The sequence below is a fragment of the Triturus cristatus genome, chromosome 12 (assembly GCF_964204655.1).
Source record: "Triturus cristatus chromosome 12, aTriCri1.1, whole genome shotgun sequence".
NCBI classification, from domain to species: Eukaryota; Metazoa; Chordata; class Amphibia; order Caudata; family Salamandridae; genus Triturus; species Triturus cristatus.
This window is the reverse complement of record NC_140595.1, coordinates 43,656,382-43,728,470: the sequence shown is the minus strand read 5'-3', so window position 1 is coordinate 43,728,470 and position 72,089 is coordinate 43,656,382.

The following is a 72,089-nucleotide window of genomic DNA, read 5'->3' as shown; positions in this document are numbered from 1 at the left end:
CGCATTCCATTACAACGCATACTACCTTTACAACGCATACCATTACAACGCATAATATTACATTGCATTTAAGGTAAGTATTGGATAGTATAGGGGTAAAAATTACTAATCTTACTCCAGGGGGTGCAACAGTAGGGTAATTGTTGGATAGTATAGGGGTAAAAATTACTATTCTTACTCCAGTGGGTGCAACAGTAGGGTAAGTGTTGGATAGTATAGGGGTAAAAATTACTATTCTAACTCCAGGGGGTGCAACAGTAGGGTAAGTGTTGGATAGTATAGGGGTAAAAATTACTATTCTTACTCCAGGGGGTGCAACAGTAGGGTAAGTGTTGGATAGTATAGGGGTAAAAATTACTATTCTAACTCCAGGGGGTGCAACAGTAGGGCAAGTGTTGGATAGTATAGGGGTAAAAATTACTATTCTAACTCCAGGGGGTGCAACAGTAGGGTAAGTGTTGGATAGTATAGGGGTAAAAATTACTATTCTAACTCCAGGGGGTGCAACAGTAGGGTAAGTGTTGGATAGTATAGGGGTAAAAATTACTATTCTAACTCCAGGGGGTGCAACAGTAGGGCAAGTGTTGGATAGTATAGGGGTAAAAATTACTATTCTAACTCCAGGGGGTGCAACAGTAGGGTAAGTGTTGGATAGTATAGGGGTAAAAATTACTATTCTAACTCCAGGGGGTGCAACAGTAGGGTAAGTGTTGGATAGTATAGGGGTAAAAATTACTATTCTAACTCCAGGGGGTGCAACAGTAGGGTAAGTGTTGGATAGTATAGGGGTAAAAATTACTATTCTAACTCCAGGGGGTGCAACAGTAGGGTAAGTGTTGGATAGTGTAGGGGTTTTAATATAATATTATGCGTTGTAATGGTATGCGTTGTAAAGGTAGTATGCGTTGTAATGGAATGCGTTGTAAAGGTAGTTTTTAAAAATGCGTTGTAGTGTCCTGCGATGTAATGGAATGCGTTGTAGTGGATGTTGCGTTGTAAAAAATGCGTTGTAAGTGTAGTGCGTTGTAAAAGTTGCGTTGTAAAGGTTGTTCCCCCGTTATATCGCAGGCTGCTCAACAAAAGTCCAAAAATCCAGCTATGCCGATATCAACGCCGCCGGATAGGGAAGGACGAAGATTGGATCTTATCGGTAAGAAGTTCTCTACTATGGCGGCAACTTCTATCAAAGCTGCAAACTCCTTGGCCATATTTGGTCGCTATGACCGCCAGATGTGGTCAGAATTTTCGGAATTTATAGACCTCATTCCTGAAGATCGTCAACAAGAGGCAAGGAAGATACTTCTAGAGGGAGAACGAGCCGCATCAGAGATCATAGACTGTGCTCTGGATATTGCTAATACCAACTTTAGGCAACTTGCAGGGGCTGCAGTTCTTAGGCGTCAAGGATAGCTTAAGGCAACATCTTTTAGGCCAGAGGTTCAAGCCAAAATCATTGATATGGCCTATGATGGAGAATCCTTATTTGGGAAACCTATAGACGAGGCCCTCCTAGCGATCAAGACCGATACGGATACAGCTAAGTCACTAGCTGCTCTCCAATACAAACGGGGATCTTTCCGTGGTGCAAGAGGACGAGGTTTCGTATCAAGGGGAAATTATCAAAGTCAGCAAAACAGACAATATCAATCTCAATATAGACAGCCTTATGGACGATCATTATACAGGCAATCTTCCTCGAATAGTTTCTCTTGTCAGGGAGGAAGAAGGCGATCGAACAATCAAGGTCGCGACGCCAACAAGAAGCAATGATTTACGCTGGACGCCAGTCATCCCTCCTTCCCTTCCAGTGGGAGCAAAGATAACAACTTTTGCACACAATTGGGAAGAGATCACCTCGGATCGTTGGGTCATCGACCTAGTCAGAAACGGTCACACCCTGGAGTTCTTAAAACAACCTCCTACTGCCCCGCCCAGGGGTCCCCCTCCCCCTTGTCTTCACTAATTGTTCAAAGAAGCTTTAATAATGCTCCGCAAGAACGCAATAGAGAAGGTTCCTTTGTCCCAGAAGGGAACCGGGTTCTATTCTCGATTTTTCCTCATAAAGAAAAAGTCAGGGGAGTGGCGCCCGATTCTGGATCTCCGCAAGCTCAACAAATTTCTAAAGAAGCAGAGTTTTCGGATGGTTACGCTGGCCGAAGTTTTGAGCTGCCTGAACAAAGGGGATTTTATGGCTTCTCTGGACCTGGAGGACGCGTACTTCAACATTCCTATCCTTCCCAAGCATCGCAAGTACCTGCGATTTGTAGTGGCTGGCGTCCACTATCAGTTCAAAGTCCTTCCGTTTGGGCTGAAATCTTCTCCAAGAATTTTTACAAAGTGTCTCGCACCAGTAGCAGCGACTCTAAGATCTCAGGGAATACAAGTATTCCCGTACTTGGACGACTGGCTGCTCAAAGGCCCTTCGAAGCAGACTACCGTAGAGGCAGTTTCAGCATGCCTAGGTCTATTCTCAAACTTAGGCCTCACTCTCAACAAAAGCAAATCTCAACTGCTTCCTCTGCAAAGGATTCAGTTTCTGGGAGCGATGCTGGACACCAGACAATGCAAGGCATTCTTGTCAGAGGAACGTCAGCTTCGTTTACAAAAACTAGCACTATCAATCGCAAGAAGAAAGTCAGTTTCTGTCCGGATGTTTGCGTGTCTTCTGGGGATGTGTTCATCAACAATAAATCTTGTACCTTTAGCACGGCTCCGAATGAGACCTCTGCAGGAGCAGTTACATCTACAATGGAAACAGGCCGTAGGGTCGTTCAACGACTCCATCATGATAACACCTCACATGATGGTCTCTCTGCATTGGTGGTCTCAGATGAAAAACCTGGCTCCGGGCCTTTCTTTTCTAACATCTCCTCCAGAATTCGTGGTAACAACAGACGCCTCCATGGAGGGGTGGGGAGGACATCTCCAAGATTTACAGATTCAGGGACGATGGTCCCAGGAATACCGCCAACAGCATATCAACAGATTGGAGCTTCGCGCCATTTTTCTCACTCTGCAAGCGTTCCTCCCAAGAATTGCAGGGGCCTCAGTGCTGGTCCGGACGGACAACACGACCAGCATGTATTACATCAACAAGCAGGGAGGAACGAGGTCACTGTCCCTTTCGCAGGAAGCTCAGGAACTGTGGGAGTGGCTTACAACACACAAGATAACCTTACGAGCGGAGCACGTCAGGGGCCTTCACAACACGTTGGCCGACAACCTAAGCAGATCTCTGGCAGGCTGTCACGAATGGGAGATAGAGCAGAAGCAGCTAGACGAAATTTTTCAAGGGTGGGGCAAACCAGCCCTGGATTTGTTTGCGACAAAAGAAAACAAGAAATGCCGCTATTACGCCAGCAGATTCCCTCAACAGGGATCAAGAGGAAATGCTCTGTCCATGAGATGGTCAGGGCTTTGTGCTTACGCTTTTCCCCCGATACCACTAATTGCGAAGGTGATCCGCAAAGTGAAGATGGAAGGTTGCCGTCTCATCCTGATTGCACCCCGTTGGCCAAGGCAATATTGGTTCCAGGAGCTGCTTCTTCTAGCTCACAGCTCCATCCGTCTAGTACCAACAATCACGATGTTGACAAGGGAAAGGGGTCAGATACTCCATCCAGATCCACAGTCGCTGCACTTGCACGCATGGCTCCTGATTTCTTAGAATACAAAGATCTAACCATTTCACAGGAATGCCGTGAGATTCTATCTAAATCACGCGCGCAAAGTACATTAAAGACTTATCGTTTAAAGTGGAAACGATTTTGTCATTGGTGTGAGGGGAAGGATGTCCATCCTTTACAAGCTCCAGTAGAACAAATCCTTCCTTATTTGTTATCCCTGGCCAAATCTGGTCTTGCATTTTCATCAATAAAAGTTCATCTTGCGGCTCTATCAAGATTCAGGAAGAGTACTTCTAAACCTTCGCTCTGTTCCTCTTCATTAATAAAACAATTTATGAAGGGGCTATTCCGTGTTTTTCCACCAATTCGTGCACCTCCTCCAGAGTGGGAGTTGAACACAGTACTAGCTCAATTAATGAAAAGACCATTTGAACCTATCCACAAGGCTGAGCTAAAATTTTTAACATGGAAGGTGGCTATTCTTTTGGCTCTTACATCGGCGCGAAGAGTCAGTGAGATTCAAGCGTTCACCATCTCAGAGCCCTTTTTGCAGTTCTCTAAAGATTATGTTACTCTCAGGACAAATCCACGATTCATCCCTAAAGTTCCGACTCAGTTCCACTTAAATGAGCCAGTGAAACTGAAAGTTTTCTTTCCAAATCCAGCCACTCCATCTGAGCGAGCGTTACATTCGCTGGATGTAAAAACGTTGTCTGAAATTTTACTTGCAAAGGACTAAGGACATCAGGCGGTCCAATCAATTGCTAATAGCTTATGGTCAAGCTACACTTGGGTCTGCTGTGACTAAAGCGACTATAGCCAGATGGTTGGCTTCTACAATTCATTTTTGTCATGATAAAGCCAATAAACCTTTACAAAGGAAGGTCAGGGCGCATTCTACTAGAACTATGGCAGCATCTACTGCATTGTTCGCAGCAGTATCCTTGGAAAATATTTGTCGTGCTGCAACGTGGAGAAATGTTCACACATTCACGAAGCACTACTGTCTGCAATCTGCTCTGCAGGAAGATACAGCTGTAGGACAAGCCGTACTTCAACATCTTTTAAACTAAGGTCAGATATATGTTTAACTTATTATGAGCAATTTCTTGAGTTGTGTATATTTATGCATTTACAATTTGCTGTTTATAATTGCTATTTCTTAAGCTACGTTGTCATTTCTTTGTGTAAGATACATGTTTGGATTTTAAGAGAGGACATCTTATACCTTCTAGTTATCATATTGCGGGCGTAATTGGGAGTGTATCAGCAATAGTCTCCCACCATCCGCAAACGACTGTATGCTTGGCATACTGCTTGCTACTCTGATTCAGGCATGTGAATCTATGAAAGATACCCCAATACTGGATAAGAAAACAAGTTACTTACCTGTAACTACAGTTATCCAGTATTGGTATCTTTCATAGATTCACATGCACCCACCATCCTCCCCGCAGAGTCAGTTCTCTATGTTTGGGATATGTGCTTCCCACTCGTGCTAGGAAAATCTGAGGAGAGCTGGCTCTGCTGAGAGGGTTCTAGAAGGGTGCTGATGTCTGATTGGTTGTTTCCAATTCTTGGGTTATTTTACATAACGAGGTAGATAGGCTTCTAAGATATAGGCCTTAGGGCCTTTTTTCTTTGGGCCTACTACTACTACTACTAATTATTTTTGGCACTACTTTTTTATCTACCGAGACTCCCGCCTCGGCGACGGGGAATGATTCAGGCATGTGAATCTATGAAAGATACCAATACTGGATAACTGTAGTTACAGGTAAGTAACTTGTTTTCTTCCCTGCTATGGTATTGACGAAAGCCTGTTTGCATAGGGTGAAAGATATTGTTTACTTCTAAGAATTCCAAAAGATGCTTATTAATCCGTTTCTCTAAGACTTTGCTAATCCCAGGAAGTAGAGAGATAGGTCTATAGTTGTCTATCTGTTCCAAGTCCAGCAATGTTTTTTTTAATAGTGGGCGTATAACCGCAAACATCCATGCGTCGGGACCCCCACTATCCAAGGATGAATTCTAAATATCTGCCACAGCAGTAACAATGGCATCGCCTCCTTTCACAAAGCTATCTAGAGGAGCAGGATCCAATGGGGAGCCTGATTTAATCAGCCCTGCAAATCCAGGAATGTCCTTCCTTTCCATTGGTGGAAGTATGTCGAGCTTAGCAATTGATTGACAGTGGTGTTCTCAGTAATCATGTTATTAGGTTTAGCTTCATTCAGCAAGGCATGGCAGATGAGGCTGACTTTGGCCAAAACGTGGTTGGTCAGTGCCTCTCAACGGGATTTGAAGGGATAGGACCATCCTTGAAATAGTAGGTTTTAAAAACGAATTCAAGGTAGTATAAAGTTCCTTATAGGAGTTCTCCGCCACGCTGATCCTGGTTGCGAAATTATTAAACCGGGCTTTCCGTACAGCGTATCTTTTCAGAGCTTGCCTATAGTCCTGTTTATCGCTATAATGGGCCCTCCACTTCCTCTCAGATCTCTTACAGGCTTTCTTTAACTCCACCAGCTCTGTAGAGAACCACTGGGCTTTATGACTGGATTGGGGCTTCTTCCCTACTCTTAAAGGCACTAGTCTGTCCAGGGTAGTATTGACCCATCTGGTGAATACTGAATGTGCTGTTGTTGCATCTCCAGTGAGCGCAGGAGCAGAGTTTCGTCAGGAGGTTTCCCAGTCATGCTGTTTTATTTGGACCATTGCCGGGCCATCCTATTTTCATATTTCTTAGGCATATTTATTCCTGATTTTGGGATATCAAAAGGGATTAGAAAGTCTTCAGACCAAGTAGCTGGTAGAGGGGTTCCAACTCTTATATTAGGAATATTAGTAAAAATAAGATCCAGTATATGGCTTTTGTTGTGGGTAGGGAACTCAACTAGCTGGGGAAGCTGGAGTGCTGATAAATCCAGAAGTAAGTTGCCACCAATGTGCAGCCCTCGTCTTCGAAATGTAAATTAGGATCGCCTAAAGCGTAAAAGTCGTCGTTTGAAGACTGTGGGAAGCTATGATATCGGGTATGACCAAGACAAAATCTGAGGCTGATCCAGGGGGTCGGTAAATAAGTATGTCAGAAAAAGTGGATGAGAATTTGACTGAAAAGACAAAGCTCCACATCCTGGTATTTGGCCGGGAGAGCATTTAAATTCACACTCTTTTTTAAAATAAATTATAGGCACCCCACCTCCAATTTTGTCAGACCTATCATTTCTAAAAATTGAATAGCCAGGGGGAAGGGCCATAGCTAAATCAGGTTTGCAGTCCCCCTTGAGCCTGGGCCAAGTTTCCATCAGGAGTAGGCCTGGGCGGTAAATTCCGTTCCGCTCGCGGAATTTGCAGAATTTGGGTAATTTCGCGTTCCGCGGAGAACGCGGAATTACCCAAAATTCTGTGTTCTGCGGCTTCACAGAATTTTTTGCTTGTTCGCGTTCTCAAAATGTGTGTTCGCAAGATATTTCCCCCCCGAGCACGCAAACAGCGTTCGCGAACAGGAAAAAAGCATCGCGAACAAGCAATTCTGCGTGTTCGCAGAATTTCTGCGTGCTCGCGGAGATTTTTTACTGTTTCGCGGAGCTTTGCGTAGCGCGATTACACAAATTCCGCCCACCCCTATCGGGAGGATGGCTTCTGGCTCTTTGTCTTCTAATAGGACAAAAAGCTCTGATTTATGTTTAGGGAGGGATTGATATTTCTATAAAAACATTTGCCTTTCAACTGGTTGCCTATAAGCATTGTTTGATTCTCCTTGTATATTAAAGTCAGATGGCCTTAAGGTGTAGTGAGAAGTTAAACACTCATGGTTAGAACAGACATGGTCCAATGAGTGACTGCAGGTTAGTTGAACCCCCTCCCCCCGTTGAGGCTTTTTAATATCTCAGAAGAGTAAGTAACCCTGCCTGATGTTAAAGAGACAGGGGGCCAGGCGCAGACGGGCTTGCCTTAGGCTTGGCATGACAGCAGCGTGCTCATTGCGCACATTTGTTGTGCGTGTCTGCAATCCAGCGCCCATTAAATAAAGGTACAGTGCGTGGGGCTAAAGGGCTGACTAAAATGGCATTGGTAGAACGTCTAAGTGGCTCTGAACAAGGCCAACACGTCAGACCGGCTCGGGGAAAAAACCCAAGCTGGCAGAGCCACAACTCCCGACCCAAAGGTAAGGACTTAAACCCAGTTCCCCTTACTAATCTGTGCAAATACACAATTAAAAGTGCCAAATACAAAAATATGCACCACGCAATGCAGGAGTGTGCAAAAGTTGCTCGTGCAAAGGACGCATAACGTATTTTAAAAGCGCTTGCACTATTTTTGCTTAAAATTAAAACAATTGCACTCAGGGCAGGTCTAGCTTCAGTGAACTAGACTCACAGCAGGTATCAGTGCCAGGAACCATTTATTTCCTATTTCTGCGTCCACCATGTACGGATTATACACCAAACTTGTAGTCAGTGCTTAATCTGAGCCGGTGGTTGCAGGCACTCATTTTTGGGGACCACCACTTATTTTTCCTGAGCAGACTTTGATCCACAGCAAAAGAGAGAAAAACACAAAAGAGGAAAAGAAAGAGGAAAAGGAAAACTAAGACCCAGTGACTAAGAGAGAAAGCAGGGATGAAAAAGAATCTACAAAAGTGAGATAAAGAGACAGGAAGTGTATGGTGATGGATTAAAGAAGTAGTTAGGGGAATCAAGATCTGCAGCCTTGGTATTCGACTCTGTCTTTCAATGGCACCAGTCGTGGGCTTCTGAACAACACTTTGGGCCCTGTCACTTCTTTTACAAATTAAGCACTGTTAGATGTGGGCCAATTTTCAGTAGTTTCATCTTCACAAGTTGTGCTACACAAGTTCCTATTTTGCATTTTGTAAGGTTTCTAGAGGTCCTGGGTATAACTGTTGTGCCTTTGTTCGTTGTTATGATGCACGTGTTGGATTCACTTCTTGAGCCGGTGGTGGTTGTGTGCATCTTCTGTGCAGTATGTCTGTGTGTGGAGTCCTCCAAGTGGATAAAACTTGGGTGTTGGGGTACGTTGCTCGTGTTTTGGTTGTTAAATCTTTTATTTTTCGGGTCAGTCCGTGTTGTGAGTTAATGTTGGTCTGTGGTATTAGAAAAAGACACACAATTGATGGACTGAATGCAGAACAAATCAAAACATTCACCCCCAGTCAAGAGATCTGGGTTAAATCCATCATTCTTTTGCTCACCATGCCACCCCAGTTTAGACCTGGCCATATGCAAATCAGTCTTGATCCAGTGCCACATGGGAACAGTCCAGCCCGAACTGCCAAGCCAGTTCCTCCCTGGACCGGAAACAAGCATCCTAGGACCGGTTTTGGGGTTTCACCCCTCTTCAGCCAGGATAGCTTGAAAGTTGTTTACAGAACTGACGTCAGCGCACATGGGCGGCATCTAAGTAGCTGCCACAATGTCATCCCGGTGACCACGACGCCAACGACGGACGTAGAGCCGCACAACTCCACCTACCGATGCGCAGGGGTGCTACTGACGAAAACTTTCCGGATCCAGTCTGAAGCCTGGGGGTAATTCTAAGGTAAGGAATCTATCACTAATAATGTTTTTTACAGATATATCGTTACCAAAGATACGTAACTTGTGCTTTACTGTCCAGCCAGTGGGTGAGGGCCCATTGACCCTGCTTGTGCCAGGGCTCATTGGACCACTGGAAGTTACAGCAGGCAAGGCAGAGGTGGGCATGGTGCCATGAGTGTGCATATTAATGACCTGTGCTGCATTATTCAGTAGGGGTTCATTCATATGCTCCTCACTGCACAGCAACCCGGATGTGGCTTTTGAAGACTAATTATGAGTTTTGTAATGTACCGAGTGCCATGCAGGCCTCCGGGCCACAAGAAGCTCAACCGTATGAATATAGGAGAGGCCCGGGCCACAGCTACTAATGAGAAGGGACCTCCTTAGTGAGGTTTGATGCCACCTTATTGTGGCTTCAGGATCACTCTGCGCACAGATCAGTGAAATAATACTGACTCTGACATATCATCACTGCAAAGTTCTCAATAGTAAATCTACAATTGTTAAGTTATTTTAGGAGTCGATATCATGGTTATGATATACGTGTAGGCCAATATTTTCAAGATCTTAAACATGGCAAGTGCTTTGCGTTGTATGAAGCCTCAGACACCTTGTTCCCTCAATCAATGTCATTTGTAAAGTGCTCGGCTACCTCGGCTGAGGCGTCCCAGTGCTCAAAAGCAGAGACTGAAGAACGAGACCAGGGAATCATATCTATATTTGATTGAAGAGCCAGGTTTTTAATTCTTTCCTAATACAGTACTCTGACTTGGCCATGCCAAGTTTGATGGGCAAGATGTTCCATAGTTTAGCCGTCAGTACTGTGAATGAACTACCACCCCGGCGGACTTTTGCAAGCCTGGCAGTACACATAAGTCTGAGTTATTTAGATGTTAAAAAATCGCTCCTGTTGGTACCGGCTGAGTTTATTTCTCAAGTAACGAGGCCCTTTGCTCTAAGGGCTCTGAATGCCAAATTAAGAGTTTTGAACTTAATCTTGTGTGCCACAGTTAGCCACTGAAGCTGTTTGTGGTGAGTTGAGATGTGCTGATGGAAAGGGACCCACCAAACCAGCCTGGCAGCCACACTGTATGTGATCTGAAGTCTATGGATCAGGTAAGCAGGAGGACCCAGCTAAAAGCTGTTAGCCTAATCCAGACGAGATGTCCCTAAGCAGGGCCGGACTGGGAACCACAACCGGCCCTGGCAAAGCCGCCCCTGCCCCCCCCTGCCCCCCACTCCCGGGGGTTGTGGGTGCCGCCGAGCTCTTTGCCAGGGCCGGTTTTCGGCTGATTTTGTTACAGGGCCGTATTTGCAGCTATGCTGTAAAAACGGCTCTGTAACAAAAACGGCCCTCAGGGGCCCAAAACCGGCCCCCACCCGTGCGGTGTACCGGGGGATTGCCCGGTGCCTGTTGCGGCCAGTCCGGCCCTGTCACTAAGGCGTGGATTACACTTTTTCGAGTCTCTTTCGGGAGCAGGTGTAACAGCTTTCTGACAGATCGAATCTTCAGAAAGCAGATTGAGGAGAACTTCTTGATCTGAGTGGCGAAGGAGAGGTCGAAATCAAACAAAATCTTCAGGTTTTAAGTCAAAGCGGACGGCACTGAAGATGGGTTCAGTTCAGGAAGCCACCAGAGATTTGCGGGGGGCTTCTGGCTAAAGAAGAGAGCATCTGTTTTATTCATATTCAGTTTTTTAAAGTTGAGGTAAATCCACTGTGCCTTTTAAGCACTCCTTAAAATTGAAGAAGGCCGCTTCTGCGAGCCCTCAGAACGAGAACAGCAGTTGTGTATCATCCGCATAGGAGACTACCTTTACTCCCCAGGTTTCAATAAGGGTGGGCAAGGGGCCAGATAAAGGTTGAAAAGAAACAGACTGAGTGCAGAACCCTCAGGCACACTGCAGGTGACAAACCCCTTGAACGTTTACCTTATATCCTGCACATAAGACACCCCTTCGATGTGTACCTTGTTCCCAGCAGATGAGAAACCCTTTTGATGTGTACCTTCTGCCCTGCGCATAAGAAACCCCATCAATATGCATTTTGTTCCCTGCAGATGAGAAACCCCTTTGATGTGTACCCTGTGCCCTGCACATAAGAAACCCCTTTGATGTGTACCCTGTGCACTGCACATAAGAAACCCCTTTGATGTGTACCGTGTGCCCTGCACATAAGAAACCCCTTTGATGTGTACCCTGTGCCCTGCACATAAGAAACCTCTTTGATGTGTACCCTGTCCCTGCACATAAGAAACCCCTTTGACGTGTACCCTGTGCCCTGCCCATAAGAAATCCCTTTGATGCGTACCTTGTGCCCTGCACATAAGAAACCCCTTTGATGCGTACCTTGTGCCCCGCAGATTAAAAGTCCCTTCAACGTGTACCTTGTTCCCTGCAGTTCATAAGCCCCTTCAATGTGTAACTTGTTCCCTGCAGATGATTAACCCCTTCAATGTGTAACTTGTTCCCTGCAGATGATTAACCCCTTCAATGTGTACATTCTCCACTGCAGATAAGAACCCCCTTTGATATGTGTCTCATTCCCCGCAGATGAGAAACCCCTTCGATGTGTGTCGTGTTCAATAGAGAAGATAAACTATTTTGATATGTACTCTGTTCCCGGCAGATGAGAACACCTTTGAGGTGTACCTTGTTCCCTGCAGATGAGAATGTGCCTTCGATGTGTACCGTGTTCCCTCCAGTTAAGAAACCCCATTCGATGTTCACTTTGTTCTCTGCAGAAGAAAACCCCCTTTGATGCGTACCTTGATACCCGCAGATGAAAAACCCTTTCCATATGTACCTTGATCCAAAGATGATAAACCCGTTGATGAGTACCTTGTTCCCTGCAGATGTGAAATCCCTTTGTCGTGTACCTTGTTACCTGGAGATGACAACCCCCTTCGACATGTACCTTGACAACCCTCTTCAATGTGTACCTTGTTACCTGGAGATGACAACCCCTTCGATGTGTACCTTGTTACCTTGAGATGACAACCCCCTTCGACGTGTACCTTTTTACCTGGAGATGACAACCCCCTTCGACATGTACCTTGTTCCCTGGAGATGACCACTCCCTTCGACGTGTACCTTGTTACCTGGAGATGACAACCCCCTTTGACGTGTTTCTTGTTACCTGGAGATGACAACCCCCTTCGACGTGTACCTTGTTACCTGGAGATGACAACCCCTTCGACGTGTACCTTGTTACCTTGAGATGACAACCCCCTTCGACGTGTACCTTGTTACCTGGAGATGACAACCCCCTTCGACATGTACCTTGTTCCCTGGAGATGACCACTCCCTTCGACGTGTACCTTGTTACCTGGAGATGACAACCCCCTTTGACGTGTTTCTTGTTACCTGGAGATGACAACCCCCTTCGACGTGTACCTTGTTACCTGGAGATGACAACCCCTTTGACGTGTACCTTGTTACCTGGAGATGACAACTCCCTTCTACCTTGTTACCTGGAGATGACAACCCCCTTCGACGTGTACCTTGTTGCCTGGAAATGACAACCTCCTTCGACGTGTACCTTGTTGCCTGGAGAGGACAACCCCCTTTGACATGTACCTTGTTCCCTGGAGATGACAACCCCCTTTGGCATGTACCTTGTTCCCTGGAGATGACAACCCCCTTCGACATGTACTTTGTTACCTGGAGATGACAACCCCCTTCGACATGTACCTTGTTACCTGGAGATGACAACCCCCTTCGACGTGTACCTTGTTACCTGGAGATGACAACCCCCTTCGACGTGAACCTTGTTACCTGGTAATGACAACCCCCTTTGACGTGTACCTTGTTGCCTGTAGATGACAACACTGCCCTCGAATTGTACCTTATCCGCAGCAGATAAGAACCCCCTTTGACATGTGTCTTGTTCCCTGCAGATGAAAAACCCCTTCGACTACCTTTTTTTTCTGCAGAACAGGGACCCCTTCAATGTGTACTTGTTGACGTTTAACCCGAGTCTGCCTGAGGATGTGCTTCAGCGCGCGCACACATGATTTGTGGATTATTTTTTTATGTTTCTTTTGTAAAACCATTTTCAGCAGTTTATATGAACTTGCTCTCTTGCCTTGAGCCAGTTCCTCCTGAAACGTAATTTTTAATCCACCCACTGCAATTTTGACAGTCCATGGGTCAGGCCAGGTTGCACAAAATAATCTTTTGTTTGCTTAAAAACAAGTGGAGGCGCTAAACCTAAGATCTCAGCTATGATGAAATTGCCTTTTCGTTCTGTTGACAGATCCTGGTTTATACACCATAATCTAAGCGAGATCAATTCATGGCAAATACATTTGTCTCGCTGGGGTTTGCAATCAGTGCAGGAGGCTAAAAACGAAGGCAGGTGCAAAGTAATATTTGTGCTTAATTGTTTGTTTTGTAGTTTTATAAAGTGCTACATTTCACCTTTCTGTTACTTCACAGCAGACAACTCTATGATAGAAAATTCTGATTGTACTACTGAATATTGAACTCCACAGTATTGTAGTTGAAGAACTCTGAGGACAGACTATGGAGGGACAAAGTATCGAAAGGTAAGTGCATATAGGGAAGTATAGGTTTACCGTTCCTAACTTCACTTTTATGCACCTTGAAGATGTATGCACCGCATAGATACAGATGTGTAGAATTAGGTCTAGAAAATCTAGACTTACTTACCTAGAATGTATTTTATATTTGCCCTCAATATTGTGTCTCATCGAATTTCTGGGGTCGATATTCATGGTGCACACCAAAATTCTGCTTAAAACAGAGTGTGGGGAAGTCAGACTCCCCTCAGGTAATGGGGTGTCCATTTCTGATGTCTGTCCCTCCTCTATAAAATTCAGTTCACAGTGAGTTGGAAGAGTTTAGTTTTCAGGTGTTTCCTAAAACATGTAGAATATTTTAAGTGTATATGCAATTAATTTTATATTATGAATTTTAAATCTTTTTGTAAGGTAAATTTGTGCTTATTTGAAGATGCAAATTAAGGACATAAAAAGTTTTAATAGCATGGACCTGATTATAAACAAAACAAAATGGTGATCTAAAATGAATCTTAATTTAAATCGTTTACATGGCTAGTGGTGATCCTGAAAATCTGTCAGTGTTCCAGAACTTGCGATTACACAGTTAACACCCTAGGACTAAGAAAAGCATAGATGAGAATAAGCAGGAGGTTTGGTGAGTCAGAGAAATATGTTAGCCCTTGATTCCAAGCTGGTCGGTGTTTTCCGACCTCTTTGCAAACTCATCTTTGTGCAGGGCTTGGAATTCTCAGCTTGGGGATATTTAGGACACTCATGAATTACCGGGTGCATTAAATACCTCGTCCTTCATTACATGTTGACAGTCAGCCCTGCCAGAATTTAACAGGGGAAAAATAGTACAGTATTTACTGAAACCTGCGGCTTTTGGTGTGTTGAGCACGAAAATCCACGTTATTATCCAAAAACGCAGAATAAGTGCTATTTATCGCACCATATATATTCAGAACCCCGCAGTGTCCGATTTCATCAGGTGAGATAAACTGTACCTACACCTTCGACACACTCGGAATCAAGACATAGGGCGGGTAATTAGATGCCAGCGGGCAGTATATGGAGTCCAGTGGGGCAGCAGCATCTAAGCATCCACCCATGACGTGGCAGACCACTCATCCCATCTACAGTTTTCTGCTACGTTTGCGGTCCATTTCTGATGAACGTGCTCTCGCTGGCACTGCTGCAGCGGGTCCATCAGTCAGGAACGCCGTGTGGACCGCCATGTTGTAGTGGTCTGTTCTGCATTTCTTTGGTTTCTCAAAAAGAAACCCCCAAAGCAGAGGTTTGCTTCTGAGACAAAATAACCAATGTCCCTGAGGTGGTTTGTGCCCTGTACGTGGGGCCACTGATGAGACTAAGAAACCTTACATGGAGGGTAAGGGCAGTGGAGACCTGCGGCCAAGATCCCCACTTAATACTGCAGGCCGCCACATGGGTTTGAAACAAGGACCTATAGAAAACCGACTGACAGCCACAGTGCCCTACTTTTCAGTAGTTTCCATCCAAATGCATTACGTGACAACCTGCCATATGGACAATATTTGAGGCTTAGACGCAATTGCAGCAACCTGGAGGATTTTAAAATACAGTCCTCAGAGCTGACATCTCATCTTGCGAGAAGGGAATACCCAATAAAAACTATCCAAACGGCCTGCAAGAGAGCCCGCAATGCGACCAGGGAGGTACTTTTAGAAACCAAAACTAAAACGACACAAAACAAATCACATGTGTCACAACATTTACCCCTGAATCGAATATGATGAAGAGGATCATAAACACTAGAGAATTCTAAATATAGGAGACTTGGAAGCAGACCCTCCCAGATTTGCATTCAAAAGAACCAATAACCTGAAGAACTTTCTAATCAGAACGAGACCCAAAAAAGAGCCACCCATGAGAACCCAACTGTGGGACCTACCGCCAGTTACGGGACACTGCCCATATGGTCAGTGCATAGTCTGTCCTTTCACAAAACAAGCAAAACGGTTACTCTTTCAGACACCTTCACATGGTATCAAAAGAAACACACCAATTGCAATACCCGCAATTGTGTATACCTCATCAAATGCCCTTGTGATCTTTTGTACGTGGGCATGACAACCCGCCCTGTAAATAATCAGAATCACAGAACATCGGAGCAACATCAGGTGCAGGAAAACAAACACAGAGATGTGTGCCCACTTTACAGACGCAAATCAGACTGCAAACGACATACTATGGACTATTCTGGAATCACACCCTCTGATAAGCAAAGCAGCTCTTTTCAGAAAAGAGCAGCAATGGATATTCAGAATGTCAAGTCATATTGGGGGCCTAAATGATGGCATCCCATGGGTGGAATTGAATAACACCTAAATCCCTCATTTAATAATTTTTCGATCGGTGCTACCCCTGCAAGCCTACCTAGAAATACCAATAGTTTTAACTGTGGGACTAACATCTTCCCTGTCGCCCTTACTCGCCTTAACAGGCTCCATACATCACCAATGACCTGGGTATCTTCTCAACAACCAGGCCGGTCCCCTGAGCCACGTTGGTGCCAGCTATGTACCACGTACAAATAATTATGAACACCATACGATGGGTACTAGATCACCTTACAATGAATTTTATCCAAATTGGATGCCAGCCTCGATGCCCACTTTGGTACATATTCCCATCTATCAGGCCGGTCCCCTCAGCCACCTTGGTGCTAGCCATGTCCCTTTTATTATCACAAATGAACACTTGACGCTGGGTATAAAGGTACCTTACAATGTACTCTAATTGGATACCTTCCTCGACGCTCCACTTGATCCTTTGCGACAATATGGGAACATTATACATCTGTATATTAGAGGAGGCTTTTGTCATATTTATTTTAATTCCAGCACCGCTAGATGCACAGTTCTCTCAATAAAGTTCAATTGACATTCCTAAGATGGCCGCCCTCCACCGCATTCTAGCGTTTCACGTAACAACGCTATGACGATTTGCATTAATACGGAACACCAAGTAGGCACAGCCACGAGAGCCAGAGCAGGGGTAAAATGTCCGCTAGTTGTGCGCCACCCTTTTGTAAGTACTGACCTTATTCGTCCAAAATTAAACGGTTTAACAAGAAGCGGGTAAGACTGTATGACTTGTGCTTACGTTTATATGTGTATGGCTGCCCGCCTTTTGTTGATTTTATTTTGACAGAATCGAGCAACAAAGTGCTCGTTTGGCAGACCCGTTCGCACCGGACATCATTACCAGGGGTGAGTCGGGTTTGTGTGATGTCAGGCTTGAGTGTCTTGTGATGTGTACCACACTACCACCGTGATGTGTTTCGCGTTATGTGAAGTGTACCACCCTGAGAGTTTCCCCACGTCATAACTAATGACACCATGAGCCCTGGGTAATCAGTACTTCTGTCACTTACTTTAGAACTAATTATGTCCCCGTGACAGGAGCACACATCTCATACGACCACACTGCCACATGGGGTTATACAATTTCGTGTCTCTCTCCATGCAGTGGATACATATTTTAACTGATCCACTGGCGACATAGCACTCTGCGATGTGCACTGAGTCATAATTTGTTTTTAAACAACCAAAAGTTCCCTTTAACTTCCACTATTTGCCACTGGGAGCAACAAGTTAACGCATGGAAGCACTGCACTTGATGACTGTTGCTATCCAGACTCGACTCTGGAAGTATGGGAACTATAATAGTATTTATTACTTTTTCAGGTCTCAACTATCCTCGCCTTCAGCCCTGGAACATCAAGAGCAACTCTGGTGACAAGACGGTACTCAGCACCGGCTTTGCGGTAGTGTTAGAGTTAGGAAAACTATATTCCTTTTTTAAAAAGATACACCGGTCCTGAAGAATTGCCGATTGACCCGTTAGGAGCAGAAGGGGAAAAACATGTCGACCACTTACACTATCTAGACCCTGTAGGATCATTGGCTCCAGACAGGGCTCACGCATTTTAGTTAGGTTGGTACACCCCCAGAATAAAATTTGTTCCATACAGTGCAGTACTAAACCTATTTTAACTCACTTTGCACTCTCAATTCACTACCTTGATCACATACCCTCACGCACCCAACGGCTGTCTCTTAAAAGATCTCCGGCAAAGAGCCCCTTTGCGGGTGCCCGTCGGGCATTGCAGCGTCGTCCCGACGAGGAGCACAGCCCAATGATGAAGAATGACATCCTTCGGGGTGTGTGAGGTCAATCCATAAGAGACCTGTGCACTCCCCCTTCCCCCCTTAGGAACTGCACACCCACTTCACTGACTTACCTTTTAGGAGCATTGTGCAGGACCTATTGAAACAGCTCCCAGTTCCTCCCTTTTGATTAACCGTCAGTTCAGACCCAGCCATATGCACATCAGTCTTGACCCTGTGGCTCATAGGAACAGTCCAGGCCGAACTGCCAAGCCAGATCCTCCCTGGACCGGAAACAAGCATTGTGTGACCGGTTTTGGGGCATCACCCCTCATCAGCCAGGCTAGCTTGAATCCAGTGAAGCAATGAGCCCGGGACCCATGGTCCAAAAACATTGGATTTAGGCCCAGATCTATGTACTGGGGTGAATGTATGACATTATTCTGAATTCTGTCCATCAATCGTTCTTTTTGCATTTGTCACCCCTAGTGGGAAGGGTATGCCCAGACGTGGGTCCTGTGCTCTCCATGCCACTGGAGTAAAGCTATCCTCGCTGATGAGGGGTGAAACCCCGAAACCGGTCCTAGGATGCTTGTTTCCAGTCCAGGGAGGACCTGGCCCGGCAGTTTGTACTGGACTGTTCCCATTGGGCCCAGGGTCAAGACTGATTTACATATGGCTGGGTTGAAACTGGAATGGAATGGGGACCAAACAATGATGGATTTAGGCCCAGGTCTCTGTACTGGGGTAAATGTATGACATTGTTATGCATTTTGTCCATCAATTGTTCTTTTTAGGTCTCGGCCTGACGTAAGCAGCGCATGCGTTGCCCTCGTCACACGAGGCTTCTTGGAATCAATAAGGTTCCAGAAGCCGTGTCCCCAGCTCCGCCTTCAGTTTTGATTCGTGAGCATCGTTTGGCGCCATGAATTATGCCAAAGGCAGTGAAATGATTGCACCAAGGCATGTCAATCCCTCCTTGTTGCCACCGTGTCTCTTTTTAGCCCCGCCCAGCAGGATTGGATCTCTCACTGGCGCCGTGATACTGTCTCCTCATTACCTAGGACACACTCTTTCTTCATTGTGAGTGCGGGCCGCAGCTTGAGCACTTGAGTCTCTTCCCGCTGCACACTCCAGCGTGATACCCCCATGCTGCGAGTGGGTACACAGTGCACTAGTCGCACCTAGAGTTGGCATCAGGCCGTCTTTCTCCCCGCACCACCGGTGTTTTAATGTCCCTGCGGGCTCCAGCTTGAGCACTTGGGTTTCTCCCCGCTGCACACTGCGGCGTGATACCCCATGCTGCGAGTGTGTACACAGTGCACTAGTCGCACCTAGAGTTGGCATCAGGCCGGCTTTCTCCCCGCACCACCGGTGTTTTAATGTCCCTGCCAGTTGAAAGATACCCCCCATCACATAAAGCCGGCATTTTTAGCCCTTACCTGTCCATACTTCAAACTGCAGTACAGATATAAATAGAAAGCACTGCACCATGTGTTCTGCGGCCGCGCTCGTGATCCCGGAGTGATGAACGGAGATAGAAAAGTCTGATACAAATGAACATTTCCCATTTTGTTTAATATCCTATTCAGCATTGCGTCCCGGCCTCTGCAGGCTCTTGAAACCATAGCAAATCTAGAAAGGTGACTACCCTCGTCGCAGCCGGTGGTTGTTCCAAGGCCCTATGCACTCTGGGCAGGGCCCCCCTGCCCTGGAATCCTGCAGGCTCCGGCCCAGACATCCCTGAAACAAGCGTCGGGGTGGGCTGGGCTGGGATCACAGTCCACCCCGTAGGCGCCCTTTCCTAGTTTGTTTGGTATGCAGTCCCTGCAGGCTCCCGCCCCACCCCACCCTGCCGTGCCCTCGTCTCTCCCCGGGGGTCTCCCCCCCTACCCTCAGGAGCACACAGGATCTCATTGAGGCAGACCCTGAGGTGGGGTGTGTGGGGGCGCCTCTGTTAGTGTGGAGGAGTGGAAGGCAGCCAAGCAGACCCAGGGCTGGCCTGCTGCCCTCCTCCCCCGCACTCATGGATGGTATTCCCCCCTCCCCCCATGGAGGCGGTGGGGGCCGGACGTTGCCTCAGCTGGGGGTGGACATGCATCACAGACCAGCCAGTGTGTCTGTGAGAAGGGCCGCCTTCAGCTGGGCAAGTCATTAACGCTCCGTCAGGACTGACCGACTGACACTGACTGACTGACACTGACTGATTGACAATGACTGACACTGACTGACTGACACTGATTGACTGAGACTGACTGACTGACAATGACTGACACTGACTGACTGACTGACTGAAATTGACTGACTGAAATTGTGACTGACACTGACTGACTGACTGACTCTGGCTGACTGACACTGACTGACTGACACTACTTATTGACACTGACTGACTGACACTGACTGAAATTGTGACTGACACTGACTAACTGACTGACACTGACTAACTGACACTGACTAACTGACACTGACTGACTGACTGACTGACTGACTGACTGACTGACTGACTGACTGACTGACTGACTGACTGACACTGACTGACTGACACTGACTGACACGGACTCACACGCACTGACTGACACTGACTGACACACACTGACTGACTGACACTGACTAACTGACACACTGACTGACACACACTGACTGACACTGACTGACTGACACTAACTGACACCGACTGACACTGACTGACTGACACTAACTGACACCGACTGACACTGACTGACTGACACTAACTGACTGACACTGACTGACACTACTGATTGACACTGACTGACTGACTTACTGACTGACTGCCTCTGACTGACACTGACTGACACTGACTGATTGACACTGACTGACACTGACTGACTGACTGTCACTGACTGACTGTCACTGACTGACTGTCACTGACTGACTGTCACTGACTGACTGGCAGACACTGACTGGCAGACACTGACTGGCAGACACTGACTGACTGACACTGACTGGCAGACACTGACTGACTGACACTGACTGACTGACACTGACTGACAATGACTGACACTGACTGACACTGACTGAAATTGACTGACTGACACTGACTGAAATTGACTGACTGATACTGACTGACTGACACTGACTGACTCTGACTGGCTGACTAACACTGACTGACTGACACTGACTGACTGACACTGACTAACTGACTGACACTGACTAACTGACACTGACTGACTGACTGACACTGACTAACTGACACTGACTGACTGACACTGACTGACACGGACTGACACACACTGACTGACTGACGCACACTGACTGATGCACACTGACTGATGCACACTGATTAACTGACACACTGATTGACACACACTGACTGACTGACACTGACTGACGGACACTAACTGACTGACACTGACTGACACTACTGATTGACACTGACTGACTGACTTACTGACTGACTGCCTCTAACTGACACTGACTGACTGTCACTGACTGACACTGACTGACTGTCACTGACTGACACTGACTGACTGACACTGACTGACTGACACTGACTGACACACACTGACTGACTGACACTGACTAACACACACTGACTGACACACTGACTGACACACTGACTGACACACACTGACTGACACACACTGACTGACTGACACTAACTGACACTGACTGACTGACACTAACTGACACTGACTGACACTGACTAGCAGACACTGACTGGCAGACACTGACTGACTGACACTGACTGACTGACACTGACATTAAAAATGCAATAGGTCTCGCCTTTAATTAAGTTAACACCATTTGCTTTGCTATACAATACCATTAGCAAAGCAAATGGCTTTAACTTAATAAAAGGCGCGACCTATTGCATTTTCACTGCTTGTTGCATTTGTTGCCCCGAGTGGGACAGGCATGCCCAGACATTGGTCCCGTGCTCTCCAAACCACTGGAGTCAAGCTATCCTGGCTGAAGAGGGGTGAAACCCCAAAACCGGTCCTAGGATGCTTGTTTCCAGTCCAGGGAGGTCCTGGCCTGGCAGTTCGGGCTGAACTGTTCCCATGAGGCACAGGGTCAAGACTGATTTGCTTATGGCTGGGTCCAAACTGGAATGGCATGTTGAGCAAAAAACGATGGATTTAGGCCCAGATCTCTGTACTGGGGTGAATGTATGACATTGTTCTGCATTCTGTTCATCACTTGTTCTTTTTGCAGGTGTTATTTTGGGCATGGTTTTCTGCAACCGTACTGTGAAACATGCTATACCCATGCAGTAGTAATGCTGCCACTTGGTATTACCCTTGGACCTAGCTTTTTGGCTCAATAAATTAGGAATACCTTTTAATAACAAAGTTAACATACAGGGACCTATAGTTACCTCCAGCCTTTTTGCTGGTGGTAATGTCATGGTATTTCTGTGATGTGAAGACAGGTATCACATCAATCTAAATTCGATGCAGTGGTAAAAACGTGCGGTAATACAGACACATAACATGACCAGGACCGCGCAGTTTTTATTGAGAACCTGAAGTCGAAAGGCCCACCCCAAACAGGTGAACCCACCAGGGTAACAGGACATAGCGCGAGGCCGTGATTCACCATAAAAGATTCAGCACAGACGCACTTAAGCCACCCTCGGGGGAGCCATGTCTGGACGCATTGGGCGACCGAATTTAACATGTTCCAAAGAGCATCTCGAAAATGAATCTCACGTGCAGTGAAGATGATGGCCTCCCACACTTGGGAATATTTGTGAGAGCGATGAAGCACTTGCAGGGATGATAGGTTTGTCATCATCTCGTTATATGGCCAGTTACTGGACCAGCGCTCCCTGCACCTTCGGCCTCATGCTGCTAACAATGCTGATGGCGTCTATAGGTGGGCAGCGGGAGAAGCCGCCCTTGGTCCTCATGCTTCTAACGAGGCTGATAGTGTCTATAGTTGGGCAGTGGGAGAATCTGCCCCCGAAGCGGGCCTTCCTGCTCCTGGTCCTCCTGCTGCTGATGAGGCTTGTGGTGTCTGTAGGTGGGCAGCGGGAGAAGCCGCCTCCGGGCAGGGCTCCCTGCACCTTCATCCTCCTGCTGCTAACGATGCTGATGGTGTCTATGGGTGGGCAGTTGGACATGTAGCTCCTGAAGCAGTGTGCAAAAGGCTGGATAAGTAAGTTTTAACAATTCAGTGGCCAGTTAGATGTTGAAAGGAATGTTAATGCTGCAATGCGACTTCATCCTCTCCAGCGCTTCGAAGTGCAGTGTTTGGGAGCAGAAGTCTGCCAGATGCAGACGCATCATTGGACGTGGAGCTCTTGGGTTTATCATAATAGCATCTGAGCACAGAGGGAAAGAGGAACAAAGGAGGCAGGAGACAGGGTGGATGTCTGAAGCACAGGGAGGCAAGCAGACTGGTTGTTTTAGCACAGAGGGGTGCACAGACAGGGTGGACGTCATTGGCACAGAGGGGCGCACCGACAAGGTGGGTGTCACAGCACAGAGGGGGACACGGACAGGGTGAACACCATAGGCACAGCGGGGCGCACAGATAGGTTGGGTGTCATAGGCACAGTGGAGCGCACAGGCATGATGGGTGTCATAGGCACAGAGGGGCGCACAGACAGGGTGGGTGTCATAGGCACAGAGGGGCGCACAGACAGGGTGGGTGTCATAGGCACAGAGGGGCGCACAGACAGGGAGGGTGTCATAGGCACAGAGGGACGCACAGACAGGGCAGTCGTCAGAGGCACAGAGGGGCGACCAGACAGGGTGGGTGTCATAAGCACAGAGGGGTGACTAGACAGGGTGGGTGTCATAGGCCCAGAGGGTGCACAGACAGGGTCGGATTGGTATGGCGGGCAGTCGGGCATTGGGCGATGGGCCGGTGCCTCATGGTCATCTGCGGGCCGGTTTTTCAGAGCCCATGTAACCCGAACCACAGAGACTTACTGTCTTCCCCGGTCCTGGCAGACCACCGTGAAGTGTTGTTAGTTTCACTGGCTTTCCCCCGTCAAACTGAGGCCGGGGCCGAGTGTTATTCTGGCCCTTAGGGTATCCTCACCTTGGCCCCCTGCGGCGGCCTGTGATGGGCCTCCTGTCCAGGTTGCCCGCAGTCTGCTGGCCTCTGCTGCTATCGGTCTCGTTCCTCCTCTGCTTGTTTTTCTGCCTCTTCTCTGCTCACTCCTGCTGTCTATTTTGCCTCTTGCTGCTCGTTCTGCCCTTTATTTTGCCTCTTTCTGCTAATTTCTGACCTTTATTTTGCCTCTTTCTGCTTGTTTCTGACCTTTATTCTGCCTATTTCTGCTAATTTCTTAACTTCATTTTGCCTCCTCCTCATTTCTGGACTTTATTTTGCCTATTTCTGCTAGTTTCTGACCTTTATTTTGCCACTTTCTTCTCTTTTGTGACCTTTATTGCCTCATTCTACCCGTTTCTGACCTTTATTGTGCCTCCTTGTTTGTTTCTACCTTTATTCAGTCTTTTGGACCTTTTTTCTGGTGTCGCATCTACAGTGCCCAGCTGCCCCTAGGGGTGACAGTGCTGCGCTTTACAAATGCTGATTGATTGATGTGAGTCCCATAGCTTGGAGCACAGTCTCACTCATTTGGCATATGTTCTCCATCTTGAGCTAAAGTCTCGGTCATGTAGTGTGAGTTCCACACCATGGCATAAAGGTTCTCTCACTGGGTGCTGTCTTATGCTTGGGTGCCAGTTTCTTTCATTGGGTGAAAAAAGTATGTGATGGGCCAATCTCACTCATTGGGTGTGAGTTTCACCCCTTGGAGCACAATGCCACTAGATGAGTCTGAGTTTTAAATCTTGGAGCTTTGACTCATCCACTGTGTGTGACTCCCGTGCCTTGGTGAATAGTCTCACTCACAGGAGTGCAGTTTTACACCCAACACCCCCACAGTTAGGCATTCTCAGTAGCCCCAGTGACTTTAATAGAATTGTGAAACCAGTCAGTGATTAGGGAGCAACCAGGACAACATTTCTCATGATTTCACACTGAATAGTTAGCAGCATTGTTGCCCAGCTCTTCTTTGAGGCATATTATTTCAGCTAAAATCTATCCCATTGTCTTTTTCACAACATAAACCCCAATTCGTTTATTCCTTGTACCTTGTCCTGGATTCTCCCATTGTCTAAAAACCTCACCCAAAAGCCAGACCACTTTCTCTAGTTAAATATAAAAGGAAATGTTCTCCACTATTGGATCTTTCATAGATTCACATGCTTGAATCATCCCAGTCGTCGAAGGGGGAGTCCCACGGTATGATTATAAAAGCAGTAAATGAAATATCAATATGCTACAATTCAATGAATAGCCTCTGCAATAGCTTATCTGCATCATTTTGTGAAAAAGAACCAAACTTGAGCTATAACCAATCAGACGACGACACACTGTAGAACACTCCAAAGAGAGGCTAATTCCCTCACATTATTTACTGCACGATTCAGTTTTCTTCACATCTTTGGTGCTTTCACCTATTTCCTGTATACCATGTTGGAATCTTCAAATAAAGGACTTTTCGATCTAGTGATAAGAAAAGGCTCCATGCTGAAGATCGTCATAGGGACTGTATCTATTGCTTATACTCTGTCCAAATGGGTTAAGGACTGCCAAATTTGTAGAACCTTTTCAACTAAAACCCTCAAGGACAGAGAGGGGAGGTTGTTGTTATCGCTACAAAACTTAAAACCAAGATTTATGTTGCCTCTGATGAGGAAGATAAGGCAAGCTCTCATACTTCTTGTTAGAAATTGGATTTCTGGTTGGCTAGGGCAGGCGCCTAAGCCAGGCAGAAACCACCACTCTAGTCAGGGCAAGGGAGTTACACACTGAAGATAACCCCAGCTCACCCCCTTGGTAGCTTGGCACGAGCAGTCAGGCCTATCCCGGAGGCAATGTGTAAAGCATTTGCACAACACACACAGCAGTGACACACTAGGCACACCACAAAAGAAACTCCACACAAGGTTATATAAAAATAGCCTTTGTATTATGCATCAAGCACATTGGAATGCAATCACATATATACACTGTGCCACCCGGCACTAGGTATGACTTTACAGGGATTATATACACTACAAGGCCAATCTGGCCACTGTCATAACCATCATATCTCACAATTAGTGAAGACAACCAGTAGCTACTGGTAAGGTGCATCTAGCACACCACATTAGGCATAAACCCCTACCATAGTGCATCACAGTAAACTCTGGTCATAGTACCCCTAGCCCAAACACATTAGGTATACATATAATCAGCAGTGCACCATAGTACGACCATTATAAGATGCACACATTACCACCGCATCAGGCCTTAGGCATTGCGTTGTAAACATCATCACTGCACCATTGGGAATATTTATCAGAATGCCCATATCTGTAGTTACCAAAGATCCTCAACTCGCAATGTACCTACAACCTTATTGCATCAGGGCGTGCTACAGCCCCTAGGTTAGCAGCATGTACAAGTACAGTAACTACTTTTTCCCATGAGCCCTCCTGGTCGTGTCCTGCCAAGCAATGCCCCCAAAAATAAGTGTCAGTTGCCCACGATGTGGGGTGCAGCCACCGAGAACAAGGCTGAGGGGTACAGTCAGGGGGAGCAATCTGGGCCCCGTAACCCCTCTACTAACAAAGCAATGTCCCCCAAATAGCAAACAGGAGTGCAGCTGCCCGCGACCATGCAGTGCAGCTGCAACACTGTCGGGAATGCAGCAATGCTTGTGGAGATCCTTTCTCCGGTGGGACCCGGGGGCCTCCGTCGAGGTATTGCCCCATCCCAATACCACAATCCGGTGTTCCCCAGTAGTGCCGAAGTATAGGGGGACACACCCTGTCCACTTTGGCAGGGCGACCTCCCTTGGCCACCCCCTTGCACACAAGTGGTCGGCAGATAGACCCAGGCCCCACTACTCACAGTGGGTTAACGGGCGCCTGTAATGAGGCTGTCCCTTATCGTGACCGCTGCCTTCCTTCTAGCCACCTCACCGGCTTCCTCAGGAAGGGCGGGGTTTGTAGCGTAACTGAGGGCCGCGCAGGGGTCGGCTCTCCCCTCTGGTGGCTTTCTTCTTTCGCTGGCTCTCCCAGCAGCCTCCTCTGCCGCGCCGCCTCAAGGGGGGAGCCCAACAGGGTTGTGGGGTCTACGATGCAACCCCCGCCGTCCTGGCATCCAGAGCCCACGAGGCTCCGGTCTCCTCCGGGTGTGGCGGGCTCCGCCCCCTCCGGATGTCACCAGGGAAATCCCAGGCTGGGATTCCATGCCGCATATGCACTCCCTCGCAGTCCAGGACAACGTAGCATAGCCCCAGCTGCAAAACCAAAAGCAGGCAATCAAGGAGGGGGCTGCGCTGCCTCTTCCCCGCTGCAGGACAGACAACCACTCCCGAGCGCAAACCAATGAAGTGCTCTAGACGCTTTAGGGAAGTGTGAGCCCCCACCTGGGACTCAGGTCACAGATCAGAAGAGCACTCCCCAGCGCCACAAGTTCTCCCAGCACAGGGGCAAAGGGAAGGGGCACAGGCAGGCCAGCACTCGGGCCCCTCAGCAGAGGGCAGACCTTTCAGCTACCCAGCAGGCAGTTCCAGACGGCGGTTCCTCCTGGAACACAGCAGTCCCTGCTGTCCTTCGTGTTCAGTTCCAGTAAGCACCAACAGCACCTTGGATGGGGTCACAGACCCAATGTTTATATTGCAAAGGTCTTTGTTCTCCCCCTGGCACGGGGATCGGCACCCGGTCAAAACCAGTTCTGGGGGCACCTACACATGTGCACAAAACCCTCCTTTGTCAGTGTAGGTCCTGGCCCCAGACACACCACAGGGGGGCGAAGCCAGCATTGTGTGAGGTAGGCTCTGTCCTATTCAGGCCCAGGTGCTACTCCTCCCACGACTCCAAATGCAGATGGGCCTATTCAGCCTAGTGTTGACTCACCCAGCCCCTATGGAGTCACTGCACCTCCCAAGCCCCTGTCACTCCAGAGCCAGATATGTAATACACAACAGGCAGGCACAAAGACACATAGCACACAGAAATGCCCACTTCTAAAAGTGGCATTTCTAAAATAGTGATAATAAATCTGCGAACACCATTACGTAGCATTTATTACCACTATTCCAAACATACCAAACTTGACCACTCTACTCCTCTCAGGTCAGGAATTACCACTGAAACACAGATCAGGGAATCCCAATGCAGCCTCACAGTAGTGAGAAACCAAATTGGCTGTTTGTCACTACCAGGACATGCCACACAGTTAAGGTACATGTCCTAACTTTTACTTACATTGCACCCTGCCCTTAGGGCTAGCTAGGGTCTACCTTAGGGGTAACTGATATGTAGTAAAAGGGGAGTCACAGATGTGGCAACCACTTTATGTGCCACGTCACAGCGACCGTAAACTGCGTGCACAGGCCCTGCAATAGCAGAGGCCTGAGACAGGTTTGAAAGGCTCCATTGGTGGGTGGCGCAATCAGCGCTGCAAGCCCACCAGTAGCCTTTAATTTACTGGCACGGGTATATGAGATACCACTTTACTGGAGATAGAAAGATAAATTAAATTTGCCAAACAGGTGTAGACCAATCTTATCCCGTTTACCATAGAGAGCACATGCACTTTAGCACTGAACAGCAGTGATAAAGTGCCCAGAGTCCTAAAACCACCAACACCAGGTCAGAAAAAATACCATTAGGAAGGCAAAATGTTCAGGGATGACCCCACAAAAGGGCCAAGTCCAACACTTCTCATGAAAAACCTAAGATGAAGGAAAGGTAATAGGAGTCACCAGAGCACAATAAAAAAGCTTTAAGAAATACACACCATGAGTCTTTTAAAAGCTCCTCTCAAAAAGGAAAACGGCTAATTCCTTCTGAGGTAAAATCTGACCCTTCTACTTCATCGTCTGGCTTAACCTCAAAACCTTCTAAATCTTCCTCAGATTCCTCATTGATAAAGATAAAACTTGCCATGAAATCCGCATCAACGGATGCAATGCTGTCAAAAGAATCATCAATGAAAATATCGCTGACGCTCATTTCGCCTACGTCAACGACTCTCTTGTCGTCTACGGCTCCATTGTCAATGAAGACAGCACAGTCGACACCCGCACTGTCGATGACTGGTACATTGCCAAAGACAAACTCCTCATCAATGAATGACACACTCGCCGCAATGGCCACTTAATCAACAACCGTTTTACACCATCGAATACAACCACTTCGTCGACGACAATTAACCTGTCGACTACATCAACGATAACAACCTCGTCGTCCATAACCATCATCTCATTGTTGGCGGCAATTCTCCACCACCATTGTCGATGAAGACCTCATTGACGACAACGCTATTAAAGCCAAAGAGGCCTTCATCTTTAATTCTCACTCCAAAGTTTGCACCATTGACGTTCTCTTCGACAACACTGTGGACGAGACACTTTCTTTAAACTCCTTCACAAATCTCACAATTGCTGCCTAGTCATTTATTAGACATTCAAGAATAAAATGATGGGCTTTTCGTACCAGCTCATAGCCCATTAGAGCTTCATGTTAAGTATCAAGAGGAGGATGATAAGGAGGAGGATTATTATGCGCAGGAATATCATCAGTGCTACACAAGCAAATCCCAACAATATATGGGTACTATCCGTGAATACTATCCGTGAACCGATGGTCCAGCCTTCTGTGGCATTAGTGCAGGATCTCCAAGCTATATTGCCAGACTATCACACACGTTTTCTTTTACCTGCAGGAGCAACACCACCACCTCCCATGCCACTTTCAGCCACGGCATCTCCATTTCCAGTACCGCCTCCCACGCCTTGAATGATGCCGGCCTCAAACTTGCCATGCCACTGAAAAGGTACCCATCTTCCTCCAACTATGACAGGGAGGAGGGAGTACTTCAGGACACCCATTCAACTGCCAATGACTGAGGTGAATACCTTATCCCCACACCTTCCCCCCAACTCCTCAGCTGGCGGATTCAGCACTGGAGGACATAGGTTGTTTTCATACCTTAATGGAGAGGGCAGCCACCAGAATTCAGCTTCCTATGACACTGAAGCAGTCTGAATGCTTTCTTTATGATTTTAAGGACCAGTCAAGAAAGACAGAGAGGGCAATCCTGCCTAATCGATTGCAAATGGGAGGAAGGTACTAAAATATTGAAAACACCAGCTTCTGTGACTGCAGTTCTTCCCAGAATTGACAATAAATATTAAGCCCCGGACGACGCTCCAGCATGTTTAGTGGGACAACCAAAACCAGACTCAGTTATAGCTCAAGCTGCGCAGCACATGTCAGAAAATACTTAATATTGCCGGAAGGAGAACTTCCGAGATTGTTGATTCTGCAATGGGCGTAGCCTTCCTTGCATTTCGTGAACTTGCAGGCACAGCCGTTCTTAGGCACCAAGGCTGGCTTAAGGCAATCGCATTCCGCTCCGGAGGAGCAGAGCAAGATTTTAGCTGTGCCTTTTGATGGCGATGTGGTTTTTGGGATCCAATTCGACGATGCCTTCTTACAAACAATTAAGGCAGATATGGCTACTGCGAGGTCCGTAGGAACACTCAAATATAAGAAAACATCTTTTAGAGGAACTCGCGTACACAGTGCCTACTCCTTGTGTGGCGGCTACAAACGATATCGATCCTTTCAGCCCTATCAGTCATTTTGCCCCACCTATCAACAACATCAAACCTATGGTGCACCACCAACAGCTGCATATTCCAGACAACAGCCTAGACATAAGCAACCGGCACAGTCAAGGGACACTGTCAGAAAACAATTCCTTTCCTATGCAGCCTTCTACAGTTCCTTCTACTCCACCATTCATAGGAGCACGCATATTTTGATTTTACCAACAATAGCAACTAATTACAACAGACAGGTGGGCTCTAGATCTTATCGAGTATGGCCATACTCTCGAGTTTATCACAGTTATACCTCCTCACCCACCCCAAACCTCACTTCCATCTCATCTCCACCTGCTCAGAAAGGAAGCATTTGCCATGCTGCGGAAAGGTTCCATAGAAAAGGTTCTGGACTCTCAAAAGGGAATGGGCTTTAATTCTCGCTTCTTTTTTAGTAAAGAAAAAGGAGAATGGCGTCCCATTCTGGACCTCAGAAAATTAAACAAGTACCGACTCTTCTGTATGGTCACTCTCCAGGACATACTGCAGCTACTCAACCACACAGATTTTATGACCTACCTCGATTTGCAAGATGCATGTACTTTCACGTCCCTGTCCATCCCAAACATCGAAAACTCGTCCGTTTTACTGTAGCAGGATGCTCGCTCACTAACAGTTCAAGGTGCTAACCTTTGGTTCCTGGGTTTTTACCAAATGTCTCGCTCCAGTAGTGGCGCATCTAAGGCTAAAGGGTCCGCACACGACAAGGCATTCTTGTCTGCGGAAAGACAAAAAAACATGATATTGTTGGCTCACGATCTGTCCAAAAGACACTTTGCTTCAGTCCATCTCCTCAAATCTTTACCTGGCATGATGTCCTCAGCAATTCTCTTGGTTCCTTACGCCTGACTCAGAATGAGACCCATTCAGGGACAGCTGGACAACCAATGGCTTCAAATAAGTGGATCATTTGACAATCTTGTTCGGATCACACCAGCAATGCAATGGTGCTTCTTTGGTGGCAGTCCTCTAAAAATCTCTCTTTAAGGCTAACAGTCTTCTCTCCACTTCCAGATTTCATTATCACCACGGACGCTTCTCTGGAAGGTTGGGGAGCACATCTTCAGGATCTCCAAACAAGGGGCAGATGAAGTGCGTCACTATCCAAGATGCACATCAACTTCCTAGAATGGAGAGCCATTTCTCTGGTGCTTCATTCATCCCAAGGATATATGGATCTCTGTCCTCATACGAACAGACACCACCATCTGCATGCATTACCTCAACAAACAGGAAGGTCAAAGTCTGACATTTTTTTCCCTGGAAGCGTAAAAAATATGTGCATGGGTTCTACTGCACCGCATATCCATTAAGGCGGAACATCTGCCAGGGGTGAGCAACAATCTAGCGAACACCCTGAGCAGAACCAGTCAAATCTGTCACGAGTCGCATATCGATCAACTGAATCTCGACTCCATATTCCAACAATAAGGCTAACCAAACTTAGACCTCTTCGCCTCTCAAGAGAATCGAAAATGCCGGTTCTTCCCAGCTAGGGACCTCAGAGAGGGTCATGGGAGAATGCATTTTCAATAAGATGGGCAGGGATCTTTGCTTAAGCTTTTCCCCATGCTCTCTCATTCACAGGCTTCTCATGAATATTAAGAGAGAGGTGTGCCGCATGATCCTCATTGCTCCATGCTGGCCCCACCAGCGATGGTTCACGGAGCTCCTCCTGCTCTCGGAATCCTAACCTTGTCATCTTCAGTAACGACCGCACTGTTGGCCATAAACAAGGGTCAAGTGCTCCATCCCGCCTTTCCCCAATTGCATGCATGGCTTCTGAATTGATTGATTTCAAGGATGTATACATCCCTCAAGAATGCAGGGAAATATCATCCAGATAAAGAGCTGAATATACAAACAAGACCTATAAACTACAATGGAAATGTTTCTGTTCATGGTGTCTATGAAACAATATCCATCCTATTGATTCATCACCAGAGCATATTCTACCTTACCGTCTCTCTCATGCTAGATCAGGATTAGTGCATGCATCTGTCAAAGTTCACTTTGCTGCTATTTCTTGATATAGACGTTCGTCCAATTTATTGTCAATCTGTTCTACTAGGATTGTGAAACAATTCATGAAGGGATTATTCAGAGTTCTTCCCCAAGTCAAGCTGCTCCTCCAGAATCGTGTCTTAACATTGTTTTTTCACAACAAATTAAGCCACTGCTCGAGCTTATTCACATGGCGAAACTAAAATTTCTCACTTGGAAGGTTGCATTACTTTTGGCTCTCACCTCCGTTAGGAGAGTTAGCAAAATTCAAGCCTTAACAACAAAAGAACCCTATCTCTGTTCACTGACGACTATGTTCTTCTAAGGACTAATCTGCAATGTATTCCTTAAGTTCTTTCTCAATTTCATCTTAACAAGCCTATTATTTTTCGTAGCTTTTTTCCAAATCCATTTACACCAGCTGAGAAATCTCTACACACTCTAGACATCAAACGATGTCTTAAATTGGATTTGCAAGGGACTAAACAAATTAGAAAGCCTGACCAGTTGCTGGTATCTTATGGTCCATTTAAGCAGGCACTTCAGTCACAAAGACAACTGTTGCACGATGGATTGCTGCGACCCTCCAGCTCTGCCATCTTAAAGAAGGCAAACCGCTCAAGGTCACGGCTAAAGCGCATTCCACGAGAGCAGTATCCACCTCTGCTCCTCTGTTTTCTGGTGTTCCATTGGACAAGATCTGCCGTGCTGCAACTTGGAAGATCGCCCACTCTTTCACTCAGCACTACTGCCTGGATTTGGCAACCTGCAGTGACGCAACTGTAGGAAAGGCGGTCTTACGGCATCTTTTTCAATAAGGTAAGCCTCTATTCAAGAAGATGCTTCTTCTAACTGTATGTATTTTCTTTCATAACATGCTATTGCATAATATTTTAAAGTTTTATATACATCTTGCAATTATATTGTACAAATACTATTATATATTTAATTTTTACCCACCTTCCTCTAAGGGTACTTACATTTCTGCATTGTTTAACTAATATAACTGCTCGTTATTCTGATTCAAGCATGTGAATCTATGAAAGATCCAATACTGGAGAAGGAAATTAGTAACTTACCTGTAACTACAGTTCTCCAGTATTGGTATCTTTCATAGATTCACATGCGATTCACATGCGATCCACCCTCCTCCCCTGAGAGGTTTCCTTTATTTAGCCAAGGACAAATCATACCACATTTGTGCTTGAAAATCTTAGGGAATTAGCCTCTCTTTGAAGTTTTCTAGAGGGTGCTGTCGGTTTGGTTCTTTTTTACAAAAGGATGTAGATAGGCGGTTGCAGTGACTATTCAATTTATTGTAGCCTATTGATATATAATTTACTGCATTTATAATGATACCCTGGGACTCCCATGTCGATGGAGGGGATGATTCAAGCATGTGAATCTATGAAAGATACCAATACTTGAGAACCGTAGTTACAGGTAAGTAACTCTTTTTTTTTTTTTACCTCCAAATCCAATCTGCACCATTGTCCATCTGGCTTTTATCAACAACGTTCTGTTGCTGTCCCCCAAACTTAAATGTGGACAGAAGCTTTCCTTATACAGATTCCACTTGGAAGGACTGAGGCTAATCTCCGAGTCCTCCCTGAGATGATTGTGGTGGCTTCCTTTGAAATGTCAGCTTCTGTTTATCCAAAACCCTTGGGTAGGTGTGAAGGAATGCAAATTCTCTTTTATGAGCCTACTGTTTAGCTTAGGCAAACTGTGGAATATTATGAAAATGATGAAGTATCATATTAAGACAGATCTGAGTGGTTCAGTGTGTTTTCCAGAGCGGATTACCCATGCGCTGCAGATATCATTATGCGTGGGCTTGCTTGTTAAAAGTTACTGAATACAGTTTGACACTGTGTTTACACTGGAAACAGGATCTGAAGCTTTGCCGCAGTGAAGACCCCCATCTAAAAGCATATGTTGCAATGTAGGGGCCATTGAGGAAAACACGTCCTTCGGTCTGACACCATATATCTGCACTTTCCACAACTGTGCCCAACCTTTGCACCCACACCACCCACTTAGCATTGGAGGAAGGCGGGGCAAGCATCAGCCCGCTGCCATTATGGTGGTCGGCTGTGCCCCCGTATCCTGCCCCCTCCATGGCCCCGCCTTGGCTTAGGGGCCATGCCCCGGAAGCGATTGCATCGCTTCCGGGTCATGGGAGGCTCACCCGCGCCCCGGAAGTGATCGGATCACTTCCGGGGCGTGGTTGACCCTCCGGGACCTTTAAAGCTGGGGGGAGCGCGAAGGACGATCTCTTGCTCCCCTCGGCAGCACACCCGTCGCGTGTGCCACCTCCCTCGGGAGGACAGCTAATTCAAACAAAAGGTTATATTGTTTTTTTGTCACAGTGGGTAGAGGAGGAGGCGGTAGGCCGTACCAGACCATATGACATTCATGGCAACGTAAACTGACAAGCATTTTCTGAAGCTGCAAGCTTCCCCCCTTTTTATCCTTTTATGTGTGTATTTGTGTGTTTCAGCCCTAGATATGCGATCATTCGTGCACCTGTGTACATCGGAGTTTATCAATGTATATAGGCTTTTGCACACCCCTAGCCTATAAGTACTTCGATCTGTGTTTTCATGCATTTACCGAGGTGCCTTCGTGTGCTCATCTATTTACCTATACACACGTGTACTTCCACGAACACTAATTATGTATGGGCCCTTATTTGTGTGTGTGTGTGTGCGCACATGAGTTTATATGTTTTTGTTCATGCATTCCCTGTCTTTTTGTAATAGACATGTGTACTCTATCCATGTATTCTATCCGTGTATCGATCCACCCTCTGTTGGTCCACCTGCGTGTGCTCTTGTTGATGGATGTATCCAAGTGTGTCATCGGTACGTTTTGAACTGTACTGTATGACTGCGTGGTCACGTGTACACACGTGTGTATGTTCATCCATGTAGCTGTGTGTTCATGGGTCCATCCAAGTTTGTGTTTGTCTTCATACATGTATCGATATTAATGTGTTTATTAAAGAAACGGTGCTCTTGTTCCTCCATGTGCGTGTGTGCCTGAGTGTAAATCAGTTTACTCTGCATCCCTAAGCGTTCATTTTCAACCATGTAACGGTGTGTGTGTGTGTGTGTGTTTTTATCCATGTACATCTGTGTGTTCATCCAAGTTTCTATGTTTTCATGAAGCATCTGGGTGTTTAGTGTGTGCGTTCTTTCTCTGTGCGCGTGTACACGTGGTTTGTAGTGTGTGGTCATCTTTGTGTGTGTTCATTCCCGTTCACACCAGTGCGCGCGCCTGGCACGGGGTCATCTTTGCCATCTGCAGGGCAGACGGTGCTCGCCGTGACGCCGCGGTGGCGCTGGCATTCCGGCCTCTGCCCCCGCATCTGTTGGCACTGCGCAGCCGGGGCCTTCCCCCGGACAGGCCCTTTCCCGTGGCCACCTCTCCGGCCTGAGGTGGCCTCCTCGCCAGGCCTCGGGCTGCCGCCTCGCCGGATGTCAGGCCGGGAGGGGCGGGGGCGCCGCTCCTTCCTGGCTGCTCCGTGTCAGGAGTTAACATCTTGTAGAAGCCGCGGCGCAGTCTCAGGTGGGCCTGATCCGCAGCTGTCAGGGCCTAATTAAATCTTAACAAGCTGAGCCCGTCGCCAATTCCCAGCCTCCCCTCGCCGCCGGCAGCTCCTTGAAAGGCAGGCGATGCGGACAACTGCGGGCTCCATGTGGCGGAAAGCGCCGCCAACCTGTGGAAATGGCCCATCAAAGGCACTGCCCCGCGGACCTGCAGGCGAGCCGCCGCGCTTCGCCAGGGCCGGACTGGGAACTAAAAGCAGCCCTGGCACATTTTGCCAGACCAGCCCCCGTCCGGTGCGTAGCGAGCGCAGCGAGCGAGCCCGACCGCTACTAGAGGGTTTGGGGGGGGGGGGGGGGGTTTCACCCCCACGAAAATTTTGAAACATGACAGACCAAAATGGTGAATTTTACAGCACATTTTTCATTACATATTCAAATTGTATTAACTTTCAAAGCACAGTAAATAGTAGATGATGACCTTAAAGAGCACCAGGTTACCCACCCAGGCATATGTACCCATAGACATTCTTTCAGAGAGCACCAAAAATAGACACAAATAGTGAATCAGAGAGAACAAAGTAAAAGTGAGACAAGCCCTCACATGGTGTGTAGTGAGCAAGCAAAGTGAGAAACCACTACTAGGGGGAGTTTGGGGGGTTGAACTTCTCCCCCCCCCAAGAAAATTTGGGAGACAGAAAGGCCAAAACAAAGCATTTTTCAACACATTTTTCATTACATATTAGATTGAATTAACTTTTAAAGCATAGTAAATGAAATTGCATACAGTGCTGCCCAGGACTCTTTAAGAGGCTGTACAGTGATGATCACAACACTCTTCGGGCCACTCTTCTCTTTTCAACAAAAAGTGCTATGCATTTTAGGCTTTTTTTTTTTAAGACTGTTTCAACGTCATAACTTTAGAGCATAAAAACTACATTCTGATATTCTCTTTTGTATTTTCAATAAATTGTCACTCACGTTGTCACACATTAAGCACCGAGGCCAGAAACTGGGAAATGTCACTCATAAGCATCTGATAAATAGTACATAGGGCACAGAGGCCAGAAACTATGGAAACATCACACCCATGCAGTGTAACTCTTAATAATGATTACAATTATTCCTCGAATTTAAGCAGTTTGTGCAAGATCAGTTGTTCTGGGTACACGTGTTCTGAATAGTGATAATGCTCCCTGCCCCCTCTACCCCAACCCCCAGGCGGACCCGCCAAGAGGCCTAAACACTCATGAAAAACAAATGAAGATGTCTGCATAATACATTCATTGACAAAATATATTGTATAGAAACGCTGGGAGGAACATAAACAAGCACTCACTGCGGCAATAGGTCTGGCTATGTTTTTACGTGGGGAGGAAAGAGAGGGGGTGGAAGGAAGGGGGAGAGAGAGAGGTAGACAGAAGAAGAGAAAGGGTGAAGAAGAGGGAGAAAAAGAGGAAGAGAATGAGAGATAGAGATAGAGGAAGGAGGGGAATGAGAGAAAGACGGAGAGAGGGATGGAAAGACTAGAGAGAGAGAGAGCGATAGAGAGAGGGACGAGAGGGAGAAAAGGCTAGAGAGCAAGGGGTAGAGAGCGAGAGAGATATGGGGATAGAGATGGAGAGAGGGGGATAGAGAAGGAGAGAGGGAGATAGAGGAGGGAGAGAGTGAGAAAGCAAAAGAGGGAGGGGTATAGAGAGAACGATTGAGAGGGAGAGAGGGATAAATGGAGAGCGTGTGAGGGAGCGAGAGAGAGGGATAGAAAGAGAGAGAGAGAGAGAGAGAGAGACTCTCTCTATATCCCTCTCAGAGAGAGAGAGAAAGGGAGAGGGAGAGACACCTTAATATAGAGCACTGTCCACCCAGTCTTTAAAGGTTGCCATATACTAGTCAAGTTATATCTATTAGCTGATCCATTCAATATAGCAGCTTCCACTTTGAAGTTGTCCATGAACGGTATCACTAGTGCCTATTTCTGTTAAGGGGTCCATCCATATCTAAACTGTGTTTAACCATGCCCAGTCTTGCAATCACCACACCTGCAAACACCATAACTTTATGTTCCCTTGCCATGATTGACTCCTCTGACCCTAAACAAATCTAACAACAGGATGGTATCATCCGCAGACTCTAGAGTGTTATTGACATTTTTAAAAACTGCTCCTCAGATCTCCACCAAGTCCTGACATAGGGCAAACACGTGCATAACATAATCTATGGCACATCGAGGATATTTGTGTGCTTTCCCTCTCCCTCTCTCAACAGGTTTGACATATGTGTTGCACTTGAATTTTCAGTAGTACTTGTTTTTTTCCGTCCTCTGTGAACCTTTAGTTGGTGCAGTTAATGGTCAGCAGCAGCCGTACTCTGAACATTGTTCCAGCAGCAAGGAGAGTGCAAGCCAGCACTCATAGGAGCAACACCGAATACTATAGAAAGCAAAAAAAGACTGCAAGCAAGTACCTCGTGTAGGGAGCAAGAGTGAGAGTGCGAGCTGACATGCATTACAACAAGGAGGTGGCGCAAGTCAGCGACAGCGAGTAGAGACCAGCAGCACCCGTTGTAGCACACAGCAGAGCAATGAAAGCTTTTATATTCAGGAAAGTAAAGGCGCAAGCTGTCACTGAACATGCTTCCTTTATTATTGAGAACTCTGGCAAACCACACTTCATTTCACAAAGTCCTCAGAACATGTCTTTTAGATGCTAAATGGGTTGGACATTCTCCTTCTGTCCTATGCTCCCTACCTTGAGGACGCCCGTCTCTGTGTGCTTTATACATCTACAATTAATTATTTCATTCATCCATGGGGAGAAACAGGTGTGCGCGCCTTGAAGTCTAATTGGGACACAATGGGTGTATGCATCCTGTTACACGTAGAGTAAAAGAAGAGGAATACATGCTTACACTTTGAACAGACACGATGTCGATAAACATGTAAAAAATCCATCCTGATGATTTCATTTCAATTTCCGCGGATTGCTGCGTTTTTCCTAGTTCCATCTTTAAGACCCACCTGCTAAAAATGTCTTTGTAGCACGGGCCCTGCACAGTAGTGCTGTGCCGCCCACCACCCATAAATCAGATCTGGCCCCTGACCACTGCAAACAAACAAATACTACACTCACCTGCGCTGCGGGCGGCAGACAGGGGAGATTAAATTCCGGGGTGCGGATCTCTTTGCAGGCTGTCCTGCTCTGAATGCCTGCCTTGACCTCGCCTCAGTCACGCGCACTTCCCAATGCGCATGAGCATCACTGCAGACACCACCCTAAAAAAAACCAGCGGTGACGCGGAGGCAGTGACATATGCGCGCTGCGCGTCTTCAACAACAAAACATCATCATGGTCAGGTGACAGGAGGTGAGGTCAGGTGGTGACGTAGTGTGTAAGTATAATGAGTAGGGCCGCTGGGCGGGGTGGCGACGCGGCGGCCTGACTGCCCCATAATCAAAATGAAATAATTTATGCGAAATCGGCGCGGCACCGCAGCTCACACCAGGGATCTTAGACAGCAGCCAGGCGGCTGATTGTGATGTGCTTAATGTACTGCTGCTGTAAACACTGTCTGAGTTCTGTTGTTGGGGCCGAAGTGGACCGTCAAATCGGCCCCAACAACAGAACCGGCCCCCGGTCACGAAACCGGCCCCCACCCCATCCAGCCTACCGGGGGATTGCCCGGTGCCCGGAATGACCAGTCCGGCCCTGCGCTTCGCCTCCGGCTGGGAGGGTCGGAGCGCGCGCATGACCAACATGGCGGAGAGGCGTCCTCAGAGACTTAGGAAGGGCAACTAGAGGTCAGTGCATCATAATCATCATGGTCAACCTGCCAGAAAAGATTACATCAGAGACTGAGAAAGGACAACTAGAGGTCACTGCATCATCATCGTCATCATGGTCAACCGTCCAGAGAGGCCTACGACGGAGACTGAGGAAGGACCGCTAGAGGTCCATGCATCATCATGGTCAACCTGCCAGAGAGGCCTACGTCAGAGTCTGAGGAAGGACCGCTAGAGGTCAGTGCATCATCATCATGGCCAACCGTCCAGAGAGGCCTACGTCTGAGACTGAGGAAGGACAGCTAGAGGTCAGTGCATCATCATCCTGGCCAACCGTCAAGAGAGGCCTACGTCAGAGACTGAGGAAGGACAGCTAGAGGTCAGTGCATCATCATGGCCAACCGTCCAGAGAGGCCTACGTTGGAGACTGAGGAAGGACAGCTAGAGGTTCATGCATCATCATGGCCAACCGTTAAGAGTGGCCTACGTCAGAGACTGAGGAAGGACAGCTAGAGGTCAGTACATCATCATCATGGCCAACCGTCCAGAGAGGCCTACGTCAGAGACTGAGGAAGGACAGCTAGAGGTCCATGCATCATCATGGCCAACCTTCCAGAGAGGCCTACGTCCGAGACTGAGGAAGGACAGCTAGAGGTCAGTGCATCATCATCATGGCCAACCTTCCAGAGAGGCCTACGTCAGAGACTGAGGAAGGACAGCTAGAGGTCAGTGCATCATCATCATGGCCAACCGTCCAGAGAGGCCTATGTCAGAGACTGAGGAAGGACAGCTAGAGGTCAGTGCATCATCATCATGGCCAACCGTCCAGAGAGGCCTACGTCTGAGACTGAGGAAGGACAGCTAGAGGTCAGTGCATCATCATCATGGCCAACCTTCCAGAGAGGCCTACGTCAGAGACTGAGGAAGGACAGCTAGAGGTCAGTGCATCATCATCATGGCCAACCGTCCAGAGAGGCCTACGTCAGAGACTGAGGAAGGACAGCTAGAGGTCCATGCATCATCATGGCCAACCTTCCAGAGAGGCCTACGTCAGAGACTGAGGAAGGACAGCTGGATGTCCATGCATCATCATCATGACCAACCTTCTAGAGAGGCCTACGTCAAAGACTGAGCAAGGACAGCTAGAGGTCAGTGCATCATCATCATGACCAACCGTCCAGAGAGGCCTATGTCAGAGACTGAGGAAGGACAGCTAGAGGTCAGTGCATCATCATCATGGCCAACCTTCCAGAGAGGCCTACGTCAGAGACTGAGGAAGGACAACTAGAGGTCAGTGCATCATCATCATGGCCAACCTTCCAGAGAGGCCTACGTCAGAGACTGAGGAAGGACAGCTAGAGGTCAGTGCATCATCATCATGGCCAACCTTCCAGAGAGGCCTACGTCCGAGACTGAGGAAGGACAGCTAGAGGTCAGTGCATCATCATCATGGCCAACCTTCCAGAGAGGCCTACGTCAGAGACTGGGGAAGGACAGCTAGAGGTCAGTGCATCATCATCATGGCCAACCTTCCAGAGAGGCCTACGTCAGAGACTGGGGAAGGACAGCTAGAGGTCCGTGCATCATCATCATGGCCAACCGTCCAGAGAGGCCTACGTCAGAGACTGAGGAAGGACAGCTAGAGGTTCGTGCATCATCATCATGGCCAACGTCCCAGAGAGGCCTACATCAGAGACTGAGGAAGGACAGCTAGAGGTCAGTGCATCATCATCATGGCCAACCGTCCAGAGAGGCCTACGTCGGAGACTGAGGAAGGACAGCTAGAGGTCCATGCATCCTCATGGTCAACCGTCAAGAGTGGCCTACGTCAGAGACTGAGGAAGGACAGCTAGAGGTCAGTGCATCATCATCATGGCCAACCGTCCAGAGAGGCCTACGTCGGAGACTGAGGAAGGACCGCTAGAGGTCCATGCATCATCATGGCCAACCTTCCAGAGAGGCCTATGTCAGAGACTGAGGAAGGACAGCTAGAGGTCAGTGCATCATCATCATGGCCAACCGTCCAGAGAGGCCTACGTCAGACACTGAGGAAGGACAGCTAGAGGTCAGTGCATCATCATCATGGCCAACCGTCCAGAGAGGCCTACGTCAGAGACTGAGGAAGGACAGCTAGAGGTCAGTGCATCATCATCATGGCCAACCGTCCAAAGAGGCCTTCGTCAGCGACTGAGGAAGGACAGCTAGAGGTCCGTGCATCATCATCATGGCCAACCGTCCAGAGAGGCCTACGTCAGAGACTGAGGAAGGACAGCTAGAGGTTTGTGCATCATCATCATGGCCAACGTCCCAGAGAGGCCTACGTCAGAGACTGAGGAAGGACAGCTGGATGTCCATGCATCATCATCATGACCAACCTTCTAGAGAGGCCTACGTCAAAGACTGAGCAAGGACAGCTAGAGGTCAGTGCATCATCATCATGACCAACCGTCCAGAGAGGCCTATGTCAGAGACTGAGGAAGGACAGCTAGAGGTCAGTGCATCATCATCATGGCCAACCTTCCAGAGAGGCCTACGTCAGAGACTGAGGAAGGACAACTAGAGGTCAGTGCATCATCATCATGGCCAACCTTCCAGAGAGGCCTACGTCAGAGACTGAGGAAGGACAGCTAGAGGTCAGTGCATCATCATCATGGCCAACCTTCCAGAGAGGCCTACGTCCGAGACTGAGGAAGGACAGCTAGAGGTCAGTGCATCATCATCATGGCCAACCTTCCAGAGAGGCCTACGTCAGAGACTGGGGAAGGACAGCTAGAGGTCAGTGCATCATCATCATGGCCAACCTTCCAGAGAGGCCTACGTCAGAGACTGGGGAAGGACAGCTAGAGGTCCGTGCATCATCATCATGGCCAACCGTCCAGAGAGGCCTACGTCAGAGACTGAGGAAGGACAGCTAGAGGTTCGTGCATCATCATCATGGCCAACGTCCCAGAGAGGCCTACATCAGAGACTGAGGAAGGACAGCTAGAGGTCAGTGCATCATCATCATGGCCAACCGTCCAGAGAGGCCTACGTCGGAGACTGAGGAAGGACAGCTAGAGGTCCATGCATCCTCATGGTCAACCGTCAAGAGTGGCCTACGTCAGAGACTGAGGAAGGACAGCTAGAGGTCAGTGCATCATCATCATGGCCAACCGTCCAGAGAGGCCTACGTCGGAGACTGAGGAAGGACCGCTAGAGGTCCATGCATCATCATGGCCAACCTTCCAGAGAGGCCTATGTCAGAGACTGAGGAAGGACAGCTAGAGGTCAGTGCATCATCATCATGGCCAACCGTCCAGAGAGGCCTACGTCAGACACTGAGGAAGGACAGCTAGAGGTCAGTGCATCATCATCATGGCCAACCGTCCAGAGAGGCCTACGTCAGAGACTGAGGAAGGACAGCTAGAGGTCAGTGCATCATCATCATGGCCAACCGTCCAGAGAGGCCTTCGTCAGCGACTGAGGAAGGACAGCTAGAGGTCCGTGCATCATCATCATGGCCAACCGTCCAGAGAGGCCTACGTCAGAGACTGAGGAAGGACAGCTAGAGGTTTGTGCATCATCATCATGGCCAACGTCCCAGAGAGGCCTACATCGGAGACTGAGGAAGGACAGCTAGAGGTCCGTGCATCATCATCATGGCCAACCTTCCAGAGAGGCCTACGTCAGAGACTGAGGAAGGACAGCTAGAGGTCAGTGCATCATCATCATGGCCAACCTTCCAGAGAGGCCTACGTCAGAGACTGGGGAAGGACAGCTAGAGGTCAGTGCATCATCATCATGGCCAACCTTCCAGAGAGGCCTACGTCAGCGACTGGGGAAGGACAGCTAGAGGTCCGTGCATCATCATCATGGCCAACCGTCCAGAGAGGCCTACGTCAGAGACTGAGGAAGGACAGCTAGAGGTTCGTGCATCATCATCATGGCCAACGTCCCAGAGAGGCCTACATCGGAGACTGAGGAAGGACAGCTAGAGGTCAGTGCATCATCATCATGTCCAACCGTCCAGAGAGGCCTACGTCGGAGACTGAGGAAGGACAGCTAGAGGTCCATGCATCATCATGGTCAACCGTCAAGAGTGGCCTACGTCAGAGACTGAGGAAGGACAGCTAGAGGTCAGTGCATCATCATCATGGCCAACCGTCCAGAGAGGCCTACGTCGGAGACTGAGGAAGGACCGCTAGAGGTCCATGCATCATCATGGCCAACCTTCCAGAGAGGCCTATGTCAGAGACTGAGGATGGACAGCTAGAGGTCAGTGCATCATCATCATGGCCAACCGTCCAGAGAGGCCTACGTCAGACACTGATGAAGGACAGCTAGAGGTCAGTGCATCATCATCATGGCCAACCGTCCAGAGAGGCCTACGTCAGAGACTGAGGAAGGACAGCTAGAGGTCAGTGCATCATCATCATGGCCAACCGTCCAGAGAGGCCTTCGTCAGCGACTGAGGAAGGACAGCTAGAGGTACGTGCATCATCATCATGGCCAACCGTCCAGAGAGGCCTACGTCAGAGACTGAGGAAGGACAGCTAGAGGTCAGTGCATCATCATCATGGCCAACCGTCCAGAGAGGCCTACGTCAGACACTGAGGAAGGACAGCTAGAGGTCAGTGCATCATCATCATGGCCAACCGTCCAGAGAGGCCTACGTCAGAGACTGAGGAAGGACAGCTAGAGGTCAGTGCATCATCATCATGGCCAACCGTCCAGAGAGGCCTTCGTCAGCGACTGAGGAAGGACAGCTAGAGGTCCGTGCATCATCATCATGGCCAACCGTCCAGAGAGGCCTACGTCAGAGACTGAGGAAGGACAGCTAGAGGTTTGTGCATCATCATCATGGCCAACGTCCCAGAGAGGCCTACATCGGAGACTGAGGAAGGACAGCTAGAGGTCCGTGCATCATCATCATGGCCAACCTTCCAGAGAGGCCTACGTCAGAGACTGAGGAAGGACAGCTAGAGGTCAGTGCATCATCATCATGGCCAACCTTCCAGAGAGGCCTACGTCAGAGACTGGGGAAGGACAGCTAGAGGTCAGTGCATCATCATCATGGCCAACCTTCCAGAGAGGCCTACGTCAGCGACTGGGGAAGGACAGCTAGAGGTCCGTGCATCATCATCATGGCCAACCGTCCAGAGAGGCCTACGTCAGAGACTGAGGAAGGACAGCTAGAGGTTCGTGCATCATCATCATGGCCAACGTCCCAGAGAGGCCTACATCGGAGACTGAGGAAGGACAGCTAGAGGTCAGTGCATCATCATCATGTCCAACCGTCCAGAGAGGCCTACGTCGGAGACTGAGGAAGGACAGCTAGAGGTCCATGCATCATCATGGTCAACCGTCAAGAGTGGCCTACGTCAGAGACTGAGGAAGGACAGCTAGAGGTCAGTGCATCATCATCATGGCCAACCGTCCAGAGAGGCCTACGTCGGAGACTGAGGAAGGACCGCTAGAGGTCCATGCATCATCATGGCCAACCTTCCAGAGAGGCCTATGTCAGAGACTGAGGATGGACAGCTAGAGGTCAGTGCATCATCATCATGGCCAACCGTCCAGAGAGGCCTACGTCAGACACTGATGAAGGACAGCTAGAGGTCAGTGCATCATCATCATGGCCAACCGTCCAGAGAGGCCTACGTCAGAGACTGAGGAAGGACAGCTAGAGGTCAGTGCATCATCATCATGGCCAACCGTCCAGAGAGGCCTTCGTCAGCGACTGAGGAAGGACAGCTAGAGGTACGTGCATCATCATCATGGCCAACCGTCCAGAGAGGCCTACGTCAGAGACTGAGGAAGGACAGCTAGAGGTTTGTGCATCATCATCATGGCCAACGTCCCAGAGAGGCCTACATCGGAGACTGAGGAAGGACAGCTAGAGGTCTGTGCATCATCATCATGGCCAATGTCCCAGAGAGGCCTACGTCAGAGACTGAGGAAGGACAGCTAGAGGTCAGTGCATCATCATCATGGCCAACCGTCCAGAGAGGCCTACGTCAGAGACTGAGGAAGGACAGCTAGAGGTCAGTGCATCATCATCATGGCCAACCGTCCAGAGAGGCCTTCGTCAGCGACTGAGGAAGGACAGCTAGAGGTACGTGCATCATCATCATGGCCAACCGTCCAGAGAGGCCTACGTCAGAGACTGAGGAAGGACAGCTAGAGGTTTGTGCATCATCATCATGGCCAACGTCCCAGAGAGGCCTACATCGGAGACTGAGGAAGGACAGCTAGAGGTCCGTGCATCATCATCATGGCCAATGTCCCAGAGAGGCCTACGTCAGAGACTGAGGAAGGACAGCTAGAGGTCAGTGCATCATCATCATGGCCAACCGTCCAGAGAGGCCTACGTCAGAGACTGAGGAAGTGCAAACAGAAGTCGCATCATTATCACCTGAACCAACCAGAGAGGCTTTCCTTAGAGACTGAGGAAGGACAACTAGAGGTCAGTGGATCATCACCATGGACAATATGCCAGAGAGATCTGCGTCGGAAAATGAGGAAGTGCAAATGGAAGTCACAGCATCGTTACCATGAACAGCCTGTCAGATAGATCTTTCACAGTGACTATAAACAACAACAGAATCAACCTCCTCATCTTCATCATGACCAACCTGAAAGAGAGAAATCCTCTATAGACTAAAGAAGGTCAACTTGAGGTGATGGCATCGGCACCAACCTGCCAGGGAGGCCCACACCAGAGACTGAAGAAGGAGAAACGGAAGTCACAGAATCAACATCATGATCAACTAGAGATGCTTTCCTTAGACTGAGGAAGGGCAAGCAAACTGCCTGATAGGACCTCCTCATAAACTGAAGAAGGACAACCAGAGGTTTCATCATCTTCCCCATGACCAACATGCCAGATTGGCCTAGCTCAGTGACCATGATCAACAACTAGAGGTCACGTCCTCATCATCATCATGATCAACTTGCCAGAGCGGCCTTCTTCAGTGACCACGATCGACAACTAGAAGTCACAGCATCATCTTTATCTTCATGACCAGCCTGCCAGAGAGGCCGACGTCAGAGATCAAGGAAGGACATTTGGAAGTCACAAGATCCTTATCATGACCAACTGGAAAGTCCTTCCTCAGAGATGGAAGAAGGACAACCAGAGGGCAAAGCATCATCAGCACCATGATCAAACTGCTGGAGAGACCAGCATCAGAGATTGAGCAAGGAGGACAAGAGGCCACGTTATCATCACTGTCGTGATAACATGGGCAAAGCATCATCAGCACCATGATCAAACTGCTGGAGAGACCAGCGTCGGAGATTGAGCAAGGAGGACAAGAGGCCACGTTATCATCACTGTCGTGATAACATGGGCAAAGCATCATCAGCACCATGATCAAACTGCTGGAGAGACCAGCGTCGGAGATTGAGCAAGGAGGACCAGAGGCCATGTTATCATCACTGTCGTGGCCAATGATGCCAGAGATGCCTCGTTGGTGACTATGGAAGGACAACCACCCTGTCGGATGAACCTCCCTAAGAGGCTGAAGCTGGACATATGAAAGATCTCAACATCATTATCATCATGGGTTATTGCAATCCATGCTTAATTAATAAAAAGATACGTGTAGGGTTCAGAGTTTTTCATAAGAGCCCACCGCTGCCAAATACCAAAGTTGACGAGGCACCTCTTGCCTCTTTCTTTCACCACTCTGCACCTCACGTCTCTTTATATCGCCTGTGCAGGTTCTTTATCATCTCTGCTTTCTCCATCTGTCATCGTCTTTCTATTCCTGTTCATCCTTCTTTCTTCCTATTAAGCCTTTATCTCTCTGTCTCAGGGTCTAAAAATAAAAAATATGTCCCTGTCTCCAAAAATGAGTGCCTTTGCCCACCACCTGCAACCCCTGGTACAAATCAAGCTATCCGATGGAAGTGAGTGTGTTTTTGAGGTTCAAGGCACTGATGGCGCCTTGACCCATCCAGTCTTCCCCATATAATACCAAAGCGTCTGTGTTTCCTTGTTCACCAATATTTGAGACCTGGGTGCACCAGGGCAGCTCCTTGAACCAGAACCCAACCTGAAGACCAGCTCCATGAATGATGTTCATTCATGGATTCCCTTTGGGAGCTGCTCCTACTGGACCATGGGTCATTCTGGCTGTGTGATCTGGTTTTAATACATTTGCTGCGTTTCATTCCTGTTTCTTATTAGTTGTAGCATGACGTGCTTCTCTGAGTCTTGACACTGTCATCCGGGGTTATGTTTCTTCTCCCCTTTTCCAGTTGAATCACACTTTAGTGGTAAGACAAGCGTGGGACCTGGTTTGTACTAGTGCATTTTCCCCAACCACTTCTAAACAGCTTTGGTGCCCGAGGGGCCTAGGCTGTGCAATGGGAAGGAGAAGTGAGTGGGAGGGCTTGCCTGTTGTACCCTTAACCTCCAACTCATGTTTAACATAGACAATGGACAGAATTCCATCCAAATTGATTGGAAAAATCCTCGGCCACGACTTTCGATTAATATTATGATGTTCATACTCTTTATTTTTATCCATCTATTCATTCATGCATCCATCCATCCAACCTACCTACCTACCGTAGGTATTACTCAAAGTGCTCATGCAAACAGATGAAACGTGAAGCTTTAAAAAAATGATTGCACTGTTTTATATGGCGCAGTCTGCACCAGAAAGGTAAGTGTGCCCTAAATATAACAGCTAATGGTAAAGAACATGTCACAAGAAGGTTTGATATGCTTTAACAATGAAGACAAGTAGAGGGAGGAACCAGGCTCCTAGTTCCAGAGATTCACAAGTTGTGTCCATAATGAGGATTCAGTCCTTACCGTGAAGGAGCGGATGCCAGGAGTGAGATGCTGGAGGGACAGGTGGGTTTTCAGGATTTTCCTGAAGATAAGGTCCTCAGTTGATGGCCAGAAGGTTCCAAAGAGTTGTGGTGACCCCAGAGAACTTTGAGAGTGTGCCACTGCAAACCTTGTTTTGAATTTCAGAGGATCTTACAATAAGGAATCCTGAGCCCTCAGACCTCATTGGCCTCCTGGATCAGTCAACAGACCTTCTAGTGAGGGAGAGTTTTCACGAGGATGACTCAACGCTGAGCAGTATATTTTGAACCTGCTCCTCGCTGCCCTTGGCAGGCAGTGTACCTGTTTCAGGATAGGTGGTATGTACCTTTCTGGCCTATGAGTGGAAGATTGCTTTCCGCAGAGGGAGGACTGTTCTGGAGAGCCAGCGCGCAAGCCTGTGTCACGTCCATCTGGAGATGAGTAGGGCGTGAGCTGCAGACTTCAGCCGTGTTTGGGATAACAGGTTTTGGGTTTTTCTTATGGAATGGAGGAAACAAATAGCTGATTTAGTGAGATTATTGACGTGACAAAAGATAGGCAAGGTATTTTTCTGAATGAAGCTGAGTGAGTTTACCTTGGGTGAGAGGAGTGTGGTGCATCCATGAAGGTTCAGTGCTGCTTCTAAAACGTGGTCAAATCTGTTTGATGTCTTGGGAAGACCAGAAGGAATTCTGTACTCTCTCGATTCAGCAGTGCCATATTGTCAGGCATCCATTATTGGATTTTTGATAGGCAGGAACACAATGATCTTTAGGAGTACATGTTGAATTTTGTCAAATCTGGGGGCCAGATTCTCAAAGAAAGCTTATTAATCAATGCCCACACACTAACCTCTACGCAGGCTGCAGGTTTACGTTCCTTGCCCGTTCCACCCTTTGCGGGAGCAAACATACGACTATTTCAAGGGTGGGACAGAGTCCGAGACAAGTTTATATTTGCTCACAGTTAGTTCACTAATTTTCAAAGCAAACCATGTCTTGATTTGCCCACTCTCTACCTCTTGCATTGCGTTACTACTGCCTACACCCTAATCCCTCAGGGCGTATAATTAAGCAGATGTTAAAACATTTCCCAGTGTTAGTTATCCTTTTGTGGACATCTGGCAAGCATAAATGAAGCCATTTTTATCTCTAAACCAACACTTACCACTGAAAATGAATCTAGCCTTCAACATTCCTAGCTTATATAAACTTCTCTCTACACAAACTTAGACCTGCATGTAATCCCTACGTGCAGTGAAAGTCCCTTCCCACATATGCCAGGATTTGGTTAATTTCGTATTCCAACTCCATGTGTAGCACCTTTGGAAACAGGTTGTCACCAGCGGGAGGAAGCGCCAAGCGCCATAGACTGGTGCCTCCGTCGCTACCTTGGATTTGGCCAGTAGGGGGGGGTGCATTAACACATGTAGGGCAGTAGGCCAACAACCACTCATTCAGCATCAACTAAGTGAAGGCCAACCCACCAACACCAGAAGCAATTACTTGGAGAGGGGAAGCATGGGCACAGTCGCCTTGCGAAGTGGTGCAGTTGGAGAACGCTGACTAGCAGGAGCAAGGCACCCAAGAGAAGGGTACAAGGGAGTGTCTGGTGATCCATGGGTCTTAGGATGCCAAATGGCAAGGTTTCCAGGAAAGGAAGTGGGAGGCGACGAAGGAGGTACTGCACCTGCCGCCCAGCCTGGGAGGTTGGGGGAAGGGGGCACCAGGCCCTGGAACGGTAATTGGTGGCAGGATAAACCCTCCTACCTTCTCAGAGATCAACCCCGCAACCCGGCAAGATATAGACTACTTATGACAATTAACTGTTTGTATCATAAAATGTGAAGTCTTGGCTGCCTATGGGTGAAAGTATCAAGGGCCATGTCAAATGTGTAACAAAAGACTGTGGTAGCGACTACACGTGGTTTATGGGAGCCAGAGGGGTCGCGGTGGGAGATCAAAAGAGACTGAGTGGCTAGACTAGCTAGGTTAGGTGGTTTGCTGTTCCTTGCAGGCCACCATCTCTGCCTTTGTAGCCAATCATGGGGGTTGTCAATAGCGAGCTGCATAATATTTATTAGGTAGGTTGTCCTGTGACCCCCCTTCAACTGGAGATTTTGCAACAGGACTTTACTTCATAGGTAGAATCCCAAAATTAGAGACCAGCCTCAAAACGTTGGTGCGCTATTTGCAACCACTTTGTGCCACCTAACTCTTCGTATATCTTTCTCAGAGATACATTTTTGGTACTGACTGTTCAATCCCTGTAGTAGCTTTTCACTCTAGTGCCCACATTCTACTAAGTGTGGACAGGCGTGGTGCATGCTGGGTGTATGCCACCTCTGCCCCGGAAGCTGTTCCCGACATGCCGCAGGCTCCACGCGCTCCCTGTTAGCGAGCTCTCAAGGTGGATGTTTTGCTGTCGCTCCGCTCTGGTTTCCCAGCACGTGTCTGCGCTCACAGATAATTAGTCACAAATCTCAGGTTAGAGTTTTGCTCCCCGTTGAGAGCTAACAGCTTGCCGCAATTCTCTTGCATTAGGCAGCTCGTTTCGAGGGGCTCAGCACAAAATCATCCTTGTTGCGTCTTTCTGCATCGCCTTCGGGAGCCGTTCTGGATACCTGCATGTTTACCAATGATTTAATATTTATAAAGCCCCCCTGCTCCTGGGTGTGGGGGCTGCAGCCCCCCTTCAGCTCCCTGCCTCCTAGCTCAGTGTATATTACCACTTCCTCTTTGCACTGTACATGTTTCATCGCATGCCTTTCCTTTCTCTGCGACTCATTGATCACTCTCTGAACCCCCCTTTGTGTGTGTGTGTGGGGGGGGTCACCCTCACATTTATTTTTTAAGTGTGAAATTACAAAGTCTCCGAGTCCCTGAGACAACTTTACCCCTTTTACTAACACATTAGATCAAACAAATTTCAGACTCGCAAGGAGTGGATCACAGCAGGGACCGACCCCGCAGATCTTCTAACCCAGCGCTCTTGGTTTAAGGTTGTAGCGAGAACTATTGGTTTTTCATGCCATTTTTTAAGCCACTTTCTATTCCAGATCTCTTAATGAGACCCGTCCAGTAACAGGCCACCTAAGGCAGTTTGAGTGGCTCAACAAACTTAGTCTTGCACACAAATAAATTGGCCAACAGACAAGCAAGGATATCTTATATACCAACGATATTGGGCCTCACACACTGCATGTTAGCATGCTCAATCTAGGAAATATCTTTGATGTGACAGGGAAAAGGTGTGGGAAAACACATGCTCAACTAACAGCAAACATAATCTAAGGGAAATCTTGGATGTCAAAGAGGATAAATGTCATGAAGCACACTCTACAAACAGCAACAGCGATCAATCTAGAGGAAATCCTGGACGTCAAAGGGGATAAGTGTCATGAAACACACACTCAACAAACAGCAACGCGATCAATCTAGAGGAAATCCTGGACGTCAAATGGGCCAAGTGACATAAAACACACACTCTACAAACAGCAACGGCGATCAATCTAGGGGAAATCCTGGACGTCAAATGGGCCAAGTGACATAAAACACACACTCTACAAACAGCAACGGCGATCAAGCTAGAGGAAATCTTGGATGTCAAAGGGGATAAGCGTCATAAAACACACACTCAACAAACAGCAACGGTGATCAATCCAGGTGAAATCTTGGACGTCAAAGGGGTCAAGTGTCATGAAACACACACTGAACAAACAGCAACAGCGATCAATCTAGAGGAAATCTTGGACGTCAAAGGGGTCAAGTGTCATGAAACACACACTCAACAAACAGCAACGGTGATCAATCTAGGAGAAATCTTGGACATCAAAGGGGTCAAGTGACATAAAACACACACTCCACAAACAGCAACGGCGATCACGCTAGGGGAAATCTTGGACATCAAAGGGGATAAGTGTCATAAAACACACTCAACAAACAGCAACGGCGATCACGCTAGGGGAAATCTTGGACGTCAAAGGGGATAAGTGTCATAAAACACACTCAACAAACAGCAACGGCGATCAATCTAGGGGAAATCTTGGACGTCAAAGGGGGTAAGTGTTATAAAATCCACTCAACAAACAGCAACGGCGATCAATCTAGGGGAAAGCTTGGACGTCAAAGGGGATAAGTGTCATGAAACACACTCAACAAACAGCAACGGCGATCAATCTAGGGGAAACCTTGGACGTCAAAGGGGATAAGTGTCATGAAACACACTCAACAAACAGCAACGGCGATCAATCTAGGGGAAACCTTGGACATCAAAGGGGATAAGTGTCATAAAACACACTCAACAAACAGCAACGGCGATCAATCTAGGGGAAAGCTTGGACGTCAAAGGGGATAAGTGTCATGAAACACACTCAACAAACAGCAACGGCGATCAATCTAGGGGAAACCTTGGACGTCAAAGGGGATAAGTGTCATGAAACACACTCAACAAACAGCAACGGCGATCAATCTAGGGGAAATCTTGGACGTCAAAGGGGGTAAGTGTTATAAAATCCACTCAACAAACAGCAACGGCGATCAATCTAGGGGAAAGCTTGGACGTCAAAGGGGATAAGTGTCATGAAACACACTCAACAAACAGCAACGGCGATCAATCTAGGGGAAACCTTGGACGTCAAAGGGGATAAGTGTCATGAAACACACTCAACAAACAGCAACGGCGATCAATCTAGGGGAAACCTTGGACATCAAAGGGGATAAGTGTCATAAAACACACTCAACAAACAGCAACGGCGATCAATCTAGGGGAAAGCTTGGACGTCAAAGGGGATAAGTGTCATGAAACACACTCAACAAACAGCAACGGCGATCAATCTAGGGGAAACCTTGGACGTCAAAGGGGATAAGTGTCATGAAACACACTCAACAAACAGCAACGGCGATCAATCTAGGGGAAATCTTGGACGTCAAAGGGGGTAAGTGTTATAAAATCCACTCAACAAACAGCAACGGCGATCAATCTAGGGGAAAGCTTGGACGTCAAAGGGGATAAGTGTCATGAAACACACTCAACAAACAGCAACGGCGATCAATCTAGGGGAAACCTTGGACGTCAAAGGGGATAAGTGTCATGAAACACACTCAACAAACAGCAACGGCGATCAATCTAGGGGAAACCTTGGACGTCAAAGGGGATAAGTGTCATGAAACACACTCAACAAACAGCAAATGCGATCAATCTAGGGGAAATCTTGCCTTTCAAATGGGATAATTATCAGAAAACACAAACTCAACGACGACCACAGCATATCTTTCTTCATACACAGAAAAGAGTAAACACCCTCAACCAAGGAGAAGGCGTCTAGTACATAGACTGTGGTAAATACTCTAAGCCAGCGATACACTGTGTGTAGAAAAGAACTGTTCATCCCTGTGTCCGCCCGTGCACATTTACAACTGCACCACCACTGCCTGCACTCAGAGTGTCCTCTCACACATCCCAGCAGAGGCAGCCTTGAGCACACAGCAGGCAGCAGGGTGCACAACTCCATGCAATGGCGCCCTGACAACAGCATGCCCTAGAAGAGGAATTCCCATCAATGTCCCTCGTCCATTGCTACCATACCGAACAGTGACGTCATGGCATTAACAAGCATGTATCCCTTACTGAATACTGTTTACTCCTGCACAGCAACAAATAACAAAAAACTGAGCCTCTTCTCACGGAAATTGATATGTGATGAGCACCTGCACCCTGCATGCTTAACCCAGCTGCACCCAAACAGTAGCCCCCTTGCCTGCTGTTTCCCGAGGGCAACACAGTAAATGCGAAATGTACTTTTGTTAAAAATGCCTTGGCTAGTTGCTGTTGTTAGGGGGCATCGGATGAGAGCAGGCAGGTCCGTCTTAAGCCATAAAGAACTTGAAAAAGAGGGTTACTGGCACTATTCGGGTGTCCCCCCCCCCCCCCACACTGCATCACGAGAGCCGATACTGCAGTTTCACACGAGCAAGGAGTTGCATACAACCCGAGCTGCCCATAATGCTGCAGTCTCTTCAAACCAACCTCCGCGCCAGCGGGCACCCCGCAGACCGACTGGCACGCCTGCCAGTGTCTTCCCCGAGTCTGGATGCCCCCACACAAGACTCCACAGGCCGTGCTTATCTTGAAAAACGCAGCCTGCTGCAAGAACCACAGGCGCGGCTGTGCACAGTGGAATAGGAAAGCATCGCCCCCACCCCCACACTGCCATAGTGCTGAGAAGGAGGGGCACGCTTTATGCCCACCACAATGTTTGCATAAACAAATTCTGCCCTGCAAGGGGTAGGCGCAAAGATCCGAAATTCTTCAACACCCTTTTGAATACAAGACAGCTCTTAGAAATATGCAAAATTCATGCTCCAAGGTTTCCTGGAAGTAAAAAGATTCCTTAGGAAGTTCTTACCTTAATAGGTTGCTGGATCGTCTGCTCTAATGCATGGGACCTTTAAACCCCTCACTGGATGCTTTTCCATCACAATATATTCCTTAATATTTTGCTGACCCCGTGTACTTGTAACCATTCTTTTCCTATGAGTTCTATTTAGATATTATGTTTATGTCTGTATTCCAATTTTGACATGTGTCCTGCAACCGTTCCCTTCCTTTCACCACAATTGTAAAGCGCTCTGTTATCTCTATGGATCATGTTAGCGCTATATAAAACTTTATAAACAAATAAAATACATGCTAATAATGCCACTTCTGGCCAGCTGCCCTCGTGCAGCCAGCACCCGGCTCCAGATCCGTCCATACCTCTGGCAGGGCTGCTTGCCTTCTCTCCAAACCTAGCCTCTCTGCCCTTTCCACCAGGCAAGCCCGCCCCCCCCCCCCCCCCCCCCAGCCCTCTTTTTCCTGCGGGCGTGCAGTGGCGCTGGAGCTTGCTGTGCCCCAGCTACCTCTCACTCTGCTGATAGTGGATTGGCGGAGCTGCGAGAACAGCTCGTGGCCCCTCGAGCCGCAGGACAGCTCTTTCAGTTCCCGAATCGCATCTCTTGAGGTGCAGCAGCTGGTGCAGGAGACTTCCCTTATTCTTGGTTCTGGGACCACAGGTGGCCTCTCCTGCAGGCCCCAGGTGCTTTCTCCATATTCAGAGCTGTAATCTCACTGTCCAATCAGGTGCTTTCTCCATATTCAGAGCTGTAATCTCACTGTCCAATCAGGTTCTTTCTCAATATCCCGAGCTGTAATATCACTATCCACTCAGATGCTTTCTCAATATCCCGAGCTGTAATATCACTGTCGAATCAAGTGCCTTCTCCATATCCAGAACTGTAACCTCACTGTCCAATCAGGTGCTTTCTTCATGCCCAGAGCTGTAGTCTCCCTGTCCAGAAGGGCCCCAGTGCTTTCTCTTGGCTGCTTGAAAGCCTTATGTTTAAGGCATCCTGTAGCCTGAAAGTCTGTTTCTTAAAAGTCCAGTTACTCCTAGTTGTACGCATGCACGAAGAGTGCTCTGGTCAGGAATGGTCTTATTTACAGTTTCTTGTCACTCGAGCTCAGCCTAAAGAGACCTGTCTCTACTAACACAGCAGACAGATGATCTCATGGAAACCCTGTGATAGGACATTCTAAGACCGGAAAGGGGAGCCTCACAGGGCATCCGGACGGCCTGTGACCTGCATGCGCATGCACTACCTGCTTAGGAAAGGCCCTTCATACTCTCTCTCTTACTTGCATCTGATTCCATTATCACCCCAGCGCCACTGAGGGGCAACAGACGAATGAAGCCTGCTGCCTTCGCGTCTTCTTCATTTGTCTTGTGTATATCACACTACGGGCCATCATATCTACACAGCTGAGCTGCTCCCGCCCAGCTCTTTGAGATGGAAGGTTGAGGGTGGAAAGGGGGGACAGGAGCATCCTTTGGAGCCAAGACTACCGGTGTGGGCTGCCTTCGGGCCTCTACCTTCTGCGTCTCTCCGTCCAGACATGGTCCCCATCCTCCTCATGTCCAGCTTACGCAGCCTTGAGTCTGCTGGAGACCCCTCTTGAGATGCTCTTCTAGACTCCTCGTGAGTGCCGGTCCACCCGCACCGTGTTGCCATTGCTGAAACTCTTCACTGCCTCCGGTGAAGGCCTCTGGGTGGCCTCCAGTTTCGCGGTGCTGCTCTGCTGATCTCATTGACCCGGCCGGGGTCTCCTCTTGGGAAGCACTTCCGGGAGGAAGCAGCAGAAAGGTCACCGGCGGAACCTCAGGTCCCAGGATGTCCTGGCAGGGCTCTTACCCTGAAGCCGCAGCCATGTCTTGCAGAGATTCTCCAGGAGAAGCTCTTCAACCAGCTAGAGCGAAGCTGTAGCCTATGTCCTGATTAACTGGAAAGCAGCCAACAGCCAATCAAGCTTTAAAGAGTTCAAAGGTTTGAGCACCAGCCAATCAGCTAGACATGCATGTCTGCAAGCAGCCTTTCTCTTTTAATTTTCAAGTGATGGCTTCGGATTACTCATGCATATTCAAATTCCTGCTAGGCAGGACTTGACTCCATATGAGTTTTCTTCCACCGGTCTCTGGACATACTTCATAGGCGCCCTCCCAGTTGAGCAACCTAAGTGGAAAGGATAGAGTAGGCAGCCCTGACAGGAAGAAGGAAGGAGTGAGGGATGGACCAGGGGCCTGGCTATCAAGAGTGTAGCAGGTGAAGTGACACCGGGGCTCAGGTTTGTGAGGAGACCGAGCTCTCCAGTTATGGCTGCCTTTCACAACTTAAGCAGGACAGGTGGGGCCATTTCCCATGCTTCCATTAGGGCCCTGGCCATCCTTGCTACACCACAACTTTTGGCACAGGAAAGAGTTACACACAGGCGCCCCCCTGAGCTCAGGAGGAGTCATGGCAGATGACTATACAACAGAAGTCCAGAGCTGAGAGGGTTTCCCAAAGAAGGGAGAAACTAACTCATCTTATGTATACATCTGCCATCTTGATACACACACATATACAAACACGAAGACACACAACCACACAAACACACACATTTGACTGGGCACACAAACTCGCTTTCATATTATTTGCACACTCGCGGTGAGTGCGACAACGGGTCCTGGTAAAGGATCATGTGGGGCCCCTGGCTTTGTCATCAGCATCCCTAAAAGGCTGCCCTGTACCCTCATAATAGCGAGGGCAAGGAGGGATGCTCACTAGAGGACAGGTTATTCCCCCCCCCCCCCCCCCTTGCCACTGCAGTGGCCTATGGCTCTTCCGGGGAGCACTGTGGTTGATACATTAATGATAAGTGAGATCTGGGGCGAATGTATGATGTTACAACGCATACATTCACAACGCGGTATTTTACATCGCGTTCGTTACAATGTAAGTCGTTACAACAACTCACGGCGGAGGGCGCTGGACTTAAAAATAGTATGATTTACTATTCCAACTCCAGCCTACGCAACAGTAGGGAAGGTGTTGGAATAGTAAATCATACTGTTTCTTAGTTTAGAGCGCCATCCAGCGCAAATCGTTGTAACAACTTGCGTTGTAATGCCCGTGATGTAAACATACCGCGGTGTAACGACCGCGTTGTAAAGTTCATTCTCCATCTGGGGCTACCAGTACATGCAGCAACCATCTGCCAACGTTGATGCCTTTAGTGTGCCTTTCAAGACACCCCAGATCTTCCCAACAATCAGAAACAGCTATGCTTTCTGCTCTCTTCACATCTCTCTGCTACTCTTCCTTCTTTGCTCTACATTCCTTTCTCCCACTTTGCAACCTTTCCCCGCCTCTCCCTCTCTTCCTACCTTGGTATTCAACTCTACAAACTCTCTATCTCTGTGTGTCCCATTCTTGTGACCCTCATTCCTTCAGTCCAAGGAGATTTCTTGCCTTGTAGGCGCAGACTCTGTAGACCGAAGATCCCATCTTGCGGCCACATTTTGGCACAGTATGAGGAGGAACATACTTATATTTACAGGTGCAATCTGTGTCAAGTTGTCCAGTGTCTCGGCTACATCGAATGTGCCATTTGAGTTCCTAGGGAAAATGCTTTGCCAAAGGCACTTTACAAATCTGGACATTCCATTTTCTTCTTCCTGCTTTTGTCTCACCTTCTCCCAATTCCTTCTCTTGCTAGCTTCTTTCCCCACCAAATCTAGCTACATAGACCGCTTTAATCTCCAATATATCCCTAACCTCCTTCCCTTGCTTCTCTTAATTCTCTATCAGTGTAGCCTACAAGTTTTATTTATCTGTGGTCTAGTGTCTTAGTTGACATATAATGTAGAGGTCAGAGTAAAGCCGAGCCTCATGGTTGAGTTGATTGTGGCAAGTGGCTGAGTTCAATGTGGCCCAGTGGCTGAGTTGAGTGTAGGCAAGTGTATGAGATGAATGTGGTCTTGTGGGTGAGTTGAGGAGTTGACTGTGGTCTAGTGGTTGATTTGATATGAAATCTAGAGCCCAAAGTTAAGCCCACTCTCGCGGCTTAGTTGAATGTTGTCCAGCGGCTGAATTGAATGTGACCAAGGAGCTAGGACTCTAGTGACTGAATTAAACTCATACCAGTGGCTGTGTTGATCTGTGTTATAGAAGCGGATTTGAAATGTGCCCTGTGGCTGGATTGAGATGTGTTTTTTCATAGAGGTGTGATGTGTTCTAGATCTGCTCTCAAAGCTGGATAAGTGTCTAGAAATGCGGTCCAGTGGTTGGGTAGACACGTGAACTAGCGATTGAATGGAAATGTCAACTACAGGGTACAATTTGTGGTTTGGTGGCTAAACTGATATCTGGTGCATTTTCCGAATTTAATTGTAATGTAATGGATACTTCTGACTGTGTTAAACAAGCTGTGTTGAGACACGTGTTGACTTTGCCAAAGACAAGCTGAGCTGAGATGAAGAAGCTGATTTGAAATATATTCCATCTCTACTAGAGATTTGGGTGCCGATCACGATCCGGCAAAAAATTCCCCCGTGCGACTCGTATCGGGTCTTTTTACCGTACGAATCGTACAAATGCCGTACGAACTGGCAATCACGATTCGCATGGTAAAAAGTCCATACGACCCGCACCGGGAATCATTCCCCACACGTCCTCGGGTCGGAAAACGTGTCCGACACGTCCTCGGACGATTTACCTTACAAACGTAAAAATCCAAGTCCGACCGAGGAATCACGATCCATCCCGTGCGTCCGAGCCTACAACCGTATGGAAAAAACACTGTCCGCACCGAACACCAATAGCAACCATGGAGACATGTGCCCGCATACGCGCCCAACACTCCCCCCAGCCCCCGTACGTCCGACACGTACCCCCCGTATATGTATACCCCCACCCGTCTATGTACACCCCAGTACGTTCCAGTCGTACCCCCACCCCAGTACGTGTCGTACCACCGTCCATGTAAACCCCCCCACCCCTGTACGTGTCGTACCACCGTCTATGTACACCCCAGTACGTTCCAGTTGCACCCCCACCCCAGTACGTGTCGTACCCCCCGTGTACCTACACCCCAGTACGTTCGAGCCACACCCCCACCCCAGTACGTGTCACAGCCCCGTCTACCTACACCCCAGTACGTTCCAGTCGTACCCCCACCCCAGTACGTGTCGTACCACCGTCAATGTACACCCCCCCACCCCTGTACGTGTCGTACCACCGTCAATGTACACCCCCCCACCCCTGTACGTGTCGTACCACCGTCTATGTACACCCCCCCACCCCTGTACGTGTCGTACCACCGTCAATGTACACCCCCCCACCCCTGTACGTGTCGTACCACCGTCCATGTACACCCCAGTACGTTCCAGTCGTACCCCCACCCCAGTACGTGTCGTACCACCGTCAATGTACACCCCCCCACCCCAGTACGTGTCGTACCACCGTCAATGTACACCCCCCCACCCCTGTACGTGTCGTACCACCGTCAATGTACACCCCCCCACCCCTGTACGTGTCGTACCACCGTCAATGTACACCCCCCCACCCCTGTACGTGTCGTACCACCGTCCATGTACACCCCAGTACGTTCCAGTCGTACCCCCACCCCAGTACGTGTCGTACCACCGTCAATGTACACCCCCCCACCCCAGTACGTGTCGTACCACCGTCAATGTACACCCCCCCACCCCTGTACGTGTCGTACCACCGTCAATGTACACCCCCCCACCCCTGTACGTGTCGTACCACCGTCAATGTAAACCCCCCCACCCCTGTACGTGTCGTACCACCGTCAATGTACACCCCCCCACCCCTGTACGTGTCGTACCACCGTCCATGTACACCCCCCCACCCCTGTACGTGTCGTACCACCGTCAATGTACACCCCCCCACCCCTGTACGTGTCGTACCACCGTCAATGTACACCCCCCCACCCCTGTACGTGTCGTACCACCGTCTATGTACACCCCCCACCCCTGTACGTGTCGTACCACCGTCAATGTACACCCCCCCACCCCTGTACGTGTCGTACCACCGTCCATGTACACCCCAGTACGTTCCAGTCGTACCCCCACCCCAGTACGTGTCGTACCACCGTCAATGTACACCCCCCCACCCCAGTACGTGTCGTACCACCGTCAATGTACACCCCCCCACCCCTGTACGTGTCGTACCACCGTCTATGTACACCCCCCCACCCCTGTACGTGTCGTACCACCGCCCATGTACACCCCAGTACGTTCCAGTCGTACCCCCACCCCAGTACGTGTCGTACCACCGTCAATGTACACCCCCCACCCCTGTACGTGTCGTACCACCGTCAATGTACACCCCCCCACCCCTGTACGTGTCGTACCACCGTCAATGTAAACCCCCCCACCCCTGTACGTGTCGTACCACCGTCAATGTACACCCCCCCACCCCTGTACGTGTCGTACCACCGTCCATGTACACCCCAGTACGTTCCAGTCGTACCCCCACCCCAGTACGTGTCGTACCACCGTCAATGTACACCCCCCCACCCCTGTACGTGTCGTACCACCGTCCATGTACACCCCCCACCCCTGTACGTGTCGTACCACCGTCCATGTACACCCCAGTACGTTCCAGTCGTACCCCCACCCCAGTACGTGTCGTACCACCGTCAATGTACACCCCCCCACCCCTGTACGTGTCGTACCACCGTCCATGTACACCCCAGTACGTTCCAGTCGTACCCCCACCCCAGTACGTGTCGTACCACCGTCAATGTACACCCCCCCACCCCTGTACGTGTCGTACCACCGTCCATGTACACCCCAGTACGTTCCAGTCGTACCCCCACCCCAGTACGTTCCTGGCGCACCCCCAACACAACCTCCTAAGTACGGAGCGCACCCCATGCCCCAACATCACAACCGCATGTACGAGTCGTGCAAAGCCACACACAAGGACCAAATCGTACAACCAAATGGCCCATGTACACACCGTACACACGCTCAAAACGCACGTACACAACAAGGACAAAACAAAAAAACTCAACAATACACCATTCGAAAGGCACACAGCCACTAAACATGGCCAACAACCACTAAAATAACACAATCACTGACCTGCAACTGTCAAAAACAAACAGAGGCCCAATACACCACCACTCCTTATAACACACCCACCCAAAATTCAAACACTGCCACACCCACCCATGGACCAATAAAAAGGGCCCACACACACAAACCATGAGCCTTTGCAACAGACCCACTGCTGCCAGACACCACAGAACCAGACTACAAGCGACACCACATCTTACACTTGCACACCTTCACACGACCACCCTCACAAACACCCTCTCATCACATTCACACACACACACAACCATCCACACCCCCCCCAACATCCACACACCCCCACACCCACACCATCCCCACCCACACCCCTCACCATGCCCACTACCAAGAATCCAAAGTTCAGTCACCGAGAGTTGGAGGTCCTTGTTGATCAAATCCTCAGAGTCGAGCCACAGATCTTTGGAACATTGGTCAGAAGCACCAGCCAGGCAGCCAAAACAGCCATGTGGCAGACCATCGTCGATGCTGTGAATGCTGTTGCGGACACCAGGAGGACCAAGCAGGATTGCCAGAACAGGTGGTACGATCTGCGGAGGAGGGTCAGAGCCAAGAGACAGGAGGAACACGACCAGGCCAACGCCACCGGAGGAGGGCCCTCCCGCAGACCCGTACAGTACCATCCCTGGGAGGAGAGGGTGATGGCCATACTGCCGGTGGAGGCAGTTGAAGGAGTAGAAGGACTCCGAGACCCGGGTGAGTACACAAACAACGCACCTCACATGGGGGGAACTGCAACCACAAACAAAATTACTAACAGGCACGCAACCACCACAAGCCATCGCATTACTCAACCACACTCCATGAGCAGGCACATGCCACTGCTGCCACCATGCCCCATGCACCCAGCTGGACAATGTCAAGTCACAGGCCACAGAAGACAACAACACATGACACGGTAACCCGGATGGCGGGAGGCTGGGCACCAAAAATCACATAGTGCGACTCCAAAGCAGACAACAATGCCCTCTGCCCATATGGCCTAGGTCACAGCCAGACAAACACTGTGTCCCAACACAGGAATGACTTGCCAGCAAATGGCGGATGCCTTGCATCAACACATGGGGGTGAAGGCACTGTTTTGCACATGCCAGCAGCTAATGAACAGCCAACAGTGTGAAAGAGTGGCAGCACACACCACCACAGCAGCAGCGCACAGACACACAGCAGACAAAATGGGTGCCTGGAGATCAGAAACAAACTCCCATCAACAGGCCAAGGGCCACTCAAAGATCTGCTAACAGTGTGTGCCCAGGAAGCTGGGCCAAGGTGACAGAGGGTGACACACGGAGGGAGGGAGAGGGGGACAGAGAGGGAGGGAGAGGGGGACAGAGAGGGAGGGAGAGGGGGACAGAGAGGGAGGGAGACACAGGAAGATGGACAGAGGGAGGAGGCTGACACACAGAGGGAGGGAGAGGGGGACACAGAGGGAGGGAGACACAGGAAGATGGACAGAGGGAGGAGGCTGACACACAGAGGGAGGGAGAGGGGGACAGAGAGGGAGGGAGACACAGGAAGATGGACAGAGGGAGGAGGCTGACACACAGAGGGAGGGAGAGGGGGACACAGAGGGAGGGAGAGGGGGACACAGAGGGAGGGAGAGGGGGACACAGAGGGAGGGAGAGGGGGACAGAGAGGGAGGGAGAGGGGGACAGAGAAGGAGGGAGACACAGGGAGAGCAAATCAGTCCTTTGGTGTGTGGGAATGTCTGCTCGTCAGCAGGTGGACTGCGTGCATGTAGACAAGGGTGCCCAGTGCCAGAACCCCCCCTCTTCATCATGGCAAAACGCAGGGCCATGTTACAACCTGTACACGAGCACAAGGACAGCCACCTGCATCATATGAGTGTGTGGATCCACTCCATGTGCACATGTACAGTGCTACAAGGAAGGCGCAAGTGCATGGCTCGCCACACATGCACACTCCACTGCTGACTGCAGTCACACTTGACGCAGCCAGTAAGACTGTGCCACACATAGTTAAAGGGGCCAAATTGGTGCCCAAGGGACACACACATGCACAAGTGCACTGTGAGTGGAATGCAAGACAGATCCTAATTCCAAGAGGAAATGTGCCAACTTTGTAACGGATGCAACATGGATGTTGCATGGATCAAAAGTAACATTGTCTCTCTCACACACAGGTCAACGTCGTGCTGCACCCCCCAACACTGGGGGGGAACACTCACAGGACCCGGATCTGCAGGAGACCGATCCCACCGGCAGCGACCACTCTCACCACTCTGCGGACGACCCCGACCGACCTGGCCCCTCTGGTGTCCAACCACCTGCAGCACCTGCGTCAGGTACAACCGTGCCAACCACCACCCCCACTCCTGCCACATCCCAGGAGACACCCAGGATCCCTGCCCCAACACCACAATGCAGCCAGGCTCGCCAGGAGGGACACGGTGTCCCGGGCACCCAGGAGGAGGCAGGCGACAACGCCAATGCCACCCCTCAGGGGTCCCGGAGACCCCATGTGCCCACAAGTGCAGGCCAGACGCAAGTGGGCAGGGGTGGTGGGAGTGGAGAGCGGCGGAGGCGCGAGCCTGACCAGTTGGCTGGGGATCCGGTATTTTCACATGTCCGTAACATCCTGGACTCATACCGGCAGGACACCACGGGCATGGCCCAGGTTGTGTCCGTCCTCGAGGGGATCAAGGTCCAGCAGGCCCAGCAACATGCGGAGCTAATAGCCTGTCTACAGCTACACCAACGGAGGATGGAGGACAGACAGGCTGAGCAAGTGACGGCGTCCCAGGGGATTCACGCTGAACTCCGTCGGATGGCCGACACCATGGCCGACCCTCCCTGTGCCAGAAGGCGGAGAACATCACCACCCACAGGGAGGGATCATGAGGAGGAGGAGGAAACATCCGACGGAGCATCCCAGACGTCGTCACGGCCTGCTGCTGAGGTTCCCCGCAGGAAGCCGGGTCGTCCACGGAAAGGACCGTGAGGGTGGCTGCTACATCACCATCTCCCAGGACACCTGGCCTGGCACCTGGCCCACTGGAGCAACAGCATCACAGCATCAAGAGACATTCTCTGCCACATGGCCCTGCTGGTCACTGGCTGACCAATGTTGACAAAGACTGTGGCATGGACTCTGAGGATTTCCAATGGCAAGGACACCAACTCCCCTACTGAACTTTGGATTCCCTAATCCCGGAAAGGCCCTCACTTGGCCCCCCCCCCCCAATAATAAATCACACTATTAAGAGTAGATGCCTGCTGGTAGCATTATTACCTAACATGTGTCTTGTACAGTCTAAACATGCCTGAGTCATCTGTTCACTTCAACCATCCACACCCTGGGGCCTGAGTCTGGCACAGGACACATGGGTCACAGTTTTCTAGGCAAGACAGACATGGAGCACCATACACACCCGTGATGGTCAGAACCAGCTGAGGGGGTGGCCGAACAACCGTGCTGACAGACACATTGAGTACAGCAACAGTCATGCGCAGAGGTCAGGGATCCTGGCCCGTGTCCTGGGGGGCACCCAGGTACGTGTAGACAGGTGGCAGAACCATGTCCTGCAAGCTTCAGTCCGGTGGATGCAGAGAATGGGGTCATGGATAACGTTGGATGCATGGGGATGGCACATGTCACAATACCCACACAGTCATGGACATCATGCCCATTACACAGTCTCAGCACACACACACAGCTTGCATCTTGCCACTCGACACATTGACACATAGCCACAATCAGGGAATACCATGCCAGACATGCAGGATGCACCGTGCCAACACACCAGCATTGACTGAGAAGAGGCACCTTGGAGGCATAGGGACACCTTTAATAGTCATGTGTTTGGGATTGCAGAGGCAACTTGAAGTACACATGAACACATCATGTGGAGTACCATGTGGCTCCAACACTGGCACCCCCCTTCTGCAGCACAAATGCGTGATAGCCATGGAACTGGCACACAAGTGTCGGATAATAGCTAAATACCCACAGCTGCTCACGGAGAGCCTGCCATACACCATACATCCGCTGATGTGGAAGTCCCACGCCATGTCAAGACAATGTTAACCGGATGTGTCCGAGGGCAGTGTCACACACATTGATGCCTTCATCACAATCCACCATCCCATCACTGATGACTGACAACCAGGCAGCCCATCTATTCAGGTGTACCCAGCTGCATGTCGTGTCCCATGGGGATGCCACATGTCTGCAGAGGACCCAAACCCCGACCGGGGCAGTGTGCACACATCGTGAACAACTGCCACACCCAATACACCCCAGATGCATCCCTTACCCCATGGAGACTTCCAAACGTGTCCGTGCCTGTAACGCTGAGTCAGCCCACGATGCCATGTCCATGAGGAATAGCAGTGCCACAACAATGCAACCAGCAAACGGCATGCGCAGGTACCTGGGGAAGAGAGACACACAAGAACTCAGCCACAAGAAGCACAGCCACTTGCATGTGCATGTACTCGACACATGTATGTATGACAACATGCTATGTCACAATTATGTCTGGGGAAATACTACCATCACTGCCACCATCACTCCAGTGACACACCCACACACACCTCTGACCCACGTGCCATACATGCAGGTGGAGACACACATCACAACGCATGCCACACGGGGATCAATGCGTGCACACTCAGACCCTGGTACTCACCACTAAGCAAAGAAGTCGCGTATGAGCCGAGTCCGGATGTCCTCTTGCGGCTCCACATCCTCCACATCACTAGCCCCATTGCCAAGCCCTTCGTCCTCCACGGGTGGATGGTCCTCGTCATCTTGATCCAGGATGAGGGGCACAGCTCTTTCAACTGCCATGTTGTGCAGCATGCAGCAGACCATGAAGATCTTGCAGACCTTCGCCGGGGCATATGGGAGTGCGCCGCCGGTCTTGTGGAGGCACCGGAATCGGCTCTTCAGCATGCCAAACGTCCTCTCTATCACTCGCCTTGTCCGGCCATGGGCGGTGTTGTAGCGGAGCTGGGCCGGCGTGATGGGGTTGCGGAGAGGTGTCAGCAGCCAAGGCATGTTGGGATAGCCAGCGTCCCCTAAATGGAAAGCACATGGATATCGTTAGAACAGGCGAAGCGGTAGTGCTGCTCGGCCAAACAGAATACAGGACAGACAGACTGTACCCACCAACAACACATGCACGTTCGTTGCGCAGCTGCATCATCATATCAGGCATCCCGCTACGCCTCATGATGTAGGCATCGTGTGCTGATCCTGGAAAACGAGCACAGACATGTGAAATCACCATGTTGGACAGACACACCACAAGGGCATTGATGGAGTGGTAGTGCTTCCGATTGCGGTACGCCACCTCCCGTGCGTGTGGTGGTACCAAACCTACATGTGTCCCATCTATGGACCCAATGACATGGGGCATCCCTCCCAGGGCATAGAATCCACGCTTGACCTCAGTCATCTGTTCAGGGGTTGGGAACTTGATGAAGTCATCCAGGTGAATCAACATGGCCTCCAAGAAATCATGCAGCACACCGCTGAACATGCTCTGGGACATGCCACCAACATGAGCTATGGTATATTGGAAGGTACCCGTGGCAAGGAAATGTAGGGCAGCCATTACCTTCAGCTGGGGTGTCAGTGCCGTAGGATACCTGTGCTGCGGTTGCAGGTGTGGTGCCAGTCTCGCCGTCAGCTCCAGAATCAACGGTTGGGTGAAGCGGTAGAGCCGGATGCTGTCATTCTCCTGCATGGTGGCCAAGTCTGGAATTCTTCGGGCAACAGGAGGCGCTCTGCAGTAATTTGGAAGTGACAAGGAAGAGTGAGTGCACTACGAGAACAACTCATGTCTACTGAGCACATGTAAATCTGCCAATACACACATGCCACATAGGGAGTCAGGCATGTGCTACATGCCCAGGACACGTATGGATGCAAGGTGACACTCCTTCCAAGACCCAGCCACACACGGTGATTGAGAACCTCCCCATGCCACGCCATGGGAATAGCTGTGTCCCAGTGCAAGTGAACAGCCCGACGCAAGACAGAAGTGACATACACCCACACATCAGCAGAAGTAGGATGCCGATTGCAGAGACTGGTAGCGGAACACTGGAGCCACAGGTCACATGACATTACACTAGTCCAGCCCACACACCTTGCCATGAAGGTGCACATGTCATGACTCACCACACATTCCTTGTGAGTTTGCTGACATGGCCTTGTCACGCTACTCCGTGTCCCATGCATACATGTGCACCTCACATCAGATACCACATGTGGCATGGTGTGCGGAACAGTGTGCAATGATAATCTACACACAGACACATGTTGGTTGCTGCAACGGCTGCAGCTTTTGAGGGTGCTACAACATCAACCTGATGTAAATCCCGGACACATAAATGACATAGTCACATTGTGCACTGTGGGTAGTGACAAGTCAGGTTTCATGACCCCTGTACCGGCCATCATGGGACACTTCCGTGTGTTGGTGTCCGTGCCATGCCAGTGACGCTCACCCCAAGTGCGCAGTACGACATGCACACATGTCAAAGGAGTCAAGGGCATGCCTGGCACACATTGCACCCTCACACAGTACACCTGTACACATCTCATCATACATCTGGTGCCTTCTCCACTCAGGAGGCATGTTCCACATCACAGCCTGTCACACCTGTGCCCCACACATGTAGTAATGCACAGACGATGCCTAGATGTCCATTCCTGGACAAGTATGTCCATCCATGGACAAGTATGTCCGCCCTATTCCTACCTGTGTGTCGACTATCACCACAGTGATGTGTACAAACCGGCGTACTGCTGCTAAGAGGGCCTGTGTATGTTCCCCAATCACTGTGGGAGTGCTGCCGTATGTGTACCCATCGTGATGGCGAGTGTACAGGCATTTGTACGGTCCGTACCACAACGAGTACGCATACGCGTGCAGACCCATAGTGATAGTGAGCGTACATGCGAGTGTACGGCCCTCTCACTATGGGTCTGCACGCGTATGCGTACTCGTTGTGGTACGGACCGTACAAATGCCTGTACGCTCACTATCACTATGGTTCTGCACGCGTATGCGTACTCGTTGTGGTACGGACCGTACAAATGCCTGTACGCTCACTATCACTATGGTTCTGCACGCGTATGCGTACACGTAGTGGTACGGACCGTACAAATGCCTGTACGCTCACTATCACTATGGTTCTGCACGCGTATGCGTACACGTAGTGGTACGGACCGTACAAATGCCTGTACGCTCACTATCACTATGGTTCTGCACGCGTATGCGTACACGTAGTGGTACGGACCGTACACTCGCATGTACGCTCACTATCACTACGGGTACACAGACCCATAGTGATAGTGAGCGTACAGGCATTTGTACGGTCCGTACCACTACGTGTACGCATACGCGTGCAGACCCATAGTGATAGTGAGCGTACATGCGTGTGTACGGTCCGTACCACTACGTGTACGCATACGCGTGCAGACCCATAGTGATAGTGAGCGTACATGCGTGTGTACGGTCCGTACCACTACGTGTACGCATACGCGTGCAGACCCATAGTGATTTTGAACGTAGGCATGCATGTACGGGCCGTTGCCATGCTTTTGGGGTGCCCTAGGGCCCGGAAACGCACCGTACCTGTGTGTGATTCTCCTAATTACATAGGGGACAAGTATTAAGGCCTACATGCATGCTGGTTGTCATGGCGACCAGGTTCAAATTTCGATTTTGTTCTGGAAGGTGCACAGCAGAAGTCAGTTGGAATTCTTCTACTTTGTTGCAATGTGTTTGTGGGGCTGACATCATGCAGGAGAATGAAACCGATAGAGAACCCACAGACTGCTAGGTTTGAAGGGATTGGTGGAAACATAGGATGCAAATGTGAGTGACCAATCACTCTGTACTCCTGTGCATGAGACTGGGCAGAAGGCCACATATAAGGCAGCCAGGTCCCATGAGGGATTACTTGCCTGCACATCTTTGCATTTGTCGACCAAGCTGCTGCTACTGATTCCCTGGAAACATGTCAAGGGCTGTGGAGAGGACACAGCCATTCACCCTGGAGGAGAACATGGCTCTGCTGGATGTGATCCTCCCACAGTACCCCATGCTGTATGGGCGACCAGGGTATCAGGTGAGTGCATAGGCCACTGCCACAGACTGTCCCTATGTTGTGACTGTGTCTTCAGGCATTGTGACCCGGTGTGACACACATGCCATGTACTGTCGGGGGGGTACCAGGGGGGGGGTGCCTGATGTCTCCCAGCAGTGCCCTGAGACAGGAGGGGTGTGTGCAGAGTCCTCCCAGCAGTGCCCTGAGACAGGAGGTGTGTGTGCAGAGTCCACCCAGCAGTGCCCTGAGACAGGAGGGGTGGGGACCTATCACTAACAGCAGTGCCCTGAGACAGGAGGGGTGGCTGTGGAGTCCTCCCAGCAGTGCCCTGAGACAGGAGGGGTGGGGACCTATCACTAACAGCAGTGCCCTGAGACAGGAGGGGTGGGTGTGGAGTCCTCCCAGCAGTGCCCTGAGACAGGAGGGGTGGGGACCTATCACTAACAGCAGTGCCCTGAGACAGGAGGGGTGGGTGTGGAGTCCTCCCAGCAGTGCCCTGAGACAGGAGGGGTGGGTGTGATGCACAGTGTGAGCCTTGATCATTGATTGTGACATTGCCATCATTCCACCTGAGTACCCACTATGGCACGTACTGCCTTTTCCCTCACCAGAGGATGATGTCCCTATGACAGAGGTGCAATGCGTTGGCTGCATTACATGCCATGTAGTAACCAGCTATTATGTTCACATATGTCTCTCTGTGACATGTGGCTGGTGTATTGATGTGGTGTCACTTGTACTTCCTCACAGGTAGGCGCCTCTGCCAAGGAGCAGATCTGGCTGACCGCCGTCAGTGCCGTGAGGCGTGTGGATGGTCGGAGGCGGAGCCTGTCCCAGGTGAGGAAACGCTGGCAGGATATCCGGTGCTGGACGCGGAGGATTGCACGGCTCCTGCTGGGGGACTCACCTGAGAGCCACAAGAACCGCGGCCGCCGCCGTCTGACCCACCTCCACAGGCGTGTGCTGCCGGTGGTCTTTCCAGACCTGGAGAGGCGCTTACAGGCGATGCAGCAGGCGGAAGGGGGTAGGTACATGTGCGTTTGTTGTGTGTCACCGGCATTTGTAAGGGCACAGTGGCATTAATTCACTGGCAGGGTTTAAAGGTGCTGTGCCCATCCAGTTTGCCCAAGTGTGGCGCTGCGCCCCTGCCACCCTTCCCCTCCTTGCAATGTGTTCCCTGGTCTGTGTGTAGTCACTCCTTCACAAGGTAATGTAGGCTGGCGCTTTGTCCACGAGAACAATGACTGTAGCATCATGGGTGGTAGTGGTGGGTAACAGGTTGTGGGACCTTGCCTGTGAACTGTCAAGTTCACTGCATGTGGGTTCCATGTCAGTTGGCACTGATGCTGGCTCCAGACATGGGAGTTGGTCTCTCATGTGTCATGCCTTACAGCGCGCATGTCCTATGTAGTGGCCTGTGACATGATGTGCATGAGTGTGCGCTACGCATAGTGCAGGGATGGTGACGTGTGTAGCAGTCATTCCCATTCAGCCATTCAGTAGCATGTAGTTGCGTGCCCAATACTGTCCCCTGGGGCACCTTATCCTCAGTGTTGTTTGTGTCATCATCAACGTGGACACTCTCACTGTCTACAGCGTAGGTTGTGCTCTGTGCCATTGTCCCCTGTCACCATGTATATAGACGTGCTATTATGTACAGGTGTCCACTGTGCAGCCTGACCTGATTGTCCCTCTTCATACTCACAGTTGCCAGTGCCTGTGTGTCTTGTTATACTCATCTGAGGATGGGCACTGGTACCTCATTATTTGTACAGCCGCACCTTTGCTAATTTGCGTCCAATCTTGCCTTTTGCCTGCCACTGTGTTTATCACCCAGACTATGAGATGTTGGTGCCACCTGTGTCTCAGCAATT